This window comes from Ruditapes philippinarum, unplaced genomic scaffold (assembly GCF_026571515.1).
Source record: "Ruditapes philippinarum isolate M1 unplaced genomic scaffold, ASM2657151v2 ctg829_1_1_1_1, whole genome shotgun sequence".
Lineage (NCBI taxonomy): Eukaryota > Metazoa > Mollusca > Bivalvia > Venerida > Veneridae > Ruditapes > Ruditapes philippinarum.
The window spans coordinates 1-71,562 of NW_026862014.1; the positions used below are offsets into that span (position 1 = coordinate 1).

Consider the following 71,562-nt stretch of genomic DNA (forward strand, 5'->3'; position numbering starts at 1 on the left):
AATTTTCAACATTTAAAAACGAACCGGTACAATTTTGAAAACATCCGTAGATGTGTTCATATGACGGTTATCATGGACTTTTTCTTTCTTCTTCGTTAATTTAGAATTAAATTGCCAATTCGTTATGTCCGTTTTGTATGGTTAAAGAAAAGACCGATTTTGCTTCCTTGATTAGGAACAATATTGCAACGATAATGTAAAGTCATATTGAATGCAATACAGAGCTCGAATATTCAATACAAAACGAAAATTCTCTCATTTTCTACATAAGTCAATCAACACAGTATTTAGATAATTTTTTTTTATTAACACAGCTCGATTTATTACAACCATAATCACTTATTATAACACGCGCTATTGAGCGATAATCGTCCGCTCTGCTTTTTGACTTCTCTACGGGGGCAGACGAAAAATTGATAGTCGAGATAAACAAAAAATAAAAGTGTAATAATAACATTTTGGGCTACAACTTTACTTTGAGATACTGAAAATATCGAAATAAAAATATCGAGATAACTAAATTTATCCATTATAGATCAAGAAGGAAGAAAATCGGGACTTTTAAGATTTCATCGACATAACAAAATATCGAGAAAAACGATGTCGAGATAACGATAGTTGACCGATCAACTTTCATTTATTTTAATAAAATATGATGTTTTAAGAACATTTTGAATAAAAAAATAAAGGAATTTATTAAAATGAGGGAGTGGTCATGTACATGTATTCTATCTTAGCCACAAACCGACTTCCTGTAGTTAATAAAATATCTTTGCTTATTTGAAAAATATATCCTTTATTGATTATGGCGGTAATGCTAATAAAATTGTTGATTATGATAATGATGATGACGATGATTTTGTGGAATACATGTTAAACTTTATGATTGGTTGAAATAAAGCATTTAAATAATTATGTATTCTTTAACAATGTTCTTGTTCTAATTTTCTTTTTATAGACTTATTTCCTATAACCAACACAAAATTATGTTTGCACTATCAAAAGCATTACTGTAATATGTTACTACATTCAGTTTTGGTGTGAAATAGCGGTATGTGCTTACCCTACTCTTACTTCTTAGGCCCGACCCATGCTTACTTCCTAGCTTAAAATTAGAAAAAAGGAAACACCGCAATGTAACGAAATCAGGTCTTTTTCATTAATGTTTCTCAGATTGAAGTGCTCCAAATTGTCAGCTTTTGCAATTCACATTTTTGAGGGAATTATAGCATTTTGAATTTTGATATGATAAATAAATGAATATTTATTTGTATGTATTATTTTCATACAGATTTGAAACGCTACTTCTATCTTATTTGATTCATTATTATTATAAAAACAAGCAACAAATTTAAAAAGAAACTAATTTTATTCAAACTACTAATATTTACATTAGATTATAGCAGTATATATTGTGGCATAGTCATTTTGTTCGCTTTATACATTTACATGTTTAATATATACATGTAATACCCCGAATTGATGAGACCAGCAATATGTGTGCCTTTCTTCTATAATAATAACCCGTTGTTGATTTCCATCCATTACCAATGCAAATGAAAAATAAGACAAAATATGGTGGCAGTGGCCTTGCAAAAAAGTGTTTATCCAAAAGATTATGTTTATAAGAAAATGTGAATCGATAATTAAGTAGATGTAAATAGCTCGCAGTATGCATACAGGAGCAGTAGAAGCATTCATAAATATATTTTTGTGCTTCAGCAAAAGAAAAGAAATATCCCAAATTAACTAATTTCTTTTTGTTGAGGCCCTGAAAGGGTAACCCTGTTTATTTTGATACACATACAAACATGCATACAAAGACACAAATATATTTATAAACCAAACAAACAACGCAAGGTACATTAAACAATAGGGCCAGTATGGCTGCCCTAACCCATCGAAATCATCCAAGCAATTACCTAGACAAGTATCCTGACCAAGGTGAGTCAAAAATGTGACCACTTGAGTGTTAACAAGGCTTTTTCATATTTGAGCAGTGTGACCTAGTTTTTGTCCCCAGGTGACCCATATTCGAACTTGATCTAGAAATTATCAAGATAAACTTTCAGATCAATATCCATGATATTTGAAACAAAACAGTAGCCACTGGAGTGTTGAAAAGATTTTCTATTTTAAGCTCATGTGACCTAGTTTTTTTTACCCGAGATGACCCAGGTTCAAAGTAACTCATCCGAGCATTAACTTAGACAAACATCCATGCAAAGTTTGATGACAATCGAGTGTAAAACGGACCACTAGAGTGATAACAATGTTTATGCCATATTTGGGCGGTGTGACCTGGCTCTCACCCCTGTTAGAACTCATCCGAGCAATTATCTAGACAAGCATCCTGGCAAAGTTCGATTACAATTGAGTCAAAAATGTGACCACTAGAGTGTTAACAAGGTTTTTCTATATTTGGGCGGTGAGACGAGCAGGTGTCAAGTGCTGTATGGCAGCTGTAAAAAGTTGCCCAGTACTTCACTTCAGTGTTGTTATATAATGCCAGCACTATTAAGTGTTAAGGATTGAGTACCGCTGAAGCCGGTGCTGGAGGGCGTGAGGGATGTTGCACTTATTCATTATCCCCCATGTACATACTCAATCAAACAGAGTCTGCAATTTTCATGCAATTTTGTTGTGATTAATGCTTACGAGGGATCACTTTGTTTCCAGATTTCTTGTTTTTGACCCCAGGTAACCTCATATTCAAACTTGTCCTAGAAATCATCAAAACCAACTTTCAGACCAATTTTCAGGATATCTGGATCAAAGCAGGAGCCACTGGAGTCTTAACAAGAGTTTTCCTTTTTTAGCTCCTGTGACTTTGTTTTTCATCCGAGATGACCCATGTCCGATCTCATCGGAGCAATTACCTACACAATTTTGATGATGATTGAGTAAAAAAATTGACCACGAGAGTGTTCACAAGGTTTTTTCTATTTTTAGCTCCTGTGACCTAGTTTTTCATTTGAGATGACCCATGTTCGACGTCATCTGACTTATTACCTAGACAAGCATCCTGACAAAGTTTGATGATGATTGAGGCAAAAATGTGACCGCTAAAGCGTTAACAAGTTTTTTTGATTTTTAGCTCCTGTGACCTAGTTTTTCATCCGAGATGACCCATGTTCAAATTTGTCCGATCTATTACCTAGACAAGCATATTGACAACGTTTGATGATGATTGAGGCAAAAAATGTGACCGCTAGCTTGTGAACGAGCAAGTGTGGACGGACGACGGACTTTCAACGATCATAAAAGCTTATCATGAGCTAGCTCAGGTGAGCTAAAAAAAAACACATTTTTTTAAATTACAGACAAAATTATAATCGGCAACAGTAACATGTAATGAACCACAATCTTAAGTTCAACAAAACAATGATAATATAATATGAATCCTTTTTCACTTCCAATAGTTCAGTATATAAATGACCAAATTTAATTGTTATTATCTTCGTCATTTTCCTGCCGTAGACGTTCTTTATAACGATTTATTTTAGCTTCCGCAACGTGCATTGCCCCTTTTAGGGCAAGCAAGAGCGGGATATTCATTTCAGTATATATATTCAAATCTTTCACATAATTCTTTACCGGATATACGCTTGCTACCTCAATCCCGAATAAATCTTTCGCCGTTTGTACTGCGTCTCGAACTTTTATGCTCCAAAACATTTTTGTGATGTCCTTTTCCACTTCATCACACAGTTCATCGACTTTTGTCAAAATCAAGATACTTGGTATATCTAAACAACATGTCAGACACACAATAAATTTATCAAAATAAAAAAAGCTTACAAATGATCAGCGCCATTTTTGTAGCATGATAAATATATTAACAATTGGTATTGCCTTCTTATTGGTCTTCTATGAAGGATGTTAATTATGCATTAAACGTTGTCCTGGATCATGCTAACTTGTACCTCTTACAAAAAATAGATTAATAATTTATGCGATCTACAGTTTTCAGACAAAAACAATAAAAACGCGTAAAAAACTAAACAATTAATTTGTATTGTTTCGTCTTATTTTGACAGGTACAGATTCATAAGTTAAACAAAGTACAACAATGAAGTATCTGTATATTTTTGAATAAAATCATACCCTGATCCTTCAGTGTTTTTTGCATATCATTAATCTTTATAACGTACTCTGCTTGAAGCCCAGCTTGAATAGATACAGCACTGACAACAAAGATAACGCAATGCATTTTGTTCCAAAAGTTTGGTGTTTTTCTGAATTTGTTGTTGCTATTCGTGATTGGACTGAGGTGATTGAACTAAAATATCAATAAACAAGAGCTGTCACAAATGTCCCCAAAAGGGTTTCATAAGTATTGCGGAACAATATTATGAAAAGGAAAGAAAATAAAAGTAAAAAAAAATGCTTTGTAGTGTGTATTAATCATTGCAAACATATTTTGTAGCTGTAATCACTTTAAATCAAGGTAGTTGCTTATTTTATGGTTATAAAAGATTTTTTTTTAAAAAATAGCGTTTTATCTCCACTATTAAATCTTTTGACCATGTTAAAGAAAATGAAAATAAAATTGTATTGTCGTGTAGACTTCCAGCATTTATAAGAAAAAAAACTCATGCAAACAGTTTTTACATTATCATTTCGCAAGACGGATTCTTTGACGTTAATCATGCCGCTCTCATTAATTGCTACTGCATTCCATGACTGACTTTGCCTTTTAAGAACTAGAAATATGTCCATAGGACACGGTGCCCCCACACGCCACTGTTCTGTCAATCTAATGACTCAAAAATTAAATATTTTTTGGACTACATATGCCACAAGTAAATCTTTTACTAAGTAAAGGGCAAGAACTTTACAAATACTGAATAAAGCCACAAGCAAACCACAAGGTCCATAAGTACACATGCTGACCAACATTCTTGTAAATTACAGGCCTGCAAGTCAAATACTTTTTGAGCTATGCATGAACAAGTTAAAAATTGCAAATTTATACTTCTGTTAGTCAATGGCAATAACTCTAACAAAACTGAAAGAAATCCAGGGGCATAGTTTTACAGTGATGTTGATCATTATTCCTGTAATTTAGTGATATTGATCATTTTTCATGTTTAGTTGGTTGATTTAAACTCAAGCACTCAAGGAACAAATAACACAACATAATGAAGGGAAATAACTCTACAAATACTGGATAAATCCACATGCGAAACCCAAGGTGCACAACTACATATGCTGAGCAACCTACCCGTAAAGTTAAATGACTCTATGTCAAATCCTTTTTGAGTTACATGCGACACAAGTTGAAAATTGCAAATTTTTACTAAGTGAAGGGCAATAACTCTAAAACTACAAAATAAATCCACACGAAAATATCCAGGTGCGCAACTACACATGCTGATCAACATTCCCGTAAAGTTTCATGACTTTAGGTCAAATTCTTTTTGAGTTACGTGCGACACAAAAGAGAACGGCCGGATGGACGGACAAGGGTAAATCTAAATGCCCGCCACTAAGTGGGGGCACAAAAATGTCTGTACTGTCTTCTGATTAAACTAGCATTGTACTAACCTGGTATCCGGTTTTGATGTGCCCTTCTATTAAGAGCTCAAAATCATTAATATGAAAACCTTTCCGATCGGTTGGTTCCAAACCCATACAATCAAATATCCGATATCCTTTTGGCAATTCTTCTTCTGTATAATCTGCAAGCTGTGGAAAATATATAGATGTGTCATTATCAAAAACATCTAGTTTCCTCTCAAAAATTAATTTAAAATTTAATATTCTGGATTGTTCTTTTGATCATTCTGTAGATACTTCTTAGAACACAATTTTACCATATTTGTGTTATCATCTTGTTTTATTATATCAATTTACTTGAGATTTGGTAAAAGATTCTGAACACCACAAATAATATACCCATTAAAGCTTTCTGTCAAATTTTATTTATGTTTCAGTGTTATTTATAAAAATGTTAAAAAGAATCAGATAATCATTGCATGAAATGAATTTTCTGAATGAACATGTTGTAAATGAATAGAAAATATTGCACTTTATCAGTTGATGCTAAGGTCAATATTGCATCTCTGTTTTTCTCACCTTACAGTTATTTAGCTGCAAACACTGGACTCGTTACATGCAAATATAGAGAAATGCGATTTATATTTAGATCAACTTTTAGAAAGATGGCCCATTGTACAAAAGTTTATAGCATAGTTTCTACACATAGAAAAATAAATAAATTCAAGTAAAGATTTAACTTGTGGGATATAAATTATAAATCTATTGATACTTCACTAACTTGCCATGTATGTAGAAATTACATTATCATGCAAAAGGTGTCGAATGTCCCTTTAAATGTTTCTTTAGTGTGGCATAATTCTATTATGGAAGAGAAAGAGAAAGTAACTAATTGCTAAATTTTGTTCTTTGAAATGAAGTTGTATTCATAGCCCACTTTCTACACTGACCGTCATCTGGATGTGGTAGACATTTATGCAGAGTTATTTCAAAGTCCTTTACATGATACATACGTACATGATAAAGTATAGACTGGGCACCATTGTATACTTTCAAACAATACTTGTGAGTACGAGTAGCTTCAAAGAGTAACCTTGATCTTGGTGGTAAGGACATGAGTCTTGGATAAGGCACGTGATCTTAATGTGGTGGACATTTCTGCTACGTTACATAAAAATCTATCTATGCTTGCCAAGTTACTTTCCAGTCTTAGACGTGACAAAACATCATGACACACATGATGTTTTTGACATTTGTGCCAAGCTATTTTTAAATCTTTCTATGCATTACAAAATTACAGTCCTGACACAAACGTGTACCTTGAAACTCTAAGTGTGAGATTGACATTGTCGGTAGTGAGAAAGGCTTCTTAAATGGGACACATCTTTCCGAGGTCGGATGAATTTGGATCGGAGGGGTATCTGACTGACTCGATAGGAGTCACCGTCTCCCGTCTCCGGTTTCGGCTAGGGCGGGCTAGCTGGCCCATCCTTCGCTGCTCTCTTACGCTTGGCTAGCGACGACGCCGCACGGAAGGCCGCCCTCCGGTGAAGGAGGACGCGGAGCGGGACGTGCGGGCCCGTTCGAGCCCTGTCTCCGCGCCACTTCCAGCGACTGGTTCGACCGGCAGAGAGAGGCTGGAATCTACGGCGGACGAGCGGGACGAAAGCATCTGTGTCAAGTTATTTAAAAATCCTTAAATGCATGAAATAGTTACCCGAATGTGTACCTTTAAGCTCATCATGTGAAAATATGTACCTTCAAACTGTAAGTATGATCTTGGCCTTGGAGGTAGGGACATGGGTTTTTCGGCGCGCCATATAGTCTGGATGTGATAGATATATATGCTAGGTTATTTACAAATCCTTCTATGAAAAACAAAGTTACAGTCCGGACACGAATGCATTTGCATTTTAATTCTTATTATTAGAATGTGAATCTTCAAATTGTAATTGTGACCTTGACCTTTGAGGTAGGGACGTGGTTCTTAGAAGCGATACTTTGTCTTGATATAGTTTAAAATTATGCTAAGTTATTTGAAAATCCTTCCATGCATGACAAAGTTACAATCGGGACACGAATGTTTTGAAACTTTGGGACGCATAAACAGACAGACAGACGGTGCGATTTTTTTTGCCGCCCTTTTGGGACATAAAATATAAAAAAAAACATAATCATTCCTGTAAATCTTATAAGTGTTTTTATGGAAAAAAAGTGTTCTTTTTAAAAATTCACTACATGTGGTTTTTATTACGTGATATAGAATTCAGTTACACCATACATCATGTGAAAAGACAAGCCTTCTCTCCGAAATGCTTAACAATCTCTGTATCATTCAATTGAGACCCGTCGTTTAAATATCCTTCTATATTCAAATGACCACAAGGGTGGAAGCATGTTGACCCTAGATGCATAATTAATGCAGTTTTAAAAAGGTCTACTTGGCAATGTTTTATGTCAATTGAAAAGCTCCGAACATTGTAGTTTTCGAACATTAACGTTAACAAGTTTTTTTTTCATATTCCGTTTGTGTGACCTAGTTTTTGACTCCAGGCAAACAGTATTCAAACTGACCTTGAAATCATCATAACTGTGCTGTCCATCCCGGAAATTTTTTAAAAAGTACTTTAAACATACTATTTTATGTTATTCTGACAAATGTCTGATAAGACTGTTATTTTTTCCTCCTGCAGAAAGCGGGTATTTTTTTCTGTAGTACATCTTAATTATATGTTTTATATTCGAAAAACGTATCAACAAGAATATAAAATTTCATATTTTGGTAATATCTGACCTTGTTAATAAAATAAAATCCGTAGTTCAAAAAAATAGTCCATTGGTTCAGAATATACGAGGGACGGTCAGAAAATATCCGGACTTTTCATGTTCCTCTCTTTCCACGTGCAGCTATATACACACATTATATATTGGTGAAAACTACATTCATTCGCCAATAACGTGGTCAGTTTATTTTCAATGATAGTTGTGTATACACAGTATTTTGCCATCTGATATATGATAGGTGTTTCGTCTATCATGGACTCTTTGTTAGAGGAACAACGCTCTGTAATAAAGTTTCTGGTTGCAGAAGGTGAAAAGCCCTGCCACATCTTTCAGAGGCTTAAAAAAAGATTTTCTGATAAATGTGTATCACGTTCAACCTTCTACAACCGGGTTTCTCAGTTTCGTGAAGGTAGAACAAGTGTTTGTGACAAGCCTAGGACTGGGCGGCCAGCTGAGGCGGTGACCCCAACAATGGTAGCACATGTTAAAGCTTTTGTCAACAAAAATCGTCGAGTAACTTTGGAGGAGGTAGCCAAAAAGTTTAGCATCGGTAAGGCATCGGCACACAAGATTTTACACGAACAAGTAGGCAAGAGCAAGGTAAGTGCCAGTTGGGTGCCTGGACAGCTGTCCGCAGATCAAAAGGCAACCAGGGTAACCAATGCAAAAGAACATTAAAGTCGTTTTAATCGTGAAGGAGATAAGTTTTTGAACCGCATTATCACTGAAGATGAGATGTGGGTTGATTATTCCGAACCTGAGACAAAAGCTCAGTCAAAGTAGTGGAAACGAGCTGGTTCCCCACCTCCTAAAAAGTTTAAGATGTCTCCTTCGGCTGGCAAAGTCATGCTTGTTGTCTTTTGGGATTCACGAGGAATGATACTTACTCATTTCATGCCAAAAGGTCAAACTGTCACCGCCAAGTACTATTCTGAAGTAATTCTGAAAAATCTCAGAGAAAAGCTGAAGCAAATGCGTCCCAGGTTAGCACAGAAAATTGTCCTCCTTCTTCACGATAACGTCCCCTCCCATACCGCCGCAGCTATAGTGGAGGTTATCAACTCTTACAAATGGCAATTGTTGTCTCACCCTCCTTATAGCCCAGACCTTGCCCCCTGTGACTTTTATTTGTTTCCAGAACTGAAAAAATTGCTTGCTGGAAAGAAATATAAGACCAGGGCGGCTTTGATGTCTGCTGTTATACAGTACCTAAAATATAGGTCTACGTCATGATTCACAGCGGGAATACAAAAGCTCCCACAAAGATGGCAAAAGCTGCGTAGACGTAGGTGGAGAATACTTTGAAAAAGAGTAGAAAGATTTTTTTTAAATGTTAAATGGTGTTTGAAAACGAGTCAAAAGTCCGGATATTTTTTGACCGTCCCTGGTACATACCAGAAGACAGACAGATGGACGCTGTTAAAATTTGAAAATTAGTTTCGCTAAGACATGTGCTTTGGGCGTGAGTTAAATTGAAAGGGTCATTCTTATAACATTTTAACAATTAAACGAGACTTTTATAGTTTGATGTATTGATTATAATATTTTTTCAGGTATTACCTTTATCTTTAAAAGTTTTATCATTAATTTACTAGTCCAAGTAAAATTTTTTTAGTTTTTTTGGTGTCATTATGAGAAGTTAACATCAACAATTTGGAAATAAAGCAAGCAAAATCATAGGGGAAATCTACAAAACAATATAAATGCGTGCCTGAAGTTTGAGCTCCAATGCCAATTCGGTTGGTGAGTTATTGTCCAAAACCATTTTAAAGTGACCTTGTCCTGTGACTTTGCTTCCCGTTAAGCAAAAATTGTTATGCACTTGCCAAGGCCATTGCACCTATTAAGTCTGAGGGCATAAGGTCTCACAGATTAGTGTGTTATTGGTCAGAAAATATATTTACATATAAGGTCAATGCGACCTTCTTACATCTGTGTTAAAAAACAATAGAGGTCTTCTTCAAAATTGGATAAGCGTTTTTTTAAGTTTGGAGGTTTTTTGTTTCCAAACGGAAACAAATGTTACATTCCAAGCCACAGTTTCCTTGACCTTACCATACCAGTAATAAAAATGAAGAGTCTTCATCTGAAACAATGTGATCTATGAAGTTAAAGGATTGTGTTTCGAATGGTTGTTTAGTTATTATGCGGGAACGATTTTCACAATCAAGGGCAGTGTGACCAGGTTCTTCAAGCAATGGCAATCAAAAACCAAAGTGGTATTCACAATAAAGGTGATCACCTATGAATATATCTTTTAAGGCTATTTGTCAAACGGTTTTCTGGTATTTTAAAGGCAATGGTTTTTCGCATTTAAAGTCACTTCTACCTTGACTTTCACCTTTGAGTACCTTAAACCAACTAGGGCGTATCACTTAATGTGGGTGACCATCATATGGAGATGAGACTGTGTTAAAATGGTTTTTATCGGAGCATATGATATTATACTCGATGAGGATTATTATCCAAAGTTTTAACTGTTCTCTACCAACCAACATGTGCAAAATAATATAACCCTTTTTTGAAAGGGAATATAGCAACTCTAATTATGGTTAAAAAACGTTACTACATTATTTTGTAAAATTATAATAAAACTTACACATTTTGTATATGAATCTGAGCAACTACCTGCACCGGCTTTAGTGATTCTTGAAGAACACTTATAGCTTAGAACAGAATTGATAAAACTAGATTTTCCTGCTGACACCGGACCTTGAATCAACAAATTTATTTCTTGTCTTTGGTGAATTGGCTGCTTTCGGTTTTGCGGCTGTAACTTTTTTATTTGTTGTATAAGTTCCATTTCAAGCTAAAACAAAAGGAACAACATCTATTTCATTTTATCCAAGTATTTTATATAGTCGTGAACAGTAGCATATATAAATCTCATTGACCCACTTTATTAATGACAGCGTACCCCAAAGACAGTTTAGTAAATTATATGCAAGGAAAACAAACTAAATATAGTCATGGTTAATAGAAATCCTAACTTGTTGTTGATCACATGAGTTTGAAGAAAGTTCAAAATAAAACAATAGCATATTGATGCAGCAATACGTAATAATAGCTATTTTCTCTCTTCTAGAACTGGGAGATAATCGGAAACGTAAAAAAACAGTTGTATTTTATGGAACGGGATAAAATCAAGAGGATAAATTTTATTCTCCCTACAAATGTAAAATATTGACATGAGCACGCACTGGTAGTATACTTTGATAATTATGATAGTGTGATAAAGTTTTGATTGATTGATTGATTTTCTTTAGACCGGGCGGTCAAAAGTGCAAGCACTTATTTCCAGTAGGGTCCTTACCTGAGCAGACTCTAGAGACAGCTATAAGATACAAGGAATCCGGGAACTAGTCCCTAGCTCAAAATTACTCTTTTACTTACTTTTTACGAGACACTGCAATATAAAGTGATCGTAAATCTATTGTAGAAAGTTTACGTCGGCAATGTCTAATACGTACGTCGTCGATTTGCGTGTATTGTGTTTAAGTGTGCACGTGATAATTTATTCCAATGTCCGTATGAAGACACGAATACTTGTTTTTGTATTTTTGAAATAGACAGTGAAAATGTAAATTTTGTGCAAAAAGTGTAAAATCAAGAAAAGGGTAAGTAAAAAGACCAGAAGAAAAACATGGGTGGCCTTTCTTACAGATTTATGTGAAATAACAAAATGAGGTTTATTCATTAAAACTATAAAAGAATCCCCAAGATACGCTCTTTTAACAGTTATATCGAGTATCAAACGAGGCTCATCTTTGAAAAGTATAATGAAATCTATATATAATAACAAATTTATGTTTTGGAAAAATAACAATTAAGGTTTTTGAAAAATAATATTGATATTTCTTTATACGCATGTTTAAAAATTTCATTACTCCATTCAATTATATACTTTTGAAAGTTTATGAATATCATGCCTGTTTCATTACGTCAGTGGACTGCAACAGAAAAACTAACTTAACTTAACTACAAAAGTGCAATTTTAACACACTCAAATGATTCATCGTCAAGTATGAAGTAAAATGCACTCTACTGGTGACTACGGTCAAAGTTCAAAACGCAGAAACAAGTTCGAAAAAAAGATTGAAAAGCATTTATATAAGATATAAATTTGTGGAACTGAAACTTATTTAGCAATCCCAGACGTCGCCAGACGCCAGGGATAACCAGTATATGAAGTATGTGAATACTTATATACATTGACATACTGTCTGATACTGATTTATTTCATAACCAGGTAATTGCGATTGATGATTGTTTGTTTGTTTGTTTCATTTAACGCCTTTTCACAACAGTATTTTAGTCATATAGGCAGGTAGTTTCCTAACCATCGTTCCTGGAGAGTTACACCAGTACTAAACTACCTTCCTCCGCGCTAAACTACCAAAGCATCTCCCGGGGATGATTGATTTTATGGAACTTGAAAAACCAGGGGGTTAATCCATGCGCGCGCATCCTTAAAGTTCTGATACCGCGAACACTTCAACGGCCGGTATTTCGAAGAAAAACGAGTGGTGTGAAGAAATCAGAAAGGGTATGAATTTAATTTGTTTTGCAAAGAAGATGTCCTTACTTCTAGTTTTTATAAACAAAATGTCTTGAAGTAACTCTTTTCTGTTTTGTCAGTATTTCGCGTTGAATGCGATTTTGATTCTTAATAGTGCGTACACCCGGCGTTGCAATGTTACAGAAAATGAGCAAATATCGATTAAACTGGCCGTTTTAAACGGCTGGAAGTTATTCTGTTGTAGAATCTTTTTCAAAAATATATTTTCAACCTTCAACTACAAGCTGAATACCCAACTACTAGCTTGTAATTCAAATATTATGTATGCTGATGTATTTTTTCCGAACTACAAGCTGAATACCCAACTACTAGCTTGTAATTCAAATATTATGTATGCTGGTGTATTTAGTCCGAACTACAAGCTGAATACCCAACTACTAGCTTCTAATTCAAATATTATGTATGCTGGTGTATTTAGTCCGAACTACAAGCTGAATACCCAACTACTAGCCCTTAATTCAAATATTATGTATGCTGATGTATTTGGTCAGAACTACAAGATGAATACCCAACTACTAGCTCGTAATTCAAATTTAACGTATCCTGATGTATCTGGTCCGAACTACAAGCTGAATACCCAACTACTAGCTTGTAATTGGGGAATTACAAGCTGAACTACGATGTACAATGTACAAGCCAACTTCACATACCTACTTTCTATCAATTGCATAGTTATGTGTACGCAGTATCTGGATTTTTTTAGAGTGTACGCAATATCATAATCTCTGTTTTCTGTAAATAGTGAGTTTAAATACGTTTTGAGTACAAATGAATTGGAACGAAGGTTGAAAATATATTTTTGAAAAGGATTCTGCAACAGAATAACTTCCAGCCGTTTAAAACGGCCAGTTTAATCGATATTTGCTCATTTTCTGTAACATTTCAACGCCGGGTGTACGCACTATCCAGAATCAAAATCGCATTCAACGCGAAATACTGACAAAACAGGAAAGAGTTAATTCAAGACATTTTGTATATAAAAACTAAAAGTCAGGACATCTTCTTTGCAAAAACAAATTAAATTCATACCATTTCTAATTTCTTCACACCACTCGTTTTTGTGTCGCCTTGAAAAGGTGACATATAGGGGTTACTTTTGTCGGCGGCGGCGGCGGCGTCTGTGTCGTTGTTGGCGTCGTTGTCGGCGTCGGCGTCCCCTAAAGCTTGTCCGGAGCATAACTCAGTCACTATAAGTCTGATTGACTTCAAACTTGGTATGCATGCTTCTTTCAATAACCCGGAGTGCAGTGCACAAGGACCGGTACTCTGCAATTCTTATTTTTTGAGTTATTGCCCTTTGTTAATTTTCATACTTTAATTTTGTCCGGGCCATTTCCCTTTCACTAAAAAAGCTATGGACTTGAAACTTCATAGGATGATAGATCTCATTAAGAAGAAGTGCAGTGCACAAGAACTAGTACTCTGCACTTCGTAATATTTTAGTTATTGCCCTTTGTTAATTTTCATACTTAATTTTTGTCCGGGCCATTTCTCCTAATGTATAAAAGCCATGGACTTGAAACTTCATAGGATGATAGGTCTCATTAAGAAAAAGTGCAGTGCACAAGAACTGGTACTCTGCAATTCTTATTTTTTGAGTTATTGCCCTTTGTTAATTTTCATACTTTAATTTTGTCCGGGCCATTTCTCTTTCACTAAAAAAGCTATGGACTTGAAACTTCATAGGATGATAGACCTCATTAAGAAGAAGTACAGTGCACACTAACTAGTACTCTACACTTCGTAATTTTTTAGTTATTGCCCTTTGTTAATTTTCATACTTAATTTTTGTCCGGGCCATTTCTCCTAATGTATAAAAGCCATGGACTTGAAACTTCATAGGATGATAGGTCTCATTAAGAAAAAGTGCAGTGCACAAGAACTGGTACTCTGCATTTCTTATTTTTTGAGTTATTGCCCTTTGTTTATTGTCATACTTTAATTTTGTCCGGGCCATTTCTCCTTAAGTATAAAAGCTATGGACTTGAAACTTCATAGGATGATAGATCTCATTAAGAAGAAGTGCAGTGCATAAGAATCGGTACTCTGCATTTCTTAATTTTTGAGTTATGGCCCTTTGTTAATTTTCATACTTAATTTTCGTCCAGGCCATTTCTCCGAAAGTATAAAAATTATGGACTTGAAACTTCATAGGATGATAGATCTCATTAAGTAAAAGTGCAGTGCATAATACTCTGCATTTCATATTTTTGAGTCATTGCCCATTGTTGATTTTCTTACTTTATTTTTGTCCTGGTCATTTCTCCTCAAGTATGAAAGCTATGGACTTGAAACATCATAGAATGATAGATCTTATTGATAAGAAGGGCAGTGCACAGAAACTGCTGCTCTGCACTTATTATTTTTTAGTTATTGCCCTTTGTTATTTTTCATATTTCATTTTTGTTCTGGCCATTTCTCCTAAAATACATTGTTCACAAGGCGACACATCCGACTCGCGGAGTTCTAGTTCTTCGAAATACCGGCCGATGAAGTGTTCGCGGTATCAAAACTTTAAGGATGCGCGCGCATGGATTAACCCCCTTGAAAAGGGTCGAAACTCTTTAAAATGTAGCAAAATATTAAAAATTGTTACTGTTATGCAGACAGTATTTGGATCAGGGTGTCACAGGTTTTCTATAGAAATTTTCCTTTATCTAAGCTGCAACAGTATCATGCATTTACGCATAAGCTACCAAATCAGTTTTTGCTGATTTCAATTGCTACCCTTTCCTCGGAATCTATCAATTGAAAGACTATCATTTGTATGATGTATTTTTAATTTTGCTAAGTTTAGCTCAAAGGCCATGACTAAAAATTGGCTGGTAAATCGAAAAATAATTCAGGGACTCAAGACGTGGGATTATTATCATGTCTCTCAGGTACCCGTTCGTGCCTAAAATAATGCACGGAGGGGCACCTGAGGTCTTCCTCAACCAGTAAAGCTGGAACGTCGCGATATGACCTCTACTGTGTCTATGTGACGTAAAGCCCAATAAAAAAATATTATCCTGTTTGAATAGGCAAAATAGTTTTTCTCAACAAGTACTACATAATATTGAACATTCTTTTTAGCAGACACAACACCTTAGTTCCGTAAAACATTCTGAAGATGTAATTGTTGAACCAGGAAGACGATCTATATAGCGTTATGTTTTGAACATGTTTGTCTGCTTCATCGTATTGATCAAAAACGTTATTATTGAATGATTTTGTTAACACCCAAGGGATGACGTGTTCGTGTACAAGTAACATAATTCACGTGCATATCATTGTAATTATTTTATTAAAACTTTTCAGTTTTATTTGTTATTGACTTTGCTTTTCACCAGAACCTGTAATTGTGGAATGATTTCTCACAATCTTGATATTATAATGCATGTACTTTTTATCTTACTTTACAACTGACCAAAACATTGTGTCTGATTTACTTGACTGACACATTATACTTAAGCAACCCATAATAATACTATTGTTGGCTCATTAAATGTCACGAATTGACATTTTACAATTATCTTTTGAAGGGTCTGCTTGTATGGTTTTGAATTTCTTTTGAAGATACAAACTACTTATGCTTCGAAAATACACGTTCTCAATGTGAACGAACAGAAGATGTGTCATAGAGTGAGGACTTACAAACCAGCGATTTTCTATTCCAATGCGAAGATGTTAATATTTGTTATTTTCAAACTCGGGTTAGAAAAGCACAAAGTTCTTCGTCTAGAATATACATTATGCACATCGATTGTAAACATTTATATTTTTATTAACTTATCAACCCGTTTGTTTACAAGCTCAATCACTACGGCATTGTTAGACAGGAAATGTCAAAATATCACATATGCCCTCCCATATTACTGTTTGTAATATACACATTTATATTTAAATGAAATAATTTTGAAAAATATCACAATTTAAGTCATATCTGTGAAGGACAATACAAAGTTATTATATACTTTGCACTTTTATATTAAAGATTACAAAGTGAATAATTCAGCTGTGATTAAAGTTTTCCACATTTCTACTCTGAAATTTAAGTATGTTTTAGCGCTAGATTCTTAAGACATGAAAGAAAAAATACCCTTAATCATGTAAAACGTATTTTGACATAGTGGTGTCGATTCCTCTAATGCATATCATTACCTATACGATTGTTTTTCATATACGTTTAAATTGAACTTCTAAAATTAATTATGACGGAATATGTAAGAAAACATAGCACATAATGCATAAGTATTATGAACTTTCAAACAATGTTTTTTACTGCCCTTATCATCGTTGATGCTGATCATCCTATGAAGTTTCAAGACTTTAAGTCAAGTCGTTCTCTAGTGTTACAGCAGAAATAGTTTGCAAAAAAGGTCACTGTGACCTGACATTCGTGCAACAATGCCTTAAACATAGGGCCTTGTATTAGAGTAGTCATTGTATAAAGTTTGAAAGTTGCGGGTCAAAAGGTAATATAGATGAGTAGAAATGGCTATCAAGTTCAACGTTACCTAGGGTCAATTTGTCCCCCATGAATCAAAGCCTTAGCAACGGTTTTTTAATGTGGTGATCATTTTGTGACGTGTGAGAAATGTGGATCAAATGGTTCTGTTGTTGGCGCTTACGGTCTCGAATAATATGTCATTTTGACATTGGCTTTCACGCGTCAGTTATTCAAACCTAACTTTACCTACATTTTAGAAATATACCGTTGTCAGTAATGACGGTAAGGATGATAGTAGGCTGCCCTACTACTACTTAGATCTACCTGTAAAGGTGTTACTCCCATGCCCCGTTTAGAAGTTTCCCTCCAAGGAACTGTTGTCAGTTTTGGTGGAGGAGATGCTGTTTGCAAGAAGTAGTCCTTCACAGCGTTATACAATCTAATCATAATGTCACTTTGTTTTAATATTCAGCAGTATCCCAATGAAGCTGAAATGTAATAAAATGTTTCCTTGATCTTAATGATGTATTTAATGAAGATTTGGTACAATTAGAATGTAGAATGGTGATTTAATGCACATTGTATGTATGCTTGATATTTTTGTAATTTTATCTGTTTTCAGATTAAGAAGTACGAGGGTTGTCCCAAAATATTGTAGACAAAGTCAATCAATTATAACACAATAAAGTCGACCAGCTAGGGAAAATTCAATACACATTTCATGTGTGTCTATGTGAAATTTTGTGAAATAAAATCAAAATATCTCCAAAAATGAAGTTATTTAATCAGAATTTAAAGAATGCTACCTATACATACCCGGCAAACGCCATCATAAACGTCATGACGTTATAAGATTTTAAAAAATGTTTTTGCAGAGTATTCTCAGTTTTTCTCGATGCACTGTCGGTGTCGGGCGAGCTATTTATCATAAAAGTTTTCAAAATAGTTCTGCTTCAATGTTCTCAACACTTGCAGAGTTACCTGGCGGAGTTTGCTGAAGTTTTCGAACCTGTGACCTCGTAATCGTGATTAAAAATAAGAAAACCCTGCAAAGTCTACGGGCGTATGGATGTCTCTGAAAACCTATCACATCAAGTTCAGGCTGTGTCTCCTGAGATCTATGGCAAGGTGCATTATCTTGATAAAATATAATGTTCTCGATGTTGTCAATTAACACTGGACGCTTCTTCAACTGAACACAATATTCAATGACAATGCGTTGCGCCGCAATTTCATCTGACGTCGCCATTTTGGGCATTTTCAAATAGCACTGCTGTTACGTATTATTCTACAGACTTTTTCAAATTAACGTTACATAAACGTCTGTTGGTGATATGACGTCAAAATGAATGACGTCATTCCACTTGACGTTATTTCCCATAATTATTATTATGCTAGAAGTAAAAGGCATGTTTTTAAGAAGCATGTTCTCAACACTGACTAATATTTTATCGTGCTCCGGGTAAGTTGTACTGTTAAAGTTAAAACCGTGATGAAAAGCGTTACTTAATATATTGGCTATTGACTTTAAGTAGGTTAATTAACAAATAATGAATGAAGTTGTCTGGTAAATTTTAAAAAGTTATGACGTCAAATTGAAGAGAAAATAATGTAGTCTACGACATTTTTGGCCAACCCTTGTATGTTTAATGTTTTTTACATGAGCAAAACAAAAACAAGAAATAATGAAAGAATTTAAAATCCCTGCCGTGTTACATAGCTATTAGTATTGTGTACCACAGATTAGGAATGAAAATGGAATTGGTATACTAACATTTAATGAAACGAACTCCATATAATGTAGTATTGACGTCAAGCAGAAAGACATATATTTTCGAGGTCAAATTGCATTCTTATAGTTTTATAAGATTATGTTATGTAATGTGGTCACATGTTTAAAGTCTCACGTACACAAGTTATTATCATACTATTACAAGCAATACAGAAGTCCACTACCAGTAGGAACCTTGGCAATATTCTGATTCAATTATGCCATTGAATGAATACATGAATAAATGACAGGAATCTATTTAAATCTTTCGATTTCTGTATTTGTTTGTATACAGATAATCAAAAGATCCATTTTTTCAGGATGAAGATATGAATAACTAATGTTTCAACTTTTCTTTATTTTAAGTAAAAACAGCCACCGGAAAATCTTTGCACCACCGGGATAGTGGCAAACTTCACTACCATTTATACTTGCCCTAAACACTTAAAAATCATTTCATACGATAGATTTAATGTTAATTATAAATAATTGACTTCATTTGAAGCTATTTTAATTTTTTTTCTTATCAAAAATTGTATTTTAAAAAATTTGTCCGGGCGGAAATTCATGTATTCCGCCCGGAATTATGCTGTCCGGCCGGAATTTACTTATATTCCAATTGGAATTTTTTCCAACATTATTATTTATTCCAACGGGATTTCAATTTTTCCAGCAACGCTTAAACTATAAAAATAACCATTCATACATCCTTTAATGACTTTCTGACTAGTTTTGAAGAACTTATTCTCTAAAATAAAAAAATCCCATTTTGAAAGCTGGAAAAAATTCCGACTGGATTTTTAAAGAAAATTTTTATAAGTATAAAAGCGATAATAATTAAAGGCAAATGATAGTTTTCGATAGAAATTAACATAATTATACACGCTGAATTACCAATAAGGTGCTTTGAAAAAAATGAAAATCCGATTGGATTTATTTCCAATTATTTTTGTTGGAAAAAATTCCAACTGGATTTTTTTCCAATAAAAGTTATTGGAAAAAAATCCAACTGGATTTTCATCAAATGATTCATTTTCAAATTATTTCACAGTTATCCATTTGATTTCCTTTTAATAAGAGATTGCGAATTATTTATGACTATGATGATAAATAATAATAATAATAATAATAATAATAATAATAATAATAATAATAATAATAATGAAAACAAGGAAGAAGAATAAAATTCCATGATGCGATTATAATTTATATAATCATTACTTTTATTCATTATTATTATTATAATGATTATTGATATTATTATTATTATTATTATTATTATTATTATTATTATATTGATTATTTTTATTTTTAGTATTACAATTATTATAATTATGATTATTATGATTATAATTATTATTATTATTATTATTATTATTATAAATATATATTTTTCTATTATTTATTATTGTTATTATTATTATTATGAATATATATTTTTTTTATTATTTATTATTGTTTTTATGATTATTTTTATTTCTATTATTGTTATTATTATTATTACTATGTTATGATTCTTATGATTATTATTATCATTTCATTATATTATTATTATTATTATTATTTATTATTATTATTATTATTATTATTTATTATTTATTATTATTATTATTATTATTATTATTATTATTATTTATTATTATTATTATTATTATTATTATTATTATTATATTATTATATATTATAATCATATATAATGATATATTATTATTATTATTATTATTATTATTATTATTATTATTATATATTATTATTATTATTATTATTATTATTATTATTATTATTATATATAATATTATTATTATTATTATTATTATTATTATTATATTATTATTATTATTATTATTTATTATTATTATTATTATTATTATTATTGATTGGTTGTAGTGCTGTTGTGACAGGGATGATGATGATGACGATGATTATTTTATTATTATTCTTTATTTATTATTATTATTATTATTATTATTATTATTATTATTATTATTATTATTATTATTATTATTATTATTATATTATTATATTTATTTTGTATTACAATTATTATAATTATGATTATTATGATTATAATAATTATTATTATTATTATTATTATTATTATTATTATTATTATTATTATTATTATTATTATTATTATTATTATTATTGTTATTGTTGTTGTTGTGGTTGTTGTTATTATTCCATTCTTATGAACAAATGTTTGCGAAGCTTCTTTTATAATATTTATATTCTATCAATATCTCATATGTGGCTGCAAAAAATCAATTTATATTTATCAACAAATTATAAAATTATTATTATTATTATTTTATTTAACAATGTATTTCTATTCACTATCATAGAAAAATTGACAGATATATATAGGAATGCATTCATTTATCGTAATGTATATACGCCGTATGTTTCCCTACAATAGGATTTATGTTTAATGAAGATACTGTTCTGAATAAATCAACACATAAAAATTAAAAATTATGATAAACACCGATTTGCTTGTATTGTCCGAATAATCCCTGCATTTCTGAGGTATAGCATAGAACAACGGACAAATATATTTATAATCGCGTTTATTTATCTTAAAGAATACATGTGTCCCTACAATATGGAATGTGTTTCAAAAAGACATCTTAACAAATAAAGTCAAACTTGATTATTGAAAATTATGAAATACACGGATTTGTCTGAATTGTCCGACTTTTCTAAAATTTATGTATGTTAGTGGGGCTATTTTAGCAGGCAAACGGACAGAGTTGTTTCCGCAACAGAAACATAGTAACAAACGTCTTTTGTAAGAATTGAATATCAAGAAAAACACTGTTTTTCTTTATTAGCCGCGCGAGTGCCCCCCCCCTCGTTATGAATGTATTTCTGGACAATATCACGCTTAAACGGACAAATATATTAGTGTTGACTTTAGTTGACTTTAAGTTTCCAGATGTCCCTACAATATGGTATATGTTTTATGACGATATCTTAATAAATAATGGCAAACTTGATAATAAAAAATGAAATACACCGATTTTATATGCATTGTCCGACTTTCCTGAAATATGTAAGTATGTGTATTATAGCAGACAAACTGGCAGAGTTGTTTTAAGATGTATTTCAGTATCTTGACATATACATTCGTCTCTACAATATATTGAATAACTTATGCCTTTGTAAATAACGTCCTGCGTAAGAATAAAATATCATGAAAAGCGTTTTTATTTGCAGCGCGCGTTTTTCCAATTATTAATGTAATTGTTGACACTAGCATGGATAAACGGACAGATATATCTAATAATACATTCATTTATCTTAAAGTACATATGTTAAACAATATGGTATATGTTTCATAAAGACATCTTTACAAATAAAGCCAAACTTGATTATTGAAAATTATGAAATACACCGATTTGTCTGAATTGTCCGACTTTTCTAAAATTTATGCATGTTAGTGTGGCTATTTTAGCAGGCAAACGGACAGAGTTGTTTCCGCAACAGAAACATAGTAACTAACGTCCTTTGTAAGAATTGAATATCAAGAAAAACACTGTTTTTCTTTATTAGCCGCGCGAGTGCCCCCCCCCCCCCTTCGTTATGAATGTTTTTCTGGACAAGATCACGCTTAAACGGACAAATATAGTAGTGTTGCCTTAAGTTGACTTTAAGTTTCCAGATGTCCCTACAATATGATATATGTTTCATGACGATATCTTAATAAATAATGGCAAACTTGATAATAAAAAAATGAAATACACCGATTTTATATGCATTGTCCGACTTTCCTGAAATATGTAAGTATGTGTATTATAGCAGACAAACTGGCAGAGTTGTTTTAAGATGTATTTCAGTATCTTGACATATACATTCGTCTCTACAATATATCGAATAACTTATGCCTTTGTAAATAACGTTCTGCGTAAGAATAAAACATCATGAAAAGCGTTTTATTTGCAGCGCGCGTTTTTCCAATTATTAATGTAATTCTGGACTCTAGCATGGATAAACGGACAGATATATCTAATAATACATTCATTTATCTTAAAGTACATATGTTAAACAATATGCTATATGTTTCATAAAAATATCTTAACAAATATGTCAAACTTGATTATTGCAATTATGAAAAAAAAAAGAGATTTTATTTGATTTGTGCGACACACATGTAAATTATATCTATTATAACAAACAAACGGACAGAGCAATCTATAAAAGCATTTATTGATCTTGAAGTTTACATTCTCCCTGCAAAATAGTGAATATTTCACAGAAATAGTTTACGTTAAAAGTAATCTATGAAACTTGTGAAAAAAACAGTTTTCATACGCCGCGTATCAGTCATATATGTGTAGAAACTAATACGGAAAAATGAAGAAGAAATAGCTTTGAATGCATTGTATATATATTTCTCTGCAATATGAGATAGTTTACGTTAAAAGTAATCTATGAAACTTGTGAAAAAAACAGTTTTCATACGCCGCGTATCAGTCATATATGTGTAGAAACTAATACGGACAAATGAAGAAGAAATAGTTTTGAATGCATTGTATATATATTTCTCTGCAATATGAGATATCTTCAGAACTCTTGCTATGCCAAAACACAAGATCTCAGCGATACCGTTTGTTATCGGTAATTAGCAGACGAATTGTTAGCGACTTTAATGATTATTGATCTAAGATGCTTTCGAATAACCTTACGTATTGGTATATAGGAAAAAGTACTAATGTACATATATATATATGTGTGTAAGATAAATAATGATTGTATCATAAATAGTGTAAAAGAAACGCATTCCTATAAACCCGGTTATTTTGAAGATGATGGTGATTTTTATTTTTAAATGTATGTCATATTCATTGAAATACTTTGTTTCAATACATTTAGTCTAAAAAATACGTATCTTTGTACAATTTTATATTCTATGTAAATGTCATTTATGTACACTGGTCAAACTAAAATAAATAAACATGATTTCGATGCAAAATAGAAAGACGTGATTTCTATGCATCGAATACTGAAAAACTTCGTTAATGACGTTTACGAATATCACATTATATTTAAAATAAAGAAAAATATTAAAACTGTTTTTTTGACTGCAATAAAAATTGCACTGTTAATTATTCGTTATCAACCAAAGACCAGAGCAATGGCGGAAATATTTCTGTTGAGGTTGTTTAGATGTGCGTTTACCACGGGACCGGCAATATAGTTGTAAAAATATCAGTCTTTCTATTCGCCATCATTTTCTGGAAAATAATTTGAAAGCTTCAAAACAACTTAACCTTAAGAACCTATGGGGAAAAGTAATTTGAATTTGTTACAGCAACTTTATTTTCCCAAATATCCTTTATTTTGTGTGCTTAGGTTCACTGGAAAAAGATATAAAATATCCTTAAAGCCACAATAAAATTTACTGCCTCGTTGCTCTCATTTGCATTAAGACGGGAATCGCTGGACCGTCGATATGCTACCAATCAGATAATTTTGACCGTTTTAGAGGTTATCCAATGAAATCAGGTAATCACGCGCTGTCTTTTGCGACTGGTCAATTAGTAGATCTTGACCACGCCTATCAGTTAATAATAATTAGTGGTGTGTATGTATTTTAATTAGTTTAAGACATTAACATAATCAATGCCATCTCTGATTATTCTTATAATCTTATATCATCTGATATATGATACTGAATGCATAAATAATTGTTTTTCTATTTTATTTTTTCCCCTTTTTTCTATTGCTGATCTCTACCGGAACCATATATTGCTTAATTTGTGTTATTTGCATACATCCTCATGTTGTATTTGTAATACCTTGAGTGCAAATAAAGTTTTCTGTCTGCCTGTCTGTCTTATGCAAAAATTTCAAGTATAATGGCTTTAAAATTATTAACGTCTATGAAAACGCGCAGATAAATATAGTCGTGCACGCAAAGTATTAAATGAAAAAATAAATATTAAATATATATATTCATTCATTCATTCATTCATTCATTCATTCATTCATTCATTCATTCATAATAATATTTATTTATTTATTTGTTTATTTATTTATTTTATTATTTATTTATTTATTCATTCATTCATTCATTCATTCATTCATTCATTCATTCTTTCATTCATTCATCCATTCATTCATTCATTCATTCATTTATTAGTTTTATTTGCGCTGCGCGCACCTAACCAATTTATTTATGTTAGTACGTACTAATAAACTTTAACCTATACTTATTTAATATTGTATTGTAAAATTTGGTTCGTAAGAATAGCTATTTTTTAATACACCGTGAACAGAATGACGTTCTACGACATTGCGCTGACACCCTAACTTCACGATATGCAGACGATATTTTACTTCTGCTTACTATATACATATATTTAAACTGCCACTTATACATATTATAAATTGGAGTTGTTTTCCTTAAATGCAATCTGTTAAAAAGCCTATCTGTTAGTGAAGTTGCCATAAAAATGTCTCGATAAATGATTGTTTGCGACATCAGTGAAGTTTGTGAAACTCGTCTTTATTTTGCCGCTCCCGGTTTTTCTTTTTTTTTGTGTGTATGTGTGTTCCCTGCCCGGCTTCTCAACCTTATAAAGATGTGATTGTTCGTGCGCAATATTTCTAGCAGGAATGTATGCGTGTGTTCCCGTCTCGGTTTCCCAACTTAAGCTATGATGAATGATGAAATGTTGAACCTGATTCTTTATCTTATAGATGCTTGTTCTGATCGAGGTAATGCGGTCAAAGCGCCTTATGACCCCGATCAGATTAAGACAGCACCTTCGGATGCCTGATATTTATGATTGTCAAGAGTAAGGTAGTTAAAGCGCCTCGATCAGAACAAGCGTCTACAAGATAAAGAATCGGGTTCAACATTTCAAAGTTATCTCTTGAAATACAAATGACCAAAATTGCGGAAATGCATTGTTAGAAATCAAGTCGCAACTTTTCGGCCCTATTCGTCAGTCTTCGAATAAGGACCTCGTCGAATATCAAGAATATACCAAACGGATACGGTGTTTCGGTTTAATCTATGATAAGAAACTAAACATGTAAACAAATTTTAATTAATTGCTTGGAGTCGTTGACATATTTTAAATATATTAAGTAAAATACCATCTTAAATAAGTAAATTCATAGAAAAAATAAAAACACTACTTACTGAAATAGATGACTGGACTAAAGCATACGGTTTCATAATAAAATCTATCAAAAAGCTATCAAAAATTGAATTAATATCTAGGTGATCAGCAGTTTTTCACAAATTTAAATGGTCGGCATGATTTAATAAAATATGTTTTCCTGAATGTAAAGGGCGTTAAATTAATTAATTAATGAATTAAACAAAGAAACAATCTTTTTAGAGCTAATTTCCTTCGTAAACTGTATGTAGATTTACGGCTAATTGATCCACATTTTATTTATGTTTTTGTGTGATATATCCAAAGATGGTCATTTGTGTTTTTCACACCATGCAATTCGATCTCAATCTGATTAAAGGGTAATAAAACTTAATTGATGGAATGTTTTCACAAGATTTTGGGGTGTGAACATACATATGGGGCCAATCAGATATATGTCATTGATTCATTTTGCATTCCAATCAATTTATTAGCCGAATGAAAATTTCTTTATTCATTGGTAATTGAAAATAAGAACTGCATAAGCCAAACCCCGCCCAACTTTACAGCATAATGATTATGGTACGGTCTCAGAAATTTAAAGTAATCATCAATGAATGAATGAATGAATGAATGAATGAATGAATGACGAACGAACGAACGAACGAACGAACGAACGAACGAACGAACGAACGAACGAACGAACGAACGAACGAACGAACGAACGAACGAACGAATGAATGAATGAATGAATAGAATGAATGAATGAATGAATTTCGTACTGTATCTGCACATCGAGTTAAATATTAGTTTCCTACAACATTCTCAAAGGGTTATTCATGTGCACATTTTAAAACTAAAATGAAATAGATTGAAAATGTTTTGACAATTTTAAAAGCTAAAATTCGACATGACGAAAAGGTAAAATATACTTACCAATTACAGGTAAGGTGATACACACACTTTAGATATTTTTCAACATATTAAAAAAATATATTATTTGTTCATAATTTCGAAAATATATTTTTTTATTTTACAAAATTCAATGATCGACATGACAATACAATATATTAACTTTGCAGACAGTTTAAAATAAATATCAATTTCATTGCAAAATATCAATTTTCTCTATATATCTACCTAATAAGCATTTTCACTATATATTTAAGTGGTCAGCATTTGCTCGCCTGAATGAAGGTTAAATTTGCTGATCATATAGAAAAAGAAGAGTTTTACGGCTTTTATCAATTTAAATTAATATTAAATTGATCAGCATTTTATTTTTGTACTAAATTTAATCGTTGACATGACTTAGTACAATATATTAACTTTGCAGACAACATAAAAAGAATAATAATTTCACGGCAAAATATCATTTTTCTCTGTACATCTTTCTCGCATGCATGTAAAGAGCGTTAAATTTACCGAACATAAAGAATAAGAAGTTTTACGGCTTTCATCAATTTGAATTAATATTAAATTGATCGGCATTTTATTTTTGTCGTTGACATGACTAAATACAATATATTAACTTTGCAGACAACATAAAATGAATAATAATTTCACGGCAAAATATCATTTTTCTCTGTACATCTTTCTCGCTTGCATGTTAAGAGCGTTAAATTTACCGAACATAAAGAATAAGAAGTTTTACGGCCTTAAATAAAATTGAATTAATATCTAGGTGATCAGCAGTTTTTCACAAATTTAAATGGTCGGAATGATTTAATAAAATATGTTTTCCTGAATGTAAAGGGCGTTAAATTAATTAATTAATGAATTAAACAAAGAAACAATCTTTTTAGAGCTAATTTCCTTCGTAAACTGTATGTAAAATTTACGGCTAATTGATCCACATTTTATTTATGTTTTTGTGTGATATATCCAAAGATGGTCATTTGTGTTTTTCACACCATGCAATTCGATCTCAATCTGATTAAAGGGTAATAAAACTTAATTGATGGAATGTTTTCACAAGATTTTGGGGTGTGAACATACATATGGGGCCAATCAGATATATGTCATTGATTCATTTTGCATTCCAATCAATTTATTAGCCGAATTCATTGGTAATTGAAAATAAGAACTGCATAAGCCTAACCCCGCCCAACTTTACAGCTAAATGATTATGGTACGGTCTCAGAAATTTAAAGTAATCATGCAATGAATGAATGAATGAATGAATGAATGAATGAATGAATGAATGAATGAATGAATGAATGAATGAATGAATGAATGAATGAATGATGAATGAATGAATGAATGAATGAATGAATGAATGAATGAATCCACATTTTATTTATGTTTTTGTGTGATATATCCAAAGATGGTTATTTGTGTTTTTCACACCATGCAATTCGATCTCAATCTGATTAAAGGGTAATAAAACTTAATTGATGGAATGTTTTCACAAGATTTTGGGGTGTGAACATACATATGGGACCAATCAGATATATGTCATTGATTCATTTAGCATTCCAATCAATTTATTAGCCGAATTCATTGGTAATTGAAAATAAGAACTGCATAAACCTATCCCCGCCCAACTTTACAGCTAAATGATTATGGAACGGTCTCAGAAATTTAAAGTAATCATGCAATGAATGAATGAATGAATAGATGAATGAATAGATGAATGAATGAATGAATGAATGAATGAATGAATGAATGAATGAATGAATGAATGAATGAATGAATGAATGAATGAATGAATGAATGAAGGTTAAATTTGCTGACCATATAGAAAAAGAAGAGTTTTACGGCTTCAATTTGAATTAATATTAAATTGATCAGCATTTTATTTTTGCGTTGATATGACATAAAATGAATAATAATTTCACGGCAAAATATCATTTTTCTCTATATATCTTAATAGTCAGCCTTTTCTCGCTTGCATGTAAAGAGCGTTAAACTTGCCGAACATATAGAATAAGAAATTTTACGGCATTAAATAAAATTGAATTAATATCTAGCTGATCAGCAGTTTTTCACAAATTTATGTGGTCGGCATGATTTTATAAAATATGTTTTCCTGAATGTAAAGAGCGTTAAATTAATTAATTAATGAACTAAACAAAGAAACAATCTTTTTAGAGCTAATTCTTAATAAACTGTATGTAAAATTTACGGCCAAATGATCCACATTTTATTTATTTTTTGTGTGATATATCCAAAGATGGTCATTTGTGTTTTCACACCATGCAATTGAATCTCAATCTGATTAAAGGGTAATAAAACTTAAATTGATCGATCTATACTTCTGTTACGTAATATGTTAAGTAATTTATGTCATGTGATAACAATGTTTTCACACGTTTTTGGGGGCCAATCAGATATGTCATTGATTCATTTTGCAATCCAATCAATTTATTAGCCGAATGATGATTCCTTTATTCATTGGTAATTGAAAATAAGTACTGCATAACCCAAACTCAGCCCAATTTTATTGCTTAATGATTATGTTACGGTCAAAGAAATTTTAGGTAATCATTCAATCAAAACCATAATTTTTCATATGTTTATTCATTAAAGTTATTCTTTGCTGATTCTATTTGTAAAATATTTTGTTGATTTAAGTGGTCAGCATTTGCTCGCCTGAATGAAGGTTAAATTTGCTGACCATATAGAAAAAGAAGAGTTTTACGGCTTTCATCAATTTGAATTAATATTAAATTGATCAGCATTTTATTTTTGTCGTTGACATGACTAAATACAATATATTAACTTTGCAGACAACATAAAATGAATAATAATTTCACGGCAAAATATCATTTTTCTCTATATATCTTAATAGTCAGCCTTTTCTCGCTTGCATGTAAAGAGCGTTAAACTTGCCGAACATATAGAATAAGAAGTTTTACGGCCTTAAATAAAATTGAATTAATATCTAGCTGATCAGCAGTTTTTCACAAATTTATGTGGTCGGCATGATTTTATAAAATATGTTTTCCTGAATGTAAAGAGCGTTAAATTAATTAATTAATGAACTAAACAAAGAAACAATCTTTTTAGAGCTAATTCTTAATAAACTGTATGTAAAATTTACGGCTAAATGATCCACATTTTATTTATTTTTTGTGTGACATATCCAAAGATGGTCATTTGTGTTTTTCACACCATGCAGTTCGATCTCAATCTGATTAAAGGGTAATAAAACTTAATTGATGGAATGTTTTCACAAGATTTTGGGGTGTGAACATACATTTGGGGCCAATCAGATATATGTTTGAGGAAGTGTTTTATTGAGTTTGGCAGAATAAATACTTGACCATCTTAAAGAGAAACATTCTTCCTAAATCTTATAAAGTTTGCTATTGTACCAAATATTTAATGGTTATTGAAGAAGTATTTCATTAACTTTGGCATTGGTCTTACATATATACAGTTTATTATTGCAATTAATTATTATTTTTTTTTGTACCAAAAATATTCAATGCCAACTCAATATGTACTTCGTTGAATTTGGCAAAATACATACTTAGTCAATTAAAAGAGAAAAACAGTTCATTAGTCTCATACAATCTGTTACTGTATTCATCACTTTTTTTATATACCAGAAACATTTAAATGCTTACTCAAAAAATGCATTTCACTTATTAATGTTAAGGAAGAAAGAGGACTTATTATTGCCTTTGCACTAACGCTCACCATTTGTATATATGGGATGTGTATTTGATTTGTTCATCATTTCTTGCTATAAACATTTGTACAATGTTTAATGCTAAATAAAATCTATTGTCATTGTCATTGTCATATGTTATTGATTCATTTTTTATTCCAATCATTTTATTAGCCGAATGAGAATTCCTTTATTCATTTGTAATTGAAAATAAGAACTGCATAAGCCAAACCCCGCCCAATTTTACAGCTAAATGATTATGGTACGGTCTAAGAAATTTAAAGTAATCATCCAATGAATGAATGAATGAATGAATGAATGAATGAATGAATGAATGAATGAATGAAAAAATGAGTGAGTGAGTGAGTGAGTGAATGAATGAATGAATGAAAAAATGAATGAATGAAAAAATGAATGAAAAAATGAGTGCACTCACTCACTCACTCACTAACCAACTCACTCACTCACCAACTCACTCACTCACTCACTCACTCACTTCATATATTTTCCGGAATATGATATTCTTTTATATGTAAGATCACCATATTATGACTACATTTTCTAAATTTTATCCAATTTATATCACATAGAAGACATTTCATTAACATACTGACATAAGATAATTTAACAATAGAAATTGAGAAATATATCAATTATTATTTATATATCAATATTTATTATTTGTAATAGTGTCATCATGAAAATACGTCTTATCAAGCATCTCTCGACGTCGCCTAGAATAACACTAATAGCTAGTTGACACCTAATTGACATCTTCAATGTTTTTCCTTCTTTATCTAACTTGTCGGCAGTTTTCGATAACGCTTCTTTATTTAAACTAGTTAGCAGTTTCTTATATAAATTATCATATATATCATCATTCGTCAGCAGTTTAGTATTACATCAAATCGGCCCGTGCAAAAATCGGCTCTAACACGTTTCGGCCCATATTTTGTCTTAATTTAGTCCGGGAAGTACATAAAACTACCTTAAATATTAATATATATTACCTTCCAATTGGATTAATTTCCGTTCCTTTGAAATTGGAATTAATTCCAATAGGATTTATTTCCAATAAAAAGTATTGGAAAAAACTCCAACTGGAATAATGTCCAGTTGGGTTTTATTCCAATCGGATTTTTTTCCAGTTAAATTTAATGGAAAAAAATCCGATCGGATTTTCCGAAAAATGCTTAAATAGACGTTATTTCAACAAGAAAATGCATAAAAATACATATTAAGCATGTGTTTATGTATTTCGACAATTTCATAAAAATTGAAATTCCCGTTGGAATAAATAATAATGTTGGAATAAATTCCAATTGGAATTTAAATAATTCCGCCCGGACAGCATAATTCCGATCGGAATACATGAAATTCCGCCCGGAAATTTTTTTTAAAATACAATTTTTGATAAGAAAAAAATTAAAAATAGCTTTAAATGAAGTCAATTATTAATAATTAACATTAAATTTATCGGATGAAATGATTTTTGAGTGTTTAGGGCAAGTATAAATGGTAGTGAAGTTTGCCACTATCACGGTGGTGCAAAGATTTTCCGGTGGCTGTTTAAATATGGTTTGAAAAATCTTTAAAAGTGATCTCAGGAAACAGTTTTTAGGAAAGGACAGACAGAAGGATTGACAGAAACTTTGAGGGAAAATCTTTTAACATCTCAGGTTTGTACTAGAATATTCCATTTTGACGGGCAAAATTTAAACTTTAGAGGGAAAAGCTCTTGAAATTAAAATGAAAGACGTATGAACATTGTGATATATGATGTGAGTGTCACAAAGATCAACTATCTTAAATTAAAAGAAGATATTATATAAAGTCACAAAGAAGAAAAGTTAAGAAATAAAACAATCAAATAAACTATTTATAGTTTCAAAGGAGAAAAAAACAACAACACAAATTTGTAATTAAACTTAAAGCTCATAATGACAATAATAATAGAAACCCACCCGCAAGACTAAAAAATCTTATCACATATAATGAATGTGTTGCTAATAAATGCATATTTTTAACTTAAAGTACATCCAAAAGAAGGAGAAAGTCCTAAAAATATGGAAGCTAGAAGCATTAACTTTGTCATGTTCTAATGATGTGGTAGTTTGAATTTAATCCTATAAGAAATGAAGAAGTTTGAGTAAGAAATAATGATTTCTAGAAAAAAATCTAAGTTCAAAGGAGTCATAAATCTATATATACAATCACGCAACAATATTGAATCTTTTCATAATTTTTATAGTGATAATAAGAAACATGTATATTACGTTTGAAGTATATAAATTAAGGATTTAAGAAGTGATAAAACAAAACAACATATTTTTCATGAAATTTATAAATTCAAATGTGATAATTTTGATAACTTGTGTGCTAGAATTGTCAACCTTATCATATGTGGTGCGCTTGATGACCAGTTTTAAGTAAATACCTTACGAAATAAAGTACTTACTGTGAAAATGCGTAAAAACGTGAATCAGAAATCTTGACGAGGTCGTTGACGCTTGATGAGTAGGTCAGCTCTCAACATACTCCCTATAGTTAAGATTAAAAATATGTGTACATTTTTCATACTTTCAACTATCCATATTTCAAGTTTAATAAAAAATATTTTAAGTTTTTTTCAGTTATCGCTTATTTTGTTATATTTGTTATATCTTAAGACTATTTGTTGACATGGCAACCAAGTTTCAACATAATATTATGAAGAAAGAAAAAAATGTGTATATTTTCCAGACTACCATCGACATATATTTGAAGCCTCATAGATATATTTTCAGTAATATTTGCGTAATAATAGGATCAAATCTTGTGAACGGATGGACTGTCGGACGGAGGGTTTCAGTCCCCTCCGGTTTAACAAGTAGGAACTAGTGAAAATACATGAAAGAATGCAAACCTGTGCTTGAATGATTTTTAATTGAAACAGTAAGATAATGAATGTACAGCTATCTGTTAAAGAACTGTGAGACATGCCTTTTTTAATAAATTGAAGATTAGTAATATACTCAAAAGTCCACAAACGTCTAAAACGATCATCTTTATAAAAGATACAGTAAAAATAGGGAAACAATACTGTTATCCTCTCTCCATGTATATGGCTTAGTCGGAATATTATATCTTACTTACATCGAAAAGATATATAAAATGCAAATACATAAATATTATTTATGTGTGGGTTATGATGAATTTAAATTCCATATTTAACTCTGCTAAAGTTCCTACTGAACAATCTCTAAATTTTAAATCGCCATAAATTACTTATACATAATAAACTTCTTTGATTTTAATTGAATCATTTCCTTATTGAAAAAAAAACAAACAAATTTTTGCTACAAAATATTAAAGTCTTGCACACTTGAAACTGGCATTCACTGTCATTTAAAATTTGACAAATTTGTAAATGGACTTCGGCCTATTCATACCAAAAGAGATATTATATTTCTGATCATTGAAAGTCATTCAGCACAATAGTATAAGTGTAATTTCATTAATCTAAGTTGTTGCAAATTTGCTTTTTCGAAGGAGAGTTGTTTAAACATACTCCTTTATGAAATAATGTTAAAACAACACAAGGATTTTTGGATATTTTGATTGCTTCAAAAAAGATGTCTCTGATATGCAGGCTTCATCAACTCCCTTGCAAATTCTATTTTATTAGTTTCTTTTTCGCGTTCTATTAGTTGTGAAACATATATGGCTATTCATGGAATGACACGACCTTGTCTCATTGAAGGTTGCGTTCGTATAAACACATGAGCAAATGTTTTCAAACTTCAAAATGTCATGTTAATGTTAAACTCTGTTGAAGTCTGTGCTAGTTGACCGGGACATTACTGTTCATCAAAAAACAACTTGCAACATTTTTCTGAAGTGAAATATTAGATATGTGCGCCTTAAGTTAAGCAAAAATATATCAAGAAAATCTAACGAGAGAAAAAGTATTAAAAATTAATTGCTGGAAGTCCCGTTTAGGTTTGCTTTCACTGAATGCTTTTTTCATATCTTAAGAATTTAAGAAGATTTCAAACAAGATTCAAGTGTTAATAGTTATAACCACTCAATTTCAGTAATGTTAATTTCTCTCAGGCCACAGGGAGTTATTCATATTGTTAATGCAAGTGTACCGCATGACTAAGAAGTGTGTACTCTAACATAGGTAACAGTACTTTTTAACAGTATAAAATCTGGTCACGAGGTTTACATTCTAAATAAAAGTTAATAAATATCCGCCATTATTTTCTCTCTTCAGCCTCTTATTTTCGAAGTTCACTACAATAGGGCATCACCGGAGTGACTATGAAACCCATACAATTTAGTTTGCTTGCACCCTTGAGGGATATGTATAAGGAGAAGGGTGATCATGTTACTGTAGACAGAACAAAATAGAACAATAATGTTCATTCCGTAACAATAGAATAAGGGGCCATGACCCTCTATTTAAAAACAAAAGACACTAACACAAGAAATAGCCCTTTAGTCCATTTAAATGGAATGTCCGTGCTTTTCGCGTTCAGAACATCTTTTGATTGAATAGTCAGAAAATAGATATCCATCTCCACCTGAAGCGATTTTTGGTAACAGTAAAAATATCATTCTGAGGAAAATACTGTTACCTAAGGCGTTACAAAGCTTAATAATGCCTGATTTCAACCAAAGCTTAGTTACTCAATCCATTCTGCTATCCATCGTTTCCAAATACATTCAGTATGAAGAGCTCAATTGACAAGAAAAACACAATAAAACCGAACATGTATGATGAACTTATATCAAAGTTCATGTGTATTTTATATCTAAGCACTTATCAAACAGTTGCTTAGTTTTTTTCGTTTTTTTCTTTATTTCTGTGATATTTTCAAATAATTGAATTTCATTTGAAGCTGCACGCCTCCAGATTTATGCCAATTTTCATAAAAATTTGAAAATGTATTTAACAGTTTAATATTGTGAAGTTACTAAAAGAATGCAATTTACACATTATCAATGGCACTTAAAACCCATGTAAATTACCATTAGGGGTTCATATTGTGCAAAAATAGCCCTTACTTTGTAAGTAACGTAGTAGAAATATAGTTATTAATACTGAAAAATTGGTCATTAATCGCACATAACATGTAAATTATTACTAGAATATTGAATCTTTATGCTTTAAAAAAAATCTTCTTACTTTGTTTTCAGGTTTGATTTAATCGAAATATTTTTTCTCATCTTGAGGCGTACAGCTTCAATAAATGAACTCATTATCAAATAAGCTTTAATGTGTAAATTTTCAAATGTTTCAAGAAACTGACCTCCAGAAGATAATTAGAAAAGTACCGTCTTACTTATATTTCAAAATCCCTCTTCAAAAACATAATATAGTTGAAAGAAATCGAAATGACACTTCAGATTGTTCGTATTTTCACATATAATTGCTTTTTTGCTTTTCCGCAAACGTGAAATAACTTCTTTTATTATGCTTCGGAATTCACTTATCTAGATATTTTTTCTAGTACAACGGCATTGCACAGGATATTAAAGTTCTGAGTTAAATTTCTCTATTATTCTTTAAATTTCGTGGGGGAGTATGTTATGATTCAAAACCGTTTGCTATTTTGGAGAGAAGATGTGTAATTGGCCGGATAGCTCAGTAAGTAGAGCCGCTGTATGATCAACTTTGAAAGAAAATTTAAAATACTTGCACTTGAATTTTTCTCATTTTTAAGGCATCCCTGGTAAACCTTTTACGTAATCTTTGTTTAAATTAATTAAAACTGACAAAGATATAAAAATAGTAGGAGCGCCGTGTTTTTCTTGCGACTTTGAGAGTGTGGTTTTCAAAAAAAAACAAAAAAACTTTTGAACTATTTACAACTATTTTACACTGCATTCTTAGTGATACATCATAAATCTATCGCGAACCCGAGCTATATTTATGTTGTTTTCCTTTGACGATATTAGTGACGCCATCGTTAACGATAATGACTGTTGTGCCTGTATCTTTGCGCTTTTGTTTACGTCAGACATTGTAAAAGTCTGTGGTTCTGGTGTATTGAATTTATATGATAGATATGTAATACGTCGCCTATAAAGCAGGTTCACCGATTAAAATGCGTTCATCTTCCCGATATACTCCTTATTATAAATTAATGCGGAATACGTCGTAAAAGCAAATCTTTGAAAGTTAAATTGATATGATTTACATAGCCAAAAACCTTGTGGCATTGGCAACTGATCATTTATACAATCAATCATATATCATTAGACTAGTGATAAAATCTGCGTAAGTAAATAACGGCAATTTTGTTTACATTTCAACGAAGTTTTAATTGTACTTTGTTGTTTTGAAAATCTGTTCCTTGTAGATTGTGTTGTAATGAAGAAGAAAATATTTATTGCTTACATACAAGGTACAACTTCTATAATATTCAAGAAAAATGAAAGGGCAGCAGGAGGATGTAATGACGAACGGACGGACAAAAATAATTATATGAATACCCCATCCCAATTGTATCGGCGGAAAAATTATATGAAGCTTAAATAAAAACATACTGATAATAATCAAAGGTTAATACTGTTGTTAAAGACTTACTGAATTTCCGATATATCCGTATAGATTTAACATGTGAATGAATAGCTGCTCGATAAACATATGTACGATTCCCAAACATTTTCGATTGAAGAACTTTACTGATTGACACAACAAAATGAACTACCAAAGTTCGCTCATCCATGGTATAGCACCTTACACCGGATATTAGCGTATTAAGAGTGAAAAATAAAACATAAATAAAAGAAGTAAAGAATATAATCATCTGAGTTAAAAATAATCAGCTAATATGACATTAAATTAGCTTGGGATTAATTTTATATTTCTCTTAATACAGGACAGACATATTATACATACCGACATTTCAAAAGCCATGATATGACGTTATTTTTAGTAAAATGATCACTGTTGCTCACGAAAGACATCATTATGCCAGAGAGCAAAACTAGTGTCGTCATAAGTCTTGTTAACATATAATAATCTGATTATATTTTACCTTTACCCCAAACAATTACTTACATTCAATTCTGTAGTAAGACTCTAGATGTCCACAGGGATAATGACTGCACACGCCCGGTGCACATAGTAAAGTAGTTTAGTTTAATATGTATAGCGAATACTGTGAATATAATGTCCTGTGTACAATAAAAATAACTCAATACATAAATAAGCATTGAGTGGCTTTTTAATACTTTTTAGCTATATACTTTTTAGCTATATTATTACAAGTATTATAACATATTCTAATTTTAGTCTCAGATATAACACTTTGGTAGTGGCTTCATTAAATCAAACAAGTAAATTTCTAATATTATCTAAGCCCAATGCAATAATAATATTAATAAAAAACATGTGCAAACGCAAATAAGGTGTGAAATAAATATGGTAAATAATCATGATATATATTATGAACAAGCAGTTTTACTAGTAAAAAAGAAGAACTGATTAGGGTGGATTTTTTTCAATCACTTTAACTCACAGACAGCACTATTTTGCACATTTATATAAAAAATAATAAGTTCTTAATAGCATATGGAAAAAAAATCAAATAACACGTGTATGAAATACCCGTACCATAAATAAATTCTGTATTTAACATATATATCACTTGTTTCTTTGAATATGTTTAATCGATTTACAGTGGGTTGTTAAAATGGTATTGTTTGTAACTGCTTTTTTTATAAAGTCGAGTGGTTTCTAGTTGCAAGGTTTTGTCCGACTAGGAAAATATATACGATATTTCATCCGAAATATCGCTTTGCTGCTCAACACAGTTTAAGTGAGGACAAAAATAAGATAATCAACGTCTAGTGAAATTGTCTGTAAAATTGGTAAAATTCAAGAAAGAATAATTTACCAGTCAAGATGATTTTCCGACGGTGTAATTGCAACAAAGGGAAAGAACTGACAGAAAATGATAAAGGGAAAAAGCTTATTAGAGACGTTTTATGCCGAACGTTTCCCAATATATAATATTTGCAAAGGTTAACAACGTTCGACCTCTAGTATCAAAATATGTTGTCGGTATTATGCGTACATACAACTTCCTTACTACCTGATTAAAAATTTCAAGCCGTTTTGTCACATTACATTGATTTCTTTGATATATTTTGAGAAGCTGATACAATTCCAATGTATATAAAATTATGATGTAGGTATCATTGACTTGATAACATACAATTTTCAACTTCCAGCAAGTACAGTACGATTGTCAACAAGCAAGCTGAATGTAACAACAGTACCAGTAAGCAAACTAGAGTTTCATTGAGTAAATTGTAACAGCTATCAGGCATTGTGTATTTAATACCTCAAAAACATACCATAGATTGTCTCACCTTCTATGTTTTGCCTGAAAATAAATGATGATGATGATCATGAGTATTTATATGATAATGATTTTACTAAATATGGATATGATGAAAACATTTCTTCAGTTCGCTGCTCATATCTAAATGTCTTTCTCAGCACAGTTGCTCATTCTACCCAGTACAATATTTTGGGCACATATTTTATATGTTGTAAGAGTCATTTATTGTCTATCTCGCATGAACTTTTATACGAGTACGAAAGGAGGATCGATTCAGATTTTAAAGATATAGACGAGACTCGGCAAACAATTTCTGCAGTGTGCAACAGTGCTTTTTACCAAAGAAAAACAAAAATTTAATACCACTTCTATTTTGATACTCGTCAACGTTTCATATGTGAAATGTGTTTAGGGAAATATGACATCAATTAAGATTTTATCTTACAATTTATAATTTTCTTGTGTTGTCGCCAAGAACGATAATATCCGGTTAACGGTGTTAAACCATGTTATCCCTTGATTTACATGTCGTGTGCATTCAATACAACTTTGCCCCCTAACAAACTATATTGATCGAAATACTATTGAATTTCAAAACATGTCGTCTCAAACAGCTATCGGGTATTGTGTATTTTTACCTCAATAACATACCATAGATTGATGTCTCACCTTCTATGTATTCAAGATCATTTTAAGTCTAAGACTATAGTAATTTTGGATTTTTCTTGTTCACAAAAGTAAGGCGGGCGTTTCTGTTTGTCCTCATCTATAAACACGGAGACGGTTAAGATCGGGGTAAGATCTTTCGCATTTCTTAGTTAAAGCTTGCAATGTTAAATAATTGCATTAAAATATTTGATTTATTTTAATTATAGTTGATTTATGTTGATATGTATGTTAACCTAGTGTGATAAAGAATGCCTATCTCAACGAAAAATGGTACAGATTGCATATAAAATTAATACTTTCATTTTACCTATTATTTAAACCCTTACACCGCGAAGTTAAATCTTATTTAAGTAGTTTAAACATTTACAAATTTCATAGTGTGTCGCACAAATCTCAAAAAGTATTTGACCTAGAGTCACGAAACTTTACAGGAATGTTGCACAGCATGTGTAGTTGTGTACCAAGTTATTTTTGCGTGTATTTATTAAGTTGTTGTATAGTTATTGCCCTTGACTTAGTAAAAATGTGTAGTTTTCAAATTGTCTCGCACGTAGCTTATAAAGTATTTGATCAAGAGTCATGAAACTTTAAATGTGATGTTGCTCAGCATGGTGAGGTGTGCATATAAGGTTTTGCTTGTTGATTTATTTGTTTTGTCAGACTTATTGCCCTTGACTTACTAAAAATTTGCAATTTTCAATTATTTGTGCCACACGTAGCTCAAAAAGTATTTGACATATGGTCATGAAACTTTACAGGAATATTGTTCAGCATGTGGAGTTGTGCCGCAGGGGTGTCGTTTGTGGATCTGTTCTGTTTTGTCAGACTTAAAGCCTTTGCCTTAGTGAAAATTTGCTATTTTAAATTAGTGTTGTGCGTAGCTCATAAAGTATTTAACATAGAGTCATGAAACTTAATAGCATTTGTAGATTTTCACCTTATGGGTTTTGCTTGCGGATTTATCAGTTATATGTAGAGTTATTGCCCTTTATTTAGAAATACTGTTTCATTATGTTGCGTTATTTGTTCCTTGAGTGCTTGAGTGAAGAATCAACAAACTTTACAGGAATAATGATCAACATCACTGTGAAGCTATGCACCTGAGGTTTCGTATTTGTTGTTTCAGTCTTGTTAGAGTTATTGCCCTTAACTTATTATAAATTTGCAATTAAAAGTTGTTCATGCGTAGTTCAAAATGTATTTGACCTGCAGGCCTGACAGTTTACAGAAATGTTGGTCAGCATATGCTCTTATGCATCTTGGGGCTGCTTGTGAATTTATTCAGTATTTGTAAAGTTCTTGCTCTTTACAAAGAAATCGATTTCTAGATTTCAACTTGTGGCAAAAATATAGCCCAAAAAAATATTTGACTTAAAGTCAAAGATTGACAAAACAGTGGAATGTGGGGTCACCTTTGTCCTTAGGACACATTTCTAGTTAATACATCTAGTGCTTTACATTGACAAATATTATCGGACACATCTGGTTGAATGTCAACTTCGGAAGAAAATGGTAGTAACTAGTACCATGAACCGGAAGTTCATATACGAGGGATGATCAAAAATAAACCGGACTGTGACTGGCAATTGAAGAATTTTCATCCTATCACTTATTGTTATATATCACACTTAATCGGAAAACAATACCTGTAAACTGATACTATATCTAATCTGATAACGCAAATAGCTTGTCCGTAACAGCGAATTCAAAGACCATGGTAACGCACGCCCGGCGCAGTGCGTAAATTCGCCTTGACATGAGGCGCTTTATGCTGCGTGTATTTTACAATATGGCACATTTAGATTTCAAAATACGCCAAAACGTAAAGTACCATATCTTTGACGTTGTCAGTAAAAATGACTTCATTTAAACTATATTTATATTTACAATCACAATTCAAACGTCACATGTTAATGAAATACACGCGTTAAAACTATGTCGTTGGAATGTCTCGAAAATCGATCAATAGGAAAAATTTGTCAAATGTAAGACAAGAAACTGTTTAAAACGTAGAAAAAGATTATGGCTATCAAGGGAAAAGTTCCAGAAAGCCACAGCATATTTTTTGATTAGCTTAAAAGATTAAGAAAGGATAATAGAGAAATAGAAACAAGAAAGGGAGAGACAGAAAAAAGACATTTTCAAGGACGTTGGTGACGTCAATCGCCAAGACGTTGAAAAATGACAGTCGATTGACTGCGGACATTGTCAACGATGTTCGACAGTAACTACGGGACGGTGCAGTCAACTCTTAGGATCTAAAAATGATAATAGTTAATGCATTAATTACATGTATTGTATTCTTAGTTTACAATTGTATCAATTATTTTCTTATTTTACGCAGTAGTCTTACGGAGAAATTGTGTCAACAATTTAACAGCCACTGTTCAAATTGGCTATGCGTTTTATTTATTCTAAAATAATGACAATTTTGATCATAGTTGTATTTTTCTGTTATTTTTTCGTATGAATGATACATTATCATTCAGCTCATTTTTTTACATTATTTGTAATACATAATATAGTTAATTTCATGGGCGATTTTTTCAACAATCAAGTTACAGAAGGAAATAACGGAAGTTTGCGCCATTACAGGATCTCTTTATCACCATTCAACCTATTACAATACAATATGATACCCACTTGTACAGAAATATATATAGGCAGGGGAGTCAATAACATGACTGTACCACATATTGGCCTACTCCGTGAATGAGTAAAAATCTCCACCGTTAAGGACAATACGCTTGCGACGTCGTTAACGTCAATTTTAAAGTTATACCGTGCGCCGCATTGCTTTACATGTGCATGCCAATAACAGCATAACTTTTTTCTTTGTTAATATTTCTTGTTGGTATTTTTGTATCATTTAGGGGATAGATTCCGATTTATTTTCCGTGTATTGTTATGTAAATTCATTTAACAGGTTAAGAATCATTTACAAAGTCCGGTTAATTTTTGATCATCCCTCGTAAATCTAACATTTGCAGCAATTAACCATAATTTTTGCATATATCTTTAGAGCATTGAAATTTAATTACAGCACCAGTTCATAAACTAGAGAATATTAGAAAAGGCTATAGTTATCAAGTTCTATGTAATGCTTTCAAATAAGTGTGAAATTTAAACCTACTTCCTTAAGAAATTGTGTAGTTACCAACTTGGTATGCAATACTGAACAAAAGCTTGACACGGATATCTACGCCTTGTTGAGTACGATTACTCTCTCTGTTCTTCGAACTGTCGAGATTCAGTCAATCTTAAATCTTATCAGGCTATATATAAATAATAGCGAATTTGATTGTGCAACTTAAGAATAAATTCAGTTTATATATAAAGTGGATGGCTATTTCCAGGAACAAAAATACTTTTGATTTAAGTATCGGTCTATTCGGCAGAAGTAACAGCTGTTTGTTTAGACATTATCTATATTACCTGACATTGTATCCGAAAAAAGAAATTTCATGCAATTCGTTCTCATACCCTTATACCAAAATACTAATAATCAAGAGATATTCATTGCGATAATCATGTTTAAAGGAAACTCACAAAATATGGAGTCCATAACATCATTCTCTTTAACATTACTAGATGTAAAGTGCATGTTTTAATGTTAAACTAGTTTAATCTTACATAATCGATTTAAATAAATATGGTTCTCTATTTAAAGCAGTTATTTAAACATTGTAATGAATGATAGCGAAAAACGTGCGACTGAAATAAGTGTATGAAATTATGCGAGTACAATTTTCATACAAAATTGAAATGTTTTCTAAAGTTTTATATTTTCAACAAGAATACATATATATATACTTTTAAATACATCGATTTATCATTAAATGGTTTTTATTTAGTATATATTCATTACACTTTATCGTCATTACTCGTAATTTCTTCAAAAGTGGCTTCTTTAAGAGCTCGAAGTTCGCTCCGAAAAACAACAACGAATCCCTTGCCCATTCTTGCAAACTGTCTTCTTATGGTGGTTAGAAGACACTTTAAACATAATCTTGTACTGATACTGCATACAGTACTCATTTGAAAATGAATGGTAATAAATTGTGGGAGCGGGAACAACAATAGATGTGAAATATTTCCTACGAAATCTTGCCTTACTTTAAACTTCATAATGAAGTATTTATAAGCTTCATATCTTTAACACTTTGTAGGACAGCCAATGAAACATTTGCCGGAATTTAGCGACTGCACAAAGATCAAAAAGGTCACAGTTAGAAAATTTCTTCGGAATAACGGATTACTTGCATCAGAAAATCATTGAAGATAATGATCACAGGAATAAGAATAGTTGTCTGTATCCTAAAATGTGTTGTGCAGTGTGAGTATATGAATATTAGTGTTTCATATCAACCTTTCTATTTTGAAGTACTTGAACATTGAAAATATATTTTAATCAAATATATTATAATATCATTATAGATAATCCCTTCAAAAATTGTTGTGAAGGTTTTAAACTCACTATCCATTATAAGATAGTTGGAAAACATGTAAATGTATCTTATACGATATATTAGTATATAAGTTTTTAACAAATTATATAGATTTCTTAGTTATTGTTATTTACAATATAATGTCTTTAAAATCCTTAGCATATTAAAATGTATGTTATTATCCAATCTTAAGAATATTTAAAATACAGAATCTATTTTAAAATTTTAACAATTTCAATTTAAGCTATCCCAATTGTTGGACCATTATTTTACATCCGAAGGAATGTACAAATTCTCATACCAATAGTAACCAGGACCACAAAAGATTTCTCTTCAGCAATCCAAAGCTTATGTAAAGATATCTCATTTACATGCACACTTTGCTATGATATCGGAGAACTATCTGAGGAGTATCCGGTCGTTGTTGTGTGCCAGGTATCTTCCAGGTTAGAGCCGGACATTGACTTAGCAATAAATAGAGTTACATGTAAGTTCTTTATGACATATTAATTGTTTTCAATACATGAATATATTCTTTGCAAGCAGAGATGTTGAAAAAAACTTTTCACATCGGTGACCCTTGACCATGTTGACCAAAATGAAACGTTCCTCCGACAAAAAGCTTTACGGCTAAAAGTAATAAACAACCTCAAACTCCATCAATCCAAAAAAAGATAAAAACAGTTTTAGGGAAGCACGACGGGATAATTAAACAAATGAAAAGGCAAGGCTGAAACAACATCTTTATGATTACATTTCTTGTCGAAGAACATAAAAACACCCTAACGGACATAGGTACTCACCACAAACTTCATCAATTGGGCAATTAGACGCTCATATTTTATCTAAAATTACTATCAAAATTACGATTTATGTTGAAAACAAATGTTTGTTTGTTTTTGTTTGTATTTTATATCTATATTGGCATCATATGTGTATTTTGTTTTTGTTTGTATTTGATAGTTACTTTATTACTTAATTTCACATAACTAAATGCAGGTAAGCAATGTTTGCACTGTTATACCAAACACGTTCAAAAATTACAATCGTTTCAGGTGAAAGGTTCGCTGTTCTTCTTCTCCATACTGGCTTAAAAAGTTCCTTGACAAATGTATCGACATCTATTAGACTAGTCAACATTAACAGGTATCATAATGTTGAGTTCATTGATGTCGCTTACAACATGGACTCAAAATTATACAAATGTGAGATGAATGATTCTGCAAAATTTCAATTACAGGCATTTTTTGAAAGCTTCTACGGGACATCTGTATCTGAACACATAAATCCTTTAAGAAGATTAGGAGGACTTATTCGTTCTTTCTTTATACAAGTCTTACGACGCATCATTGGATAACCATTCGCAAACCTATTTTAAGGTAGAACGCGGCACTTTCGAGTAGCGTCTTAAAAATTGGCATTGCTAAAGTTGACCATATTTCTGATTTAATTCCGTTGATTTTATTCCAATATTTTTAGCCAGTTTTTGTACACACGACGTCACAGTTGACCATCAAAGCCCGTTTTTGAACATGACGTCGTTGCGTATCCTTGGCAACTGTTACGGGTATTTCAACGTCATTGGCGGAAAAAAATATCTAAAATTCTAAAGCATTCGACGGAAGTTATTTTTTCCTTTAAGCTGATATAAAACTTATTGTTTTACGCCAAAACATGTGTGAAAAAATGGAAAGAATACTGTAAATTTTGTGTAAAATTTGACGTTCAGTTTAGCCGCAAATTTCAGCTTAAAACCGACTTATTAAAAAAATCCTGAAATAAAATTTTGATTTTTTTCTTTAAACGTCCTTTAATATATATAGATACAATGAAGGGTACGGAATTACGTATATTATATATAGACAGGTAAAAATAAGTGAAACTGAATACTTAGATGTACGGGGCCGTATATTATGCAATACGTATATGACTAATATATCGTGATCCGTACACTCGTAATATATGGGCACTTTGTATGAAGTTCGTATTTACTAAAATTTGTATTATTTTTAATAACACGGTCAGATATTACCAAAATATGATTTTTTTATTCTTATAAATGCAAAGTTTGTATATAAAACAGAGAGGTTTTATTAACATGTCAGTTGCATACTGATTAAATGGTCGGTGAACAGAACATATAAAACATCGACAGATCCTCTACAGTGCCCGTAGCATGTACAGACAAAAACAGGACACTATATATTGAATGTATAAAGATTGACAACGCAACACTCCTTTGTGCAGTATTTAGCTCAGGACCGCCGGTTCGCGTATATGTTCTGCTAAATATCCGCAGACGTGTATTTATAGCGTTTCATTATATTTCATGTTTAAAGTACTGTTTCTTAATTTTCCTGTTCAAAATAAACTCTACCATAAATTTGGCTATACAGTGAATAATGAATATTTGCAAAGGCCGATATGATAGTAATGTTTTTAATAACGCGTTTATGGTCAATTGTCAATTAATCGTTATTCTTATTTTTAACATTATGATGTTCTAAAATGATAACCAAAACGAGAGAATTAATATTAAAGATGTTTATTTACATGTAGAATCGAACGTGCTACATCTGTTATCCAACACCCACTGAGCTAACGTTTCAAACATGACTGTTGCTTCACCCTAATATAATTGATTAAATTTCATTTACGAACCGTATATTTTAATTTGTCAATATTTCGCCAATTATTTATTATTTTACTCTGTCAAATTGTTGCAATAATTTTTGATAACAAGTGACATTCAAATTCTGGTTTTTAATAGGTGAAATGAAATACATATCACTCACAGTATATCACGCATAGTGTGGGTAATGCAAAATGTATAGATTTGCAGAATTTCTTGTAGACTACGTATTAATTTATGATTGAATATCCGTAAATTTCTAAATTTGCATAAACATATATAGTTGATTTTTGTTCCTTATGGCATATTTTTCGATTCAAAGTTATTAATCTTATTGTATTACAATATAAAAAAGGTACACTGCAATGATAACTCTCAGCTGCATTTGTTTGCGCAGCGTATGTGTTGCCGTTGAACGCCTGACGTCATTTTCTTTACATGCGTCTTTTCACGATTCCTTATAAAGTTATTAATCATGCTTAAAAACATGAAAAAATATTCGTTTGTTTTTCGTACATTTTTTTAGCAAACATAAACGTCACAAAATGGAAATGCGATAATATTGCACTTCAACCAAGCCCATGATAGTTAATTAGACAATTTTTGTTACATATCTTGCAAATTTTGTACACTGCTGACAGTCTCTTTTTGCTCAAGTAACACGTTATATTGAAATGTACCTGTATTTAGACTTTACTAGCCTTGGTTCCAGTCTTTAAATCGAGTATTTATCAATCAGAAATTGTGACGTGCTCGTAGGAAATGACGCGTATTTTAAGCGAATAAGCAAAAAATCAACGCATAAATATTAAGCGAATAAGCAAAATATCAACGCCTAAATCCTAGGCTAAGATTTTAAATATAGATATGCTTTTTCATCGTCAGGTCTCATTTTAGATTTTAAGAATTTGCAATAGAACATTGTTGTTTTATATGTATAAGTAAAACTGTAGAACAATTTTCCTGATAATGTGAACATTATTGCTGCACTTTGAAGTCTCAAAAGTATCTGCATAAAATTTTTGGCGTAAAACAATAAAATTTATATAAGCTTAAAGGAAAAAATAAATATCGTCGAATGCTGTAGGATTTAAGATATTTTGTCCGCCAATGGCGTTGAAATACCCGTAACAGTTGCCAAGGTTACGCAACGATGTCATGTTCAAAACGGGCTTTGATGGTCATCTTTGATGTCATGTGTACAAACATTGGCTGAAACTATTGGAATAAAATAAATGGAGTCCAATTAGAAAAATTGTAAATTTTTTGCCTGCCAATTTTCAAGACGCTACTCGAAAGTTCGCAAAGTGACGCGTTTTACCTTAATCTTCGTAAGACACCAGGTATGCAATTTGTCGTAGATTAAAAACTTCATTGCTTCACACTACTTTTTGATAATTGTTTGATTGTGCAAGCACTTAGGAAAGTATGACTGATTTAAATCCAACCACGAGACGAACTTGCTATCAAGTTAGTTTAACTGCACATACAATTATTTACTGAAAATTATCTCATTTAACGAGTGTGTTTAATACACAACATTTGAAAAAGAAACATTACCCAGTTTACCATGCTTATTGCTGATACTGTAATTTAAACATGTAAAAGAAGTGCATTATATTTACGCCTGTTATTTTATACATTTTCCTCATCTAAAGTGTGAATTTCTAGTAATTTGATTGTAAATGTAGAATATATTAAATTCGTTCACGTCATAAAAATGGATGTCTTCATGTTTGTATTTTTCTTTATATGGAAATCTGGTACGTTGCGTTTCACAATGCGTAACAGAATACGCCAACGCAAAGTCATTTACTGTTTAAATCTAAAAGAAAAAATTATTCAACTGCAAAACCAACATAAAATGTTCAATCAGGGCAGTATAATAGTATATATTAAGTTTTATGTTTGGTTTCTTAGTTCAATCAAGCTTCATTTTTTATAAAATTTATGCATATATTTATTAATAATTTGGAATTTCGTAAATAAACTCACTTCGCATTTAACTCTTCGTTTTATAAAAAATAAAATTAAGCTCAGTTTAGTATAATTTTATCTCATAACTCTGCATGAATTATAGTTAAGTAATTTTAAATTATCTAAAGCAAAATTATAATGAACAATTGTACAAAAGGTTGAGTTGTGGTACAACTAAACAAAACTTAATACAAAAACAAAATTAAAGGAATACATTTGTGAACCGGAAATATTGACCAGGTTGGAAGGTCAAAGGTGCAAAAAAAATCTACACAGTTGCTTATACAGCCTTTAAATATTGACTTTTGTTGTTCTTTTAATATTATTTAGAAGGAATATTCCTTTGATTGTCCAGTGACAGGAGTCACACGGTCATAAAAACATTTGCTTACAATATATTTTAAAACACATTTGCATAGTTGCTTGTTTGCCAATGTCTAATATACCTTATGTGGTCCTTCAAGATTGGGTGGCGGTTGATGTCGCTTGGTTCAAGGTAAATGTCATTCATTCATATATATTTGATAAACTCTTATCGGTAACTTGATTTTTAAACTTCATCAAATAGAGAAAGGTCATGACTCTGCCAAATTTTATTACTATGATAATAATTCTTTTGGTAATTTGCCGCCAACAACTGAGTGAACTCTTGTTCTGACAATAATTTTGGCCGTTTACGTTTGTGTTTACCTTTTTTTTTTCTTTTCTTAATTTTTGGTTTGCTTAAATTTGTCATAAGATTCTTTGTCTTTTATTTCAACGTTCAAAAATAATAACACTGGATGTACTTTCCCAACTTTGCAAAGCACCATATATTTGAATGAGAATATATTTTTGGATAATTTTGTCAACACCGTACCAAAGGTTTTAACAGTTGATTTACCCCTGAAGGACGAATTCAAACCTATAAATGAGTTTTTGTGCTAGAGAAGAGAATGACCCCCTCTTTGAATATTTCAAAACATGCAGCATGCTTTTCAAATTTGTTATCTTTTGTTTACAGTTTAATACTTAATACCGTGTGTGTGACCTGTGTCTATCAATGACAGTTTTGCAGCACCTTCTCATACTCGCTATTAGGTTTCTGATCTTTTTTACGGATATGGCTGCCCATTCGTGGACCAACATGACTCTAAGCTCAGTTTGCAGCTAACGAGCTGAATTTTTAACCTTCAGCACACTTCCACACGTGTTATATTTGATTTAAATCAGGTGAGCGAGCTGGCCAGTTCATGCTCTCAATAGACTCCCTCCCTAGGTAGTTCTGGACCACCCTGGTCCTATGGAAGCGAACATAATCGTACATTAGAATAACTTGATCGCCAACTACTACAGCACAAAACCTTACCTGGTTGTCTAAGATGTCGTCTATGTATCATTTACTTGTCAATGTGCCTCTATTTAGCACAACCTGGTCGGTTTGTCAATCCCAGCTGATGCCTCCCCACACCATCACTGACCTACCTTGGTAGCGGCTATGTTCAGCAATACTTGCAGCCTATAACTGTTTACCTTGTCTTCTCCAGACTATAGCACGCCTATCTGTCAAGTCTAGGTAGAACCTTGACTCATAAGTAAACAGAACGTGTCTCAAGGGTTGCATGTTCTACCGCGTATGTTACTTGGTCCATTTCAAACGGGCCTTGCGATGTCGACGCGTCAAGGGGATACGTATGCAAGGTCTTCTCGTTCGCAAATTATCTTCATGCAGCATTCCACATACCATCTGCGTAGAACACGGACCCCCGTAGTATGAGCATGGTCCTCCAGCATGCCTTCTGGTGGGTATACCATGTAGCCGGTATCTCTCCCCACCTCTGGTGATGACGGTGCCGTGTACACAAAGCGTAGCACAAACCTGGCCGAAGGTGACCCACTGCTGCAACATACCTACATCCCTCAATAACTCTGCTTCTTTCAAATGCCGCCTAATGTTTGCATTCGCCATATAAAAGTGACAGATGGTCGAAATTTAAAACACTGAATATCAATAAGCCTGTTATGTCGCCGTGATTGAACACCCCATAAAAATCATGAAAATATTAGCGTGCATGCTTTCCATGCTACCTAGACTATTTGTAACATGGATTCATGTTAGGGCCTCTCAAAACATTGTTGAATCAGATTTTACAAACTTTGGAAGAAATCTGTTTTATACTTGTGATAACATAAACTTAACTTATAATGCTGAGCAAAAGTAGAGAGGTATATCTATAACAGACCTTATTTGTTGATTTGAAAAAAATCCTTGGTTGTAACTATTAATTCTTTTGGTTTAATTCATTTTTTACATTGCCCGTTTTCTTTGTTCGTTACGAACAATGACTAACACTGATGTTGTATGAATATTAAGCGGACAAAATTGTAACACTTTTTTGTCAAATTAGCAGATGAATATAAACCAATATGAATTCTAGCTCAATGGTTTAAACCAGTACCTCACGACTTTGGTCTATTATTCATTTTCAATAGCGTCAAGATTTTGATTTGAACATTATAGACATACAATTCAGGCCACAGTTTGTTTAAATTGTAAACGTTAAATGCATTATACATAAACTTTAATATAATAACTTATCCATGACCCGTTGACATAATGTTATGTTTTGTCAAGTTTAACGGAATTGACTTTGTATTTCAAAGGATTGACTATGATCACCCGATAACATTTAGCATGTTGAAAATAACATATAATTTTTTTTTAAATAGAAAAAAAGAATTCCCTGTTCTTTTTACAAATTGATTGTCACAGGTATATTGCAGAAATATCCCTCTGCCATGTTAGTTATTTATATTTCATGTGAAATAGGTTATCAAATTGTATGCAGTTAGGTCAAAATGAATATTGATGTTGACTTTCACATTTTTACGTACTATATACCGTTGCGACTTTAGAAATAATAAGAATACAAATGAACTAAACAAATATGTTTAGTTGTACATTGCAATTATCTACTTCAATTCACTAATGGTGGATAATTGTGAACAATACAAATGTTTGAGATTTCTTTAACATTCCGTGTTGTAAACATAAGACGGGTCCTTTGAACAAGAACAAAACATTTACATAAGTGACATAAATAACCCTAGCACACAGCTGATTAAAACAATTCTAATTTGTCTCCTATGTTACCCAAAACATCAAAAAGAAACGTAAACAATCAATAATCAATACTACACAGGTAATATAGTATGATTTTAGCGACCTGTCAATTATTAATATATAATCGCAATCATTTAAATATTCGATTTGATTTCGGTTCTGTCCGTGTAGCTTACTAGAATTAATATGGAGTATATGACAAATGTTTTCGATAGTCAGGCCAGTTGAATTTATAGTTCGTCGTCACATCTGCAATAGCATAATCCCAACATTTGATAGGTCTGAGGTTCGATCGCTACTGTTGCCACTGTTTTATGAAATACTCTTTCCTTTTTGCAGTATATTTTAATGGAAATTGCCGAGTGCTTTCAAAATTTCAACTGAGCAATGAAGCAACTTAGTAACATTGTTTTGTTTCGATTCTTACTATGTTATACGGCATTAAAATTACATATTTTTACCTTAATCCAAATGAAGTTTTAATTTTAATTTTTTAACCTTGTTATTTAAAAAGAGTATAAACTGTGCCAAAATAAGCGCTAAACATTTTAACAAATAAATATGAAAAAATCTTGAACCTACGCGGTTTCGATCTTAAAAAACGTAGTACATTTTAAAAATGTAAACCGGTAGTTTACCCTATTATGCTTTAATACACAGTGTAGTTATTCCATAGACAAAAATTGAATTTGCGTACATCTCACGGAATTTACCGAAATTCTATCGAAGATCAATATATTGTGTACACATTTGCCGTATAATCAGTATGCAATTGACAGGTGAATAAAATCCAACAATAAAACGTTGTGAGTATTTTAAAGATTTTTTGTAACTCAATGCAAAGTCCGTTAAGATTAAAGAAGTGTTGTGAATGAAGAGAATAATTTAGTGTTCCAAGACCCACCGGACAGCACGCGCATGCGTAATGGTTTTGCAGGACTGAGAGTTCCCAGATAGTAGTACGCTAAAACCAGTTCTGCGAAGGCTGCCGACGAGACAACATCTTGTTTAGGTAAGCGGCATGCCTGTTTCCCTTCATATAGCTGAACTAAGGTAAAATACAACAGAAGTATAAACAAAAAACCGATAATATATTTTACAAGTTATGTGTATGAATCAAATAATAATGAATCACATTTCACCTATAAATTTTACCGTATTCTAGTTTTCTAACGACGAAATATAAAGTCTCTAGGTTGTCTTGTTGCATTGATTGATTCTTAATTGATCAATTGATATTTACATTATACACATAATAAACTTATTAAAGTACAAAACAAACTAATTCACACCCAGAAGCAATGCCACACATATGAGTATAAATGGGTAATTACAATTACTTATCATCTTTAAAAAAAACACAAACAGACGCTTTTATTATAAAATTGCTCCTTAATAATATTGGATAACAGACAGTTAAAAAGATTTATGTCATAATTCTTAACTGGAAAGTCGAATCCATTATTATTATTATTATTATTATCATTATTAGCGAGCTCGAAGAGCTTGCTGGCAAAGCATGCTTTACGGTAACGCGAGTACCTGCTTGATAGTAATGGTTTTGAAAACTTACGTCTGAAGTACTGAACTGAAACATCGCAATTTTTCGAATTGCAAGATAACGACAAAAGCCAAAAATTCTGATTGAAAACGGAAGCTTAGACTGGTGTTTTTCGCACTTATATGGGAACCATAATAGGACAAAGACCAAAATAAACGAAAGATGAGAAAAATATGCAGCCTGACAGGGAATCAAGCCTGGGATCCTTGGAATACCGTTCTGCGGCTCTACTGACTTAGCTATCAGACCGCTTACACATCTCCTCCCCTAAATAGTGAACAGTTCTGAACCGTAGCATACTCCCCCACTCTACTAAAATTCGTCCTCAAACTTCTCAGGGTTACAGAGCAATGTAAGCTTTTTTCAGTCATGACCCAACGTTGGGCGCAAAATGTCACAGGGTGAGAAAAATGTGCAGCCTGATCGGGACTCAAACCCGGCACCCTCGGCATACCGTTCTGCGTTTCTACCGACTGAACTTTCCGGCCGCGTACACATCTTCTCCTTTAAATAGTCAACAGTTCTGAACTATGACAACTTTTATTATTATAAAACAATTCTAATTGTCAAAAATGAAAGTAGAAATGAAAACTAATTTTCGACTTGTTTTCAGTGTGGAATCTTATTGTCTTCTCTAAAACTTTATCTCTCAGACACAACTATTTGTCGCAAAAAATACAAACAGCTACTTAATATACTATGCACAGTGACACATGTGTTTTAAAGAACCAACGGGGAGCAGCAAAATGTTAATTAGTTAAAAGGTCACTTCTCTTTCTATAAGTAAAAGTAACCTTCATTCATACCACCACCGACACCTTTAATTTAACTATTTGAAAATTAGATTCTCTGAGATCAAATTTGACTGTATGGTTTTCATCTGTGTACCAATAATAATTACCATAGTTGCCTTCCTTAGAATGTATAATCATCTTCCAACCATTTGTTTGTAAGAAAAAAGGGAGATAACTACGACAAAATGTCTTCTGCAGCTAATTTGATTAAGATTCCTATCAGAGGTATCAAACAAAAAAACTCAAAGTACATAGCGATAGTACTTTGATATTTTCAAGTTAATATTTCTACTGGTTACTCAGATACTCGTGAAAGCTTTATCCACTATAATAAAAAAGGAAAATGGAGATATAAAGTTTTCTGAAGACATTTTGAATGAAATTAAAATAATTACTTCAAACTACCTATCGGTGTAATACTATTTAACTCACACAGTTGCGTTGTAATATTTGATTGATATATCACGTGTAACTTAATATCACTTATGTTTCCTGAGATCGAAAGGGGCATATAGTTATTAAGTCTAGTTAACTTCAACGAGGTTAGTATGGAGACACAATTCATAAATAACTGAGTTGTCGCGACCGTTGTACATTTCTGCGATATTTGTTATGATATTTAGTCCCATAATTATGCAAAACTTTAATCGTGAGGGTTTTGAACCTTGACAAACACAAACACACACACACACAATAATGTATATAAAGTAAGTTCACTAATCCTTATTCTTTTTCCGAATATGGAATAAGTAAGTAGTTCGAATAAGGAATAGGCAACTTTAAAAAAAGGAATAAGGAACTGGTTCGTTACTCCTTAATTTAAAACGGATTAAGGAATTAGAAACTAACTTAATACACATCACACACTAGTGTGTTGAAGTTTTGCATTTACAGGCCATGTTTGTCAATGTATTTATTATTTCCATTTCTCTCTAAATTTTCTCACTAAAATTTGTTTATGAGAGTTTTGAGAATACTGTCGATTCATATTTCTTTTTATTTTTGGACTTTGGACAAGACTTATAAAGAAGCTAAATTGTTTGTACTTGGGGAAAAAATTCAACCAAAGAGGTTTTCTTTACAATAAATACATCAAATTCAATCTGTTTCTTGAAACCTGTAAACATTTCAATATATAAAATCATTCCAGGTCAAAGTAGTATAATATGAGCTGTGAAATCGAATTTTTCTTACCACTGGGAATCTCCACCGATTGTGTGAAGACCGAAAATACCATACCGGTCCGATACCGTGTTATCTCTTTCTTAAGAAAAACACTATGTTGAATAACGTTAACACAGTAGTATGCAACTGTCGGATTGATTCAATATTGTATAGCTTTGTCCTGTTACACACTATATTGATCGAAATAAAATGACATTTGTATTTCAAGATACCGATGGCTTAAACCAGTCTTAAGCATGTATACTGATAACAAGACAGACAAGTGCACCGTTTATAAAAAAAAAACGTGACCATTCAAAGTCGTAGAATATGATAATTTTGGAACTTGTCTTGTTAACAGAAGTCAAGTGTTTCTTTCTGTCCCCAAATGCAATTAAAACAATAAATGATACACAGAATTTTGTACTGAAGTCAATTTACTTTAAACTTATATGTATATTTAACTACATTTATTAGAAATAATATTTACATTTCGCACGTCTTTCCCCAGATGATAGCATCTAACATGCTCTAATATCTTTATTTAAATGTTATTGAACTCATGTTTTCCCTTTCTTAAGATATAAAGTGTAAGGTTTCTAGGACATAATGTGCCTTATAGGAAACTTGATGAATCTTATTAACAATTTAAAGTTATTCAATTGTTTATAACACTGAAAGTTTGACGGATATGAAATCCTCTGACGTATAAAGGGAGACATATTAATGATCATAATATTAAATAAACTTATGCATTCAACTCACGTTAAAGTGTCTATGTTAAAGTGATATCTTGAATTTCTGTTTACATTCTATATATTTTTGGTTTGAAGCGTAAACATATCTATATAAAAATTATGTTGTGCGAATCACCGAATGAGTACAAAACAAGTCATGTGACTTTAACAAACCCTGGAAACTACAATGACAGATATTGTTGATAGTGTCTGATTAAAACAAGTCATTTTTACGTTTTTTAACGTTTCAGGAGTTCACTGTGACAACAGTTGTGAAGTCTTAATGCTCTAACCTGATCCAAGTTGGACATGTTCGGAAACAACCATGTTAAAATTAAGAAAATTGAATGTTTATTTACATATTTTTATTAGAAATCAATGATAAATATTAAAAAAACATCGATATGATGATATTTTATGCTTACATGCACTTATAAGTTTAATGGATGTAAACCACTTATTTTTAAACCATTCAACAAATGTACGTCGGAATAAGATGCGATTCTTTTTTTAGTTTTAAACGGAATAGACCTTTCCGGTTTTTCGTAGCGGAACAATTTGCCAAACGTTTTCCATTCATTGCTAGATCAACTGCTCACAAACAGTATCACAAACGTGACCACGTGTTCTTTTGTGCAAACCAGGTCAATAAGTGACTTTATATTATCTCAGTGTAGCAATTGGATAACAAGTAAGCCATTTTACATAAAATGTAAATACTGGAAAGGTGAATAAACTTTTCTTTAATAAAATGAAATAATATTTCAATTTTTGTTTAAATTCTGCTATAATTATGCCAGTTAAACAATATGAATCGTCGTCTCTAGTTTTTTTCTGATAAAAGTTTATATAAATATAATAGAGACTGAGCCGGTTCATACTTTTTCAGTATCTTAAAACTTTTGAAACATTTTCAACTGAATATGTCAGGCTTTAACATTTATTTTAAAAAATGTTTGCAATTGACTTCTCGCAGTTTTATTCGTTTTACATGGATACAGTTCTGAATCAATATTGTAAGCGACGTCAATGAATTCAATATTTTGATATTTTTCCATATTTCCTAGTTTCGAAGCTGTTGGTAATGTAGGTAAGGAACTTTCTAAACCACAATGAAGAAGGAGGACAACGAAAGGTTTTTTCCCTGAAATAAATCAGTTAGATATATTAACGTTTGTTTAAGTGAAAAATAAGCATGGTTTGCATGAAATGCTTTTGACAACAATAAAGTACATTTGTATAAACACATATGATGTCTACAGAGAGCGCCTTAGTAGTAGAATAATAACCTCATATCGATAACAACAACATTAAGTTAATTGTATGTATTTGTTTTAACTAATTTTTTGATACTGAATTCATAAAGGTTTCAATGAACAGAAAACAGAACTTCTTAGGTTCGGTTTATTTTCAACTTTACTTTATATGATTATTTTTCATTTAAAATATCCACTTAACAAACATTTTCCGAATCATTAAACTTTGTCATAAATTTACACTACTTACATTTAATATCATTAAGTGCAAAATCAATGTCCGGCTCGAACCTTGAAGATATCTGGCATACAACAACGAGCGGTAACGCTTCGTGTAACATTGCAACATCATAGCATAATTGACATTTATAAGATATTTCTTTGCACAATCTAGAGATGGCAGAGGAAAATCCAAAAGTCGTCGGTGTTTGTACTGGTATAAAAATCTGGACATTCCCTTTGTAGCAGCGGGGGCAGCAGCAGCAATTGAAAAAGGAGAGCAACCAACAGATTGTCCTGCATACTTTAAAAATGAACAATATTGATAATAATGGTTAAGATGCTCTATTTGTTGATGACATTTGAACAGCAAGGAGAGATAAACAAATATCACACACATTAAATACATTGTTAGAAAAGGTCGTTAAACCTTTAATGAAGATATTGAGCCATGAAAAAATATACTAAGGCTAACATTGTAGGTTTCACTAAAAAAATACAAACGATTATGTGTGAAGAGAAATATAACTTCACGAACAATTGCATTGAAAGGCCATAGCTTTTGAAGTAAAACAAAGTAAGATACAGGCATTTTTTCATTGCTTTCGTTTTGTTTTGAATTTGTGTGTGTGCGTGCGTGCGTGCGCGCGCGTGCGTGCGTGTGTGCGTGCGTGTGTGTGTGTGCGTGTGAAGACACATACTTTTATAGTAAAGGAAAGATCACTTTACTTAGATACCCTGGATTTACCAAATTTTGATATATATTAAGTGCTTTAATATTCATTTACTCACAACATCTGATCAGTCTCCTTAAACATTTCAGAATAAAACATCCACAACTGCTTTGATCGTTTTCTGGTCCTTGTGTTCCAACCAGACCGTAATTTTCCCTTTGCTTGTCCTTTAAATTAAAAAACAAAACAAATAAATATGTTTTAGACATATTAAACATATAATTTTTGTCAGGGAACAGTTGCAGCATTGAATTTCCAATATTATAATGATCGAAAATGTAAAATAAAGCATATTAATCAGATATCATATCATATCGACAGGTCGTGGCTACTTTGTATCTATCCTGGTGGAAGATGACCTCATGTTTCTTAAAAACAAACAGTTACTTTAAAAGTCCCATAAGCATTGAAACTCTTACAATGATCAGACTAAAGTATTTCATAAAAATGAAACTTGCGAATATTTAAAAAAAAATAACATAAGCATGCTGATCTTCAATATCTGAAATCTACAAGATCTAAATAGAACATTCTCATCTAATCTTAGAGGCAAATCATATCTTTAACAATGGTTCTTCTGCAGTATTTTTACTGCCCATGTTGTAATATAATATATGTATAAATATTCCCAATCAACAGAAAAAGGTGCGAACTATCAACAAACATAATTCAAGTGTAAACAATCAAACGTTTTATATCTTATGACGGCATATGCGAATACCTAACCTCACACAAAACTAAAGACTTTTGCTGTATTTGTTACCCTTAATGGTGCTTTTTTATCCATATTTCACAAACTTGTTTCTATAGGAACCGCATAACGCATACCCGGAGCACTTCGATTTTATCGCATTTAAGTAAATGGTACCTTGATAATAATTTTCTTATATTACAATGGATAACGTCAGGAAAGAGCTCGAGCGTTGAATACAACGTCAACGTCATTTTCTGAAAATTCTACTCGTAAATCGTTACAATTGTTTGAAATACAACGGTTTTAACATCACTGGTGCTTACACAAATCAAGAGAAAAAATGACGTCAATAGGCGACGTTGAAGTCAGGGCAATCATCAAGTTTGGTGTAGGAATAGAAGAGACACCAACGGAGACGTATAAAATGATTCAAGCATAAGTACAACAATGAAATGCTGTAGATCGCTGGTATTTAGATGCCAAGACATGTTCCGAAACGGAAGAGAGTCAATAGACTCAGGATGACAAGCGATGCGGTCGACCATCGATGGTGAAAACTGGAGTAAAAGACAAGGTTCGGCAACTGATAAAGGAAGATCGACGACGCATTGTGCGAGAAATGTCAAGTGAACTTGGTATATCTGTGTCCACCGTCCACGATTGCCTAAAAGAAAACAATATGTCGAAAGTAAGCGCCATGTGGGTCCCAAGACTTTTGAAGAACGACGAGCGGGAACGCACATTACACTGTTCTCGAGTATTCGTGCGACGCGTCGAAGGAGAGGGGTTGTCATTTTTAAATCGCATCATCACTACGGACGAAACTTGGTTGTTCCACTATGATCCCGAGGCGAAACAGGAATCATCTGTCTGGAAAACCCCCGGAAGTTCTCCTCCAAAAAGCGCGGGTGCAGAAAAGTGGCGGATAACACATGTTCGTGTTTTTCTTGGACAGGCGGGGAAGTTATTACAGCACCGTATCCCGGAAGGACAGACTGTGACCGCCAATTATTACTCAAAGGTAATTATAGACACTCATAAATGATATAATATAAGATAAAATTAATGAAATAAATGAAAAACAATATATTGAATTATTTTAATAGGATTTCATAGCTAACTTAATCATTTTATGATTTCAGGTTCTCAGGCGGGATCTCGTCCAGGCTATACGGAAGAAGCGTCCCGGGATCGACCTCGACCAGATTATTCTTCACCAGGACAACGCCCCCGCCCACTTTGCACAGTCAACGCAGTATGAAATTAGCCTTCTGTTATTCGAGACGCTCGAGCATCCACCCTATAGCCCGGACCTCGCGCCGATGGATTTCCGAGTTTTTCCGGAAATGAAAGCACAGCTACGTGGTCGACGCTTTGATTTCGGGTTGGAATTACAAATTGAAACCCAGAGAATAGTTCGTCATTCGACAACATCTGGTACGAGGACACGTACAACAAATGGGTCAAGAGGCATAGAAAAATGTATCGCTGTGAATGGAGATAACGTCGAGAAATGTATCGATATGACGATCGGGGAAATTTGTCGTTAACATATTTAGCACTGACGTGATGTTAGCGTGCTCTGTGTATGCTTCGGTGTATGTTTTGTTTTATTTGTAATTTACTAATTGTTTAATGTATTTTATTGTAATTTTTACAGCTGGCTGTAAAAGAATGAAATATATTATGGTGTTTTTCTTGTTTTTCAATTCCTATTATTTATCAAACTACAGCACAAGTTCTTAAACTTCCCGAACACCCCTCGTACAATTTTCCCATCATGAAATCAGAGAATTTTATGTTATTATATTTTTGTAACAGCTTTCTTAGAAGGGGATTAATATACAAATGGTAAAACTTTTATTTGTCATAGACTAGCAATTTGTTAACACTTCTCTTCAAAACATGGTCCTTTGGGTAACTATATAAAACAGTTGATTTTCAATGTAAGAACTGATTTCAATTTCTTTTAACTTATCCAAAAACTGTGTTGCTTTTATGGAATTTTGTAAGCTCTAAACAGTCTTTTGTAACAGTGCAGTCACGTTATAAAACAAATCCCTGCTTAAAACAAAATAGTATTCGCATAAATATATGGACAGCGTATGTTAGGAGAAGATAAATCTACTTAAAATTTCTTCACACGCAATTGTAGACATCAAACCTTTTTTTTTGTCATATAAGGAAATACAATTGATTCATTTCACCTGACCGTCGTCTTGAAGGTATGTGGTCTCCGTCATCTCTTCTGGGTTAGGTTGACATCTTTTCTGTGAAATATATACATATTATTAGATTTATTTGTAATTGCGATAGATGAAAACAAACGGTATAATAATATTGAGTTTATCCGAAATGATTTACCACAACCTTCAAGAGGATATTAAGAAAATACTGTATTTGTCAATTACACCATGCCTATTGAAAAACAAACAAAAATAAATCTAAACACTATATTGTTTTGTCTTCTCTATTATAGTTTTTGATTGAAAAAAAAAACAAGTAAAAAACACAAAAAACACCCAAAACAACAACAAGGGTGTAATCAGATGTTAGATCAGGTTTGAATACTGAAATGATAGTCAGATACGCAATTCAAATTAAAGCTTTCAAAGCAAAACAAAATGGAACCACACAGTAAGCAATATTGAAGGATATTTCTTAAATATTACTTTACTTTTACATATATATTGCAAAATATACATATTAATCACTTAAAGATCCTGTTACACATTTTTTTTCATGGTTTTATTTCATAAATATGATGCTCAAATTAAGATTTGTCAATATTGTAAGTTCCAATAAGCATTATTTACAAAGATATTACCCAATTTAACATTTGATGTAAATACAGGGAGGTAATTAGACATTTATTTTCTATAACTTCTTATTCATATTTTCCAATAAGAAATGAATGCATGTATTTTATTGATTAAATATAATATGCACAGATATTTGCTGTACACATTTTACATATTCTTTGATGTTTGAAAAGTGTTTTATTTGCATAAATATATACATATATAATTTTTGCAAGTGTGGTATACACACAGTAACAATATCAATCTCAAAACATACAGGATCTTTAAGAATACGGCGACTATCTTACGCGAGTTTACATATTATGGAAACAAAAAAAAATAATTTTAAAAACAGATATTGCCGATATTGATCATTGATATGTATATCAACCAGTAGTGTAAACACTACAATCCAGTTGGATCAGTTATTGTTAATTACTGAAAACTTGATAAAACAAGATTTGTCGAACGACACATATGCCCCCTTTCTAGCCATCGACTCACATTATTGGTAATTTTTGTTATATAAACTTGTCATAATGGGTGCATGGAAGTGTTCAGTTGTGGAAAAAAGAAAAACAAGATCTATTAGTTATAACCAATCAATATGTGAAATATAAAGAGCTTGACCTTTGAACTACTGAGCCCATTATGACTAATAAATATGTGTAATATGAAGACTTTGTGATAAAAGCTTTCCAGGTAATAAGCAGAAACCATATTTACATTTAAGGCCCCTGTAAACTAGTGATCCCAATATCAATAGGGAACATCTTCTACATATTGCTTCAATATGTGTATTATGAAGACTTTGTGATACATAGTTTTCATTATCAAGAGTGGAAACAGTTCTGACATTCAAGGCCCCTGTGACCTTGACCTTTGACATAGTGATCCCACTATCAATAGGGGACATCTTCTTTAAATTACCAAACCATACTACCATTTAAGGACCTCTTTGACCTCGACCTTTGACTTAGTGAAACAAAAATCAATAGGGGTAACCTATTAGGTATGTCCAATCAGTATGTAAAATATGAAGACTTTGTGATGTACAGCTTTCTAGATAATGAGGGGAAACCATACAAGCATTTGAGGTCATTTGGTCATTTACCAGTTGTAACCAATCAATATGTGAAATATAAAGACTTTGTGAAAAAAAAGCAAGATAATGAGCGATAACATTTAAGGGCCTGTGACCTTGACCTTTGACCTTGTGGCCCCAAAATAAACAGGGGTCATCTACTAGTTACGACCAATGAGTATGTGAAATATGAAGACTATGTGATATATAGTAACCAATATTATGAGTGAAACCATTCTGACAGTTAAGGCCGCTGTGACCTTAACGTTTGACAAAGTAACCCCAAAATTAATAGGGGTCATTAACTAGTTATGGCCAATTACAATGTGAAACATGAAGACTTTGTGATGAATAAAATTTTCAAAATAATCAGAGGAAACTTTCCTGACATTTAAGACCCATGTGACCTTGACCTTTGACCCAGTGATCCCACATTTACTAGCTATGAACAATTAATGTAAGAAATATGAGGCTTTTGTCGTGAATAGTAAGCGAGATAATCAGCGGAAACCATTCTTACATTTAGGGTCCCTGTGACCCTGACCTTTGACCAGAATCAATAGATGTGATCTACTAGATTTGGCCAATCACTATGTGAAATATAAAACATGTGTGATGAGTTAATTTCAAGATAATCAGCGGAAACCATTCTATCATTTAAGGCCCATATGACCTTTACATTTGACCTAGTGACCCCAACATCAATAGGGATCATCTAATTATTATTAACAATCAATATGTGAAAAATGAATACTTTGTGATTAATAGTTTTCAAGATAATCAGCGGAAACCATTCTGACATTTAAGGCCCCTGTGTCCATGACCTTTTTACCCTGAAATCAAAAGTGGTCATTTACTGTTCTTGACCAACCACTGTGTGAAATATGAAAACTTTGTGATGTATAGTTTTCAAGATAATCAGCGGAACCCATCCTGACATTTAAGGCCCCAGTGACCTTGATCTTTGACCTAGTGACCAACAAATCAATCGGTGACAACTACTTGTAATGCCCAATCAATATGTGAAATAAGAAGTCTCTGTGGTGAATTCTTTTCAATATAATAAGCGGTAACCATTCTGACATTTACGGCCCCTGTGACCCTGACCTTTGACCTAGTGACCCCAAAATCGATAGGGAATATCTACTAGTAATGACCGATAAGTATGTAAAACATGAAGACTTTGTAATGAATACTTTTTAAGATAATCAGCGGAAACTAATGGTACTTTTATATCAAGTTAAAAAAGATCTACTTTCAACTGAAATATTCATACATGCAAAATCTAATTGATCGAATATTAAATAATGATCACAAACTGTAATATCTTTAAAGTAGCAAGAAATAGATATAAAATAATGCATCAAATCTTATTTATAACAATATTAACTTCTTTATAAGGCTTTTTTGGAGTAATAAAATATCTAACTTACCTGTAAAAAAGAACGATATATCAAGCATATATTTTATGATTCAAAACTTAAAACTGTAAAGTTCGGACAACAAAACGCTAAATCAATAAAGCATTGAAATCGCACTACCTTAAAAAAATACAACGATTAAAGTTATGGTTTACATTATCGACTATGCCCTAACCGTAAAATACGTTATTCAAATTATATTGCTTTATAATGTTTTCATCGTATTTTTTTTTTTTTGAAGGTGGACATTTAGTGTGTTTATAAACGCAAACAATTGTAGTGTAATGGTGAGATCGTTCACGTTAAGAGTCTGCGATTGTGAAAAATTTTAGCGGAGTATTCATGTTGGCTTTAATTTATCTCATCATCCTTTGATATATAATTTTTTGATTTATTTGGGTAAAAGTTGAAAATTAAAATGTTTATACAAGGTTGCAACAAACATACATTTTATTTAGTTCTTATCTTATATTATTATATTATTCTTAGAAGTATGGTTTTATTAAAATTATCAGCTAATTTTTGCATTCATATTACATTGATATAAATTTGCATCCGTATTGTAAGCTATGTCAATGAATTCAATGATTTTGTAATTTTCCTTGTGAGCTAGTGAAGAAGCGTAGGTAATCTAGGTAGAGAACTTTCTAAACCATTGTGGAGAAGAAGAACAAGAAGTTTAGTTGGGTTCAAAAGATATACATGTACTAGGCTTTTTCAAAATTATGTACAAACCAAATCTAACTGGGTCAGTATTTTAATGTAATTTTGATGTTTATATTGCTTCTGATAAATCGCTCTTTTCAGATTTTGAAATATCCTGTTAAATATAATGGCAATGACACCGCCATGTGTAAACAATATTTATGTTTATAGATAAACAAAAAGAATAGCGTATTCGAGTTTACTTGCTGATATAATACTATTGACATTCATAAATCATCGTAGGTATCGAGCCTTGTCGTGGATTCAACAAATGTCTTTACTTTGAAATGCTTCATTTATAAGCTGCCACAATTAATTTCATTATAATTATGCGGTTCGTGGCTTGTTGTCTATAGACATGTTCTCGCTGCATTGAATACTATCACAAAGAAATCCGTTCTTAATTGGAACATATCAGAATACAAAGATAACTCCGATTATTTTTCATTTAGATATAATATCACTTTGTTGTTTTAATTTTACACATATCTAAAGAAGGATGCATGAGACGACATTTTCCTTGTCTATTTTAATGATGAGAAGAGAAAGTGTAATTGTAATTATTTTACAAACATTATACTTTTATAATGCTATAGATCAGAGTCTCTTTAATTGTTTTAATTCATTTTGATTTCTAATAATTACGACTGTAATCACCAGATGGCCGTATTTTATTTTGCTAATTTATCGTAACTAATTTGCACTTTTTACCGTGGGTGAAACATCAACATAAATTTTATTCCAATGTATGTTGGTGGTCACATTATGTGTAATAGTTACTTTGCAATAATTGACTGCGTGTACTTTCTTAAAACAGCTAATTCGGACGACATTCATTGAATATTTTGAAGTTAAACTTTAGATTCAATTAAAGGTGGATCTATATGAATGGTCACATTGATCACTCTCGAAATATTGGTTCTGTTCGATTACGTTCGATTTGATACTGATAAATATTATGCTAAAAAGATTCAACAAATTTGGAATGGTTAACCAATCGTAATAGTTGTGGTTCATTTTCAAATATTGTTTGTAACATAATTGTATAACGCAAAGTCGATAAACCAAAAATGTGCCTTATCATTTATTTCTCTCCGAATTTACTTGCATTTATTTCTAGTTTTTATCAGTATTGACTGATTTTTATAACAGGAACGTAACGTGATGCTCAATACAAGTTCAAACGTGTCGATCAGATAATCGGCAATAATCGGCTATAGTATTTTTCCATTGATAAACCGTAAAGTGCATGTTTGTATAGACTCGTTTATGAAATCGTACCTTTTTGTTTCTATCGTTTTGTAGCACTGTATACCTTAACATCCGCAAATCTAGTTTAGTTATCACATAGAAGTAAATTTGTATATACAATTCAAATACTAACATTAGCTGATTGTTTTCGGTTGCGATTTGGACTATAAGCTTCAAAACTTGGATATTGGTAGTATTTCTGATGTTTGTACTGGAAGCATATTTGATTTATTAGAAGAACATACCACCACAATTTGAGGCATATCACTAAGCGTCAAAAAAAATTTTCCGTTGAATATATGACCGTTTTGTTCTTTTGATTGCACGGTATAAACAAAGCGGAGGACTCCATGATCGACAGTTCTTAACGCCCTCTGGAGGGAAATGTCTTGTTTTTTGAAATCAGTGGTAATGTAGATATTGTGTCTGTATGTCTGTATCACTTTAATACATCGAGAAACTTGAAAACGTTTAAAGCTCTTTTCAAATGGACATTGAACGGTTTTATTTATTATTATTTTACTTTTTATGCAACAAAGTTTGATTGACAGTTCCCTTTTATTTTGCACATAATTACCATCATAGTTCGTGGTAAAAATAGTTTCACTTTAAATTTTCCTCATTTGTTCGTAACATCAATTTCAGTCAAGACTGAACAAATGTTTACAGTAAACTTATAGCGAACACGGTTAAGGGGCCAGTTACACAGACGGTCGGTCCCAAATCGGTCATTTAATTTTAAATTTACTCGCTGTTATGATCGGTTGTCATGCGTGATTTTTTTCTGGTTTTCTGTGTAAACGGCCATCGGTGACAGAAAGCAAACTCAAACGGGGTTGGGTCGATGATTAAAATGCTGAAATACTATCGGTTTTCATCGTTTGTAAATCGGAGCTAAATCGGGTGTAACGCTCATTAATCGGTGTTTGATAGCTAGTCATCAGTGGTTAAACACTTTCCGTCAGATATGGCCGGTGATTCATATTTGGTTATCTTTGTCCGATCGGCGATATCGGTGATTAAGAGCTTGCATATAGGTTGCTGTCGGTTATTTGTAAAATATTTTCACCGATTGAGAATTTTAAACATGTTTAAAATTCCCAATCGGTAATTTGTCACCGATGAAACTTATCTTTCCCCAATAGCAGTTGATAGGTGGAAAACAGGTGACCAATAGGTGATATCGGTGTTAAATACGTTGTCATCGGTTCACTACATAATTTGGCTAAAAAAACCAACCGATCAATCACCGATGGCTCTGTGTAACTGGGGTGTTATAGCGAACTGCCGGTTATATAGAACAATTTACTTTAGCCCGAATTTTGCCCTTCCTTATTTAATATAAAAAATATACGGTTAAAGCCAACACGGTAATAAGGAATTTTTGGTTATAAGGAACTCATTTTAAGTCCCAAATTAGTTAAAAGTACAGAAAATTTCACTTTTATAACGATCTTCAAAATATCGGTTATTCGTAAATAGATCCTGCATTTTCAACTGCACGGATTAAAACTCAGCTGAATGCACCGTTTATAAATTAATGCAGCTGAGAAAATGAATTTGTATAGTAGTACGTAACAAGTTAAATGTTGATGCTGCACATCAAAGACACCGCCAAATGATGTGAACAGTCAATCAGCATTGAAAATCGTTCTCTATTACGGTTGCATATCAGAAGCACAAATCAACTATTTCTCCATGTTCTTGGTATGTGCTGGTTGTTTTAAAGTAATGTTGCATATTTTATATATATAAGTAGAACCTTATGCATAAATTCACAAAGAAATGCCAGGTCTGAAATTCTGAAATTGTTGTCTGTTGCGAGAAACGTCTGGTCGAATCAAAATAAATTAGAAAACAAATAAAATTGAAATGATTGGTATATTTAAAATAAATTCAAGACAATATGTGCCGAGAATATACCCATATAATTATTGGTACGGATTGCATAATGTTCGAATGATTTTGAGGATAAACTGTTCTGCAGTGATCTCCCCTTACATACTGTAGCGTAACCGGTTTGTTGTACTTTCCTAACGATTGAGAGAGAACCGCCTCTCTGATAGTGGGCGTGGTTTAGACTTATCTTGTAATTTAATGATTCGACAAGTGATATTGATCAAAGATGTCCTCGTTCTCTTCTACCCTGTCAACGAAGATTTAATGCTAGCATATGGAGCATAATATCAAATTTAAAATGAAAATTTAAGGCTGAGCCGAACTTCAACAGAGACGATACAGATGAAGTGAGTGACACTGCCTCAGTCGTCACCTCTCTCAATGGTTAAATTATAGAACGCTCGACTATAGACTGGCTCATTGGCACGTTATTTATAATGTAGATAAAATTAGATAATGATAAAAAGAATACGATATTCACACATAGCACTATCAATTCAGCCAAAAGTTTATTCTAATCCCTTAAAGCTCTTTGACATGTTGTACATCAGAAAAGCTATTTTTATAAGAGTGTGATTTGTTAAAACAAATACCAATACACAAAATCAAGTCTATATATATTTTCCCCATTGATGTATGGACAAATGCATATCTACTAGACGCCGCTTACAGGCGGCGTCTAATAGAGGATATTTTTTGCATGAGTTCTTGTCTCCAAGATAAAACGGTTACAAAATGTTTTCCTTCTATTCTATTATTTTTTTTCTTTAATAGATTTTCTCGAGTAAAATAATTATGATCATTTATAATTGGTTTGCAACATTATCATGAATGCTTGCTTATCCATTGAAAACTACACAGCACGCTTGATTGAAATGAAAAGAAATCTATATCTTTCATAAGTTAAAGTCACCCTTAAAATATAATAGAAGATATTAAATTTAAAAAGAAAGGAAAAATCGAATATCTTGTTTGTTCTTCATCATGAAAAGAAAACAGAAAGCACTGTGTTTTGAAAAAAGTATGATATTTTATGAGTAATTGAGAAGGGGAGTGAAACTTATGATGAAATACCAAATGATTTTCAAATTCCAAAAAGTGCACTCTCGGATATAGTGTCTAAAAAGAAATAAATGACTATTTTTTCTTAATCAAATGCTCTTCAAAATGGAGCACAATGGTAAACAATCAGTTCGTTATATGTAAATCTGTTTTTCAAAACTGATTTCGTCTATCCTTATAGATCCATGTAATAATGTTGCACTATTACAAAGTTGTGTCAAAATATATCTTCACTTGTTGTCGAGGAATTTTATTCTTATAGTATAGTATATTTAACAAAGATGTTATCGTCTAAATAATTTCTAAATCAGTAACATCGACCTTTTCTCTATGTCCTTTTTTCATTCTAGGCAATACAATTAAAATGTTCAAACTTACAGCTCATCAAATCTAAACAATAAAGACTTTCTAAAACAATAAGAGCATTTGTATAGTAGCGCATCAATGTATAATTTAGATTTTTCCTCCGCTTTCATTACTTAACCAATATGTTTGGATGATTATGATGTTGTATCTTTGAAAAATATGCAAACATTAACAAATCTTCAAACAAATCAATTGTATTGATAATATGAAAACGGAAAAGATAATATTAAGTTTACGAGATACTTATAAAAAAAATCACCACATGGTGCTAGTTTGATGACGATGTAAAAGGAGCTTTTGGAGTCTAAAAGATATAAGAACTCTTATAGTTTGTTTTTAGCTCACCTGTCACAGAGTGACAGGGTGAGCTTTTGTGATCGCTTTTCGTCCGGCGTCCGTCCGTCCGGCGTCCGTCCGTTAGTCCGTAAACTTTTACTTTAAATGACATCTCCTCATAAACCACTAAGCCAATTTCATCCAAACTTCACAGGAATGTTCCTTTGGTGGTCACCTTTAAAAATTGTTCAAAGAATTAAATTCCATGCAGAACTCTGGTTGCCATGGCAACCAATAGAAAAAACTTTAAATATCTTCTTTTAAAAAACCCAAAGAGCTAGAGCTTAGATATTTGGCATGAAACATCTTCTAGTGAGTGTCTACAAAGTTTGTTCAAATAAAAGCCCTGGGGTCAAAATTGGCCCCGCCCCAGGGGGTCATTGATTTTCCCTATATGCATATAGTAAAAACTTAAAAAATCTTCTTTTAAAGAACTCAAAGAGCTAGAGCTAAGATATTTAGCATGAAACATCTTCTAGTGAGTGTCTACAAAGTTTGTTCAAATAAAAGCCCTGGGGTCAAAATTGGCCCCGCCCCGGGGGGTCATTGATTTTCCTTATATGTGTATAGCAAAACCTAAAAATCTTCTTTGAAAAAACCCAAATAGTTAGAGTTTAGATATTAAGCATGAAACATGTTCTGGTAAGTGTCTACAAAGTTTGTTCAAATAAAAGCCCTGGGGCCAAAACTGGCCCCGCCCCAGAGGGTCATTGATTTTAACTATATGTGTATAGGAAAAACTTAAAAATCTTCTTTTAAAAAACCCATTGTGCTACAGCTTAGATGTTTAGCATAAAACATCTTTTTATGGGTGTCTACCAAGTTTGTTCAAATAAAAGCCCTTGGGTTAAAATTGGCCCTGCCAGGGGGGGGGGAGATCATTGTTTTTCATTACATTTGTGTATAGCAAAAAAACTTAACATCATGAAACATCTCATGGGTGTCTTCCAAGTTTGTTAAAAAAAAGCCCTGGGGTTTAAACCGGCCCCACTCCGGGGGCCTATATACAGGTGAGCGACCTCAGGGCCATGATGGCCCTCTTGTTGATTTTGTAAGCTTAATTTAAGTCTCTTTTCTAGTTTTCAGAATTATGGAATTATATGCATTGTCACGAACTGTGTGCAGGTAAGTTTCACCAAAAAGCAACTCAGAGACACTATGTTTTAGCAATATAAAAAGAAGCAAACGAAATAACAAAATACTGATTTATTGTTTTCATACGACCACTTGATAGTCCGTAAAAACGTTTTACCAAAATCAGCTAAAAATTACATAAAATACGATACTTACAATAATTGATATGTTTTATAATCAAACAAGTCTATGTTTATGTTTTTCTCTCTTCAAATTATAAACTTGATACATAAGTTATAAACGATATTATCGACATGCTAGTAAAAAAAAGAATAACTTTATTTGTTTCCTGCAAAATCGAATAAAAACTTGTGTAACTTTCTCCTGGCAGTTTCATTCATGTCACATTGATATAAATTTGCATCCGTATTGTAAGCA

The 71,562-nt window shown here is 32.0% G+C and overlaps 4 protein-coding genes across 4 annotated transcripts in view; 1 reads left to right on the forward strand and 3 right to left on the reverse strand.

The window, feature by feature from the left end:
* Window positions 1-1,469: 1,469 nt before the first annotated feature.
* Window positions 1,470-33,336, reverse strand: LOC132717661 (interferon-induced protein 44-like). The gene is made up of 6 exons (XM_060701183.1): window positions 33,254-33,336; window positions 17,622-17,785; window positions 10,886-11,095; window positions 5,551-5,691; window positions 4,108-4,282; window positions 1,470-3,749 (listed from the first exon to the last, which is right to left on the reverse strand). The coding sequence occupies exons 2-6, from the start codon at window positions 17,742-17,744 to the stop codon at window positions 3,445-3,447; spliced, it is 954 nt and encodes a 317-aa protein (XP_060557166.1). The 5' UTR covers window positions 17,745-17,785; window positions 33,254-33,336; the 3' UTR covers window positions 1,470-3,444.
* Window positions 33,337-43,980: 10,644 nt separating this feature from the next.
* On the forward strand, window positions 43,981-45,726 carry LOC132717663 (uncharacterized). The gene is made up of 3 exons (XM_060701184.1): window positions 43,981-44,142; window positions 44,499-44,741; window positions 45,310-45,726. Exons 1-3 carry the CDS (start codon window positions 44,091-44,093, stop codon window positions 45,609-45,611), a joined length of 597 nt encoding a protein of 198 aa, XP_060557167.1. The 5' UTR covers window positions 43,981-44,090; the 3' UTR covers window positions 45,612-45,726.
* An 11,049-nt stretch (window positions 45,727-56,775) lies between these two features.
* On the reverse strand, window positions 56,776-64,530 carry LOC132717664 (uncharacterized). The gene is made up of 5 exons (XM_060701185.1): window positions 64,444-64,530; window positions 61,333-61,395; window positions 58,490-58,598; window positions 57,729-58,001; window positions 56,776-57,366 (listed from the first exon to the last, which is right to left on the reverse strand). The coding sequence occupies exons 2-5, from the start codon at window positions 61,366-61,368 to the stop codon at window positions 57,149-57,151; spliced, it is 636 nt and encodes a 211-aa protein (XP_060557168.1). The 5' UTR covers window positions 61,369-61,395; window positions 64,444-64,530; the 3' UTR covers window positions 56,776-57,148.
* A 6,779-nt stretch (window positions 64,531-71,309) lies between these two features.
* Window positions 71,310-71,562, reverse strand: part of LOC132717665 (uncharacterized) — a 4,002-nt gene continuing 3,749 nt past the window's right edge. Inside the window, exon 4 of the mRNA XM_060701186.1 lies at window positions 71,310-71,562. This exon is cut by the window's right edge and continues 121 nt beyond it. Within this exon, the coding sequence (XP_060557169.1) occupies window positions 71,463-71,562 (100 nt within the window). The 3' untranslated portion in view covers window positions 71,310-71,462.

Bases quoted from the DNA above. Each gene is read 5' to 3' on its own strand.
- LOC132717661 (XM_060701183.1), bottom strand. From the start codon at position 17,744: ATGATTAGATTGTATAACGCTGTGAAGGACTACTTCTTGCAAACAGCA. The intron at 11,096-17,621 runs GTAGATCTAAGT...CTTTTGTTTTAG, and splicing joins TGGGAGTAACACCTTTACAG to CTTGAAATGGAACTTATACA. The intron at 3,750-4,107 runs GTATGATTTTAT...CATGTTGTTTAG, and splicing joins AAAAACACTGAAGGATCAGG to ATATACCAAGTATCTTGATT.
- LOC132717663 (XM_060701184.1), top strand. From the start codon at position 44,091: ATGATCACAGGAATAAGAATAGTTGTCTGTATCCTAAAATGTGTTGTG. The intron at 44,143-44,498 runs GTGAGTATATGA...TTTCAATTTAAG, and splicing joins CCTAAAATGTGTTGTGCAGT to CTATCCCAATTGTTGGACCA. The intron at 44,742-45,309 runs GTAAGTTCTTTA...CAATCGTTTCAG, and splicing joins AGCAATAAATAGAGTTACAT to GTGAAAGGTTCGCTGTTCTT.
- LOC132717664 (XM_060701185.1), bottom strand. From the start codon at position 61,368: ATGACGGAGACCACATACCTTCAAGACGACGGTCAG. The intron at 58,599-61,332 runs GTGAAATGAATC...TTTAATTTAAAG, and splicing joins ACCTTCAAGACGACGGTCAG to GACAAGCAAAGGGAAAATTA. The intron at 57,367-57,728 runs GTAAGTAGTGTA...GATTTATTTCAG, and splicing joins TGCACTTAATGATATTAAAT to GGAAAAAACCTTTCGTTGTC.